General features: G+C 38.7%; 1 protein-coding gene across 1 annotated transcript; it reads left to right on the plus strand.

Moving 5' to 3' along the window:
• The first annotated feature begins 18,914 nt into the window (after positions 1–18,914).
• On the plus strand, positions 18,915–57,043 carry LOC149463768 (melanin-concentrating hormone receptor 1-like). Its single transcript, XM_089674788.1, has 2 exons — positions 18,915–19,201; positions 54,174–57,043. The coding sequence occupies exons 1-2, from the start codon at positions 19,120–19,122 to the stop codon at positions 55,172–55,174; spliced, it is 1,083 nt and encodes a 360-aa protein (XP_089530914.1). The 5' UTR covers positions 18,915–19,119; the 3' UTR covers positions 55,175–57,043.
• Positions 57,044–72,089: the final 15,046 nt, after the last annotated feature.

The raw sequence follows: 72,089 nt of genomic DNA on the forward strand, positions 1-72,089 counted from the left end.
CTGAAAACTGAAAATTGGCCTGGACAGGAAGGGGGCTGAAAGTGTCCGGACTTGAAGTGGTTAATTTGGGATGGATGAGGATGCCAGCTGGGGAGACTCAGGGAGGCATATGATAGGTTCCCATTGGATTCCTGGAGATATCAGCAATTACAACATTTCTGTATCACCCATCTGAGGGATATTGGCGCTGCAAACTCTCTCACTAGCTTTGAATCTCTATTACTAAAGCTGCCCATTGACAAAGGTTTGTTATCCATCTCTTATAAATTATTAAACAAACATGATGCCGTTATAGGTCTCAGATGCCTTAGTGAATTGGAAACAGAGTTAGACTGCCCCTCTACAGATTTACAGAAATGTAATATGTTAAGACTGACATATACAGTCAGGTCCATAAATATTGGGACATCAACACAATTCTAACATTTTTGGCTCTATACACCACCACAATGGATTTGAAATGAAACGAAAAAGATGTGCTTTAACTGCAGAATCTCAGCTTTAATTTGAGGGTATTTACATCCAAATCAGGTGAACGGTGTAGGAATTACAACAGTTTGCATATGTGCCTCCCACTTGTTAAGGGGCCAAAAGTAATGGGACAGAATAATAATCATAAATCAAACTTTCACTTTTTAATACTTGGTTGCAAATCCTTTGCAGTCAATTACAGCCTGAAGTCTGGAACGCATAGACATCACCAGACGCTGGGTTTCATCCCTGGTGATGCTCTGCCAGGCCTCTACTGCAACTGTCTTCAGTTCCTGCTTGTTCTTGGGGCATTTTCCCTTCAGTTTTGTCTTCAGCAAGTGAAATGCATGTTCAGTCGGGTTCAGGTCAGGTGATGGACTTGGCCATTGCATAACATTCCACTTCTTTCCCTTAAAAAACTCTTTGGTTGCTTTTGCAGTCTGCTTTGGGTCATTGTCCATCTGCACTGTGAAGCGGCGTCCAATGAGTTGTGAAGCATTTGGCTGAATATGAGCAGATAATATTCCCGAAACACTTCAGAATTCATCCGGCTGCTTTTGTCAGCAGTCACATCATCAATAAATACAAGAGAAGCAGTTCCATTGGCAGCCATACATGCCCACGCCATGACACTACCACCACCATGCTTCACTGATGAGGTGGTATGCTTAGGATTATGAGCAGTTCCTTTCCTTCTCCATACTCTTTTCTTCCCATCACTCTGGTACAAGTTGATGTCGGTCTCATCTGTCCATAGGATGTTGTTCCAGAACTGTGAAGGCTTTTTTAGATGTAGTTTGGCAAACTCTAATCTGGCCTTCCTGTTTTTGAGGCTCTCCAGTGGTTTACATCTTGTGGTGAACCCTCTGTATTCACTCTGGTGAAGTCTTCTCTTGATTGTTGACTTTGACACACATACACCTACCTCCTGGAGAGTGTTCTTGATCTGGCCAACTGTTGTGAAGGGTGTTTTCTTCACCAGGGAAAGAATTCTTTGGTCATCCACTACAGTGGTTTTCCGTGGTCTTCCGGGTCTTTTGGTGTTGCTGAGCTCACCGGTGCGTTCCTTCTTTTTAAGAATGTTCCAAACAGTTGTTTTGGCCACGCCTACTGTTTTTGCTATCTCTCTGATGGGTTTGTTTTGTTTTTTCAGCCTAATGATGGCTTGCTTCACTGATAATGACAGCTCTTTGGATCTCATCTTGAGAGTTGACAGCAACAGATTCCAAATGCAAATAGCACACTTGAAAATGAACTCTGGACCTTTTATCTGCTCATTGTAATTGGGATAATGAGGGAATAACACACACCTGGCCATGGAACAGCTGAAAAGCCAATTGTCCCATTACTTTTGGTCCCTTAACAAGTGGGAGGCACATATGCAAACTGTTGTAATTCCTACACCATTCACCTGATTTGGATGTAAATACCCTCAAATTAAAGCTGACAGTCTGCAGTTAAAGCACATCTTGATCGTTTCATTTCAAATCCATTGTGGTGGTGTATAGAGCCAAAAATGTTAGAATTGTGTCGATGTCCCAATATTTATGGACCTGACTGTACCTCCCCTATCTGTACCACAATACAATAGACTAATTATATACTTATGTCAAGGAGGTATAGGGTCCCATAGATGTTTGCTCTTGGTATCCCTCATTCTAGGACAAGTATTGACAAGGTTGTGGTTTACAGGGATCTCATCTCCACATATGATGGGATTGTCTCAAGATTAGGCCGTTTTGGGCCAAGATCAAGAATTTAATATTCAAAATTACTACTGTTTTCATCAGGATGGCCCTATACAGAGCCTTTCCATGGCAATTCCAGCTCTATTAAGCCTTATAAGAGTATAGTCCCACATTTGTTAGATACTGCTAAGGGTTAATCCAGGCTTTGTGAAAAAAGCCATATATGCCTTCTATAGTGCAGTGTACAAAAAAAGTGGAAGCTGAGAAATGGATGCATATTTATAGAAACCGAATTGAAAGTTCCAGGCTAAGTGGGAACCCTGGTTACATTATATAAACTGCACAAAGAATGGGAGCTAAACAATTAAACATTTCATTTTTGCTAATTGACACATTTACTTTGTTTGGAAATTTTAATTCCATTGTGTTGGTAATTTAAGGACTATCACACCTATCCCTCCTCCCCTCTTTCTTTTTTTTTGTGTACTTTATTCATGTACAGGATAATAGCTATATGTCATTTACTTTCGGCTAAAGTTTGTATCTCTGGCTGGGTTTTGTGGGATGTACTGAAGTATAGCTTTTCTTGTCCTTCTGGAACGTGGGTTTTTTTCCACTTCTTTTTGTTCTTGATTATTCCTGTGTTTGTATACTTAAGGAAAAAAAAAATTACGTTTAAAAAAAAAAAAGTACCAAGAAAGGTTATTTGAATATTTTTGTAGTTTTTTTGGATATCAGCATGAATAGCACTTAAACTATAAATTTAAGTGATATTAAAGGTAAATTTTTTAAAAATAATAAACATGTTATACATTACTTACCTGCTCTGTGCAATGGCTTTTAACAGAGCAAGTTGATCCTCGAGCTGCTTGCTCTGGGGTCACTCATGAGTGCTCTCTTCTGAGCCACCTCTATGTGCCTATAAAACACACAGAGCACTGCTTGGCCCTCCCACCTCACTGGCGGTGATTAACAGCAGTGGGAGCCAATTGTTCAGCCAATGAGGAGGGAGAGACCTGGGAGCAGGGGCGGACTGACCATTTGGAGGGCCCGGGGTCAGTAGGGGGCCCCATGAGATGTCCCTGGTACCTTTTTCATAGGCTTTTTTTAGTTTGGGCAAGGACACAGGGGCCCCATGATCCCCTATTGCCTGGGGGCCCCATGAGTTGTCAGTCCGCCCCTGCCTGGGAGCTGCTGCTCTCGTGCATATCGCTGGTTCAAGATGGGGCTCTGGTAAGTATTAGGGGGGCTGGGAGGGATGCTGCACACAGAAGGTAATTTTTACCTTCATGGATAGTATTCATGAAGGTAATAAACCTTCAACCTTTACAGCTACTTTAAACTTCATCTGATTACAAATAAAGACACTCGTATTAAACAAACCGCACACAACAATATTCTATACTGCTTTATTGAACGAATAGCACTTTAATCAATAGGGGCCATTGATGGAACAGGTTTATACGCTCATGTTTGGTAACTATAGCTACTAATCAGACCTGCACAACAAGGTGGTACCTTTTCCATTCCTGCTACACCATTATACTCCAGCAGATTAGTTTTTGCTGTTGATGTGTAGTTTTATTCCAAATATCATGATGTGTATATATTGAAAGAAAGATATTGTAAAAAAAGCATCAACGATTGTCTCATGGGCACATATTTGTTGAAATTCTGACTGCAGGATTCCATTTTTACAATTGCAAATATCTACCTATCCAATATACTGTATCTCAGATGAAACATTGCATACACTACCTTACTGCACAAAAACATTTTGCAGAAGGTTATATAATGTTAGCTGCAGATTTCAACCTCCCTTTATACTTGATACAAGATACATTCAATAGGAGATGTAGCCTTAGGGTGGCTATACATGGATCCAAATTCGACTGGTTCAGCAGGGACTGGCCAAATTTGTATCCATGTACAGGCAGGCTGGTTGTACAGAAGTCGAACTACAGATCGATTCTGTACAGCCAGCTTCTTAGGTTTTTCCCAAATGATCAGTGCTGTCAGCTATAGCCAGCAAAAATGATCACTGTGTTCTGACAGCGACCAAGGCTCTCCTCCGTCAGAATACAATAGCACAGCAGGAGCGATTCCCCCATCCACATCGAGTGTGTGGATTAGTGAATAGGATAATTTTTTTGCTGCTGATTGAAAGAAAAAAAAAGATTAATGTATGTCCAGCTTTAGACTTAAAAACCTTCTAAAGTTTAAATGTAAACTAGCTCAGGTATAGTTGCTTGACTTATGGCACATTCTACACCATACAGATAGGGACTGCTCCTACTATTTGACAGTCCATTGCAGAATCGACTACATATTTGTGATTCAACAACTCCTCAATGCACATCCAACTGCCATTATTGGCCCTAAAGTGTGGTTGGACCACTCCCTTTTTTTTGTAGTTTTGCCCTTCATGACTCCAATCTGAAGTCCATCTTGAGGAGATTGGATGATAATTTATTTTAAGATGAGGTTTATATGGTTGAGATCAAAAAGACTATTGGGGACTTTTATCTTACTAATTCTGCCAATGACGCTTCTCCCCCAATTCAGTGGGAAGCTATAACATGTGCTCTTCGTGGACTATTAATCTCTCATTGTTCACGTCTTATAAATATACTTGCAACAGAAATAGATGATCTGTTACACAAACTCACTATTCTAGAAACAAAATACAGTACCATGGGCTCTGTATTTATTCATGCGGAAATTACTGAAAAAATTAAGACTAGCCTTGGGCTTAAAAGTAAAGAAACCTAGGATAGCAGCTAGAAATAAACAATTTACCAATTGTATAAATTAATTAGTGAGATTCTTGTAAAAAGGACCACCTACCAAGGGCTAATAGTCTTTTTGCCCTCAGTGCCCTTGCCTTTTCATTGCTCTTTCGATCTGGGCTTTTCAAAACGCTTAGTTCAACTGCAGCTTGCCTCTTGGTTGTCTGCATTAGTGGGGATGGTATTGTGATGTTGACTACTATGCTGAGCTTTGGGTTTGAACTGAATGTACATTCAACTTGAAGCCAGCCTGTTCTGGGTTCAGGGTATCTCCCAAAAAAACTAGCCATATTTAGCTAGTTTGCCTGCCTGAATTGCTGGCTTCTAGAATGTAAGCAAAGCAGCAGGGAATCCTGGGCGACATCACTGACTGCAGTGCTGGGGATTCTGTTATTTGAGTCAGGAGTGCAGTGAGGAAACATAATTGTACATTTGGTCATCGTGGAAGAAAATATTTTCAGGTGACAAGGAAACATTGTTATGTGGCAGGTTGTCATGATTGATGATGGATTACATTGCTGAATTACATGATTAACAATGGCTTTGCATCACAGGACATTTTTTCTAAATGTTTTCTCTGTAATTTTACTGAAATCATTTTCTAACAATGTCGGCATGTCATTTACACTTCCACTTTTTGGGAATGTGCAATGAGGGGTACAAATGTACCCTTGTACTCATTCCCCTTGGGGAGATACCTGGGTGGCCCACATATTCCTTTATATCCATATTCCTAAGAGATTCCCCCCACACACCTCCACATCCTTTTGAGGACAGATAATGGGGAAGAGTCCCTCAAAATTAGAGCAAGGTGCACTGCAAGGGGTGAAGGCTTTGCTGCTCTCCTTGGAAGACATTCCTCAGTGTTGGCAGGCATGTGGGTAGTATGGTACAGTAAGGGGAGCCACATGCTTACTTCTCTCCCTCTCATGGCCACCCAGGCTACTATCCCTAAATAAGGGTCTGCTTATAATTTTAGGTGGAAACTCTTGCCATTTTTGTCTTTATTTACTTTTTTAATGTGGCAGCACACCTAAAAATTAATAAATAAAGTGTGATCACCTTCTTACACCATACCAACCACATGCCTGTCATCACTGCGGGGAGGGCCATTTTCCTACTAATTGCCAAAAGAATATTGAGGTTTGTGAAAGGGGGGGGGGCTCTCTCAGGACAAGAGCAAACAAAAAAAAAGGAAAAAGGCAGTGTGGGGTTCTCTTAAAATCAGACCCCTATTTAGGCATGAAGCAAACATGCCCCCCCTTTATGTACCATAACAGGCCACTTTCTTTCAATATTAGGGGGGGACCTTGCAAGGTGGAGGACAGCAAAAAACCTCTCCACAGTAAACATTTTTTTAAAATACCGACCTACCCATGTCTTTTTTACAATAGCTTGCAAATTAGCCTTGAAAAAGGCCAGAGGAAATTACAAGGTTTGCATTCTATATACTTCAAAAGGGTTCAGCAATATGTTTGGGGTTTGTAGATGTCTAGGTTCATACAATGAGACTGTGAAATAGCTATTTCTATGCATCTCCATGTACCTGAGAGATATCAAGGGTGTACTGCATGCAAAATCATCACCCCATGTGCAATGTATAGCAGAAGATGCAGGGTATTTGCAATGTAGCTGCCACCATAACTACACTTCCTCAGATCAAAATTTTTAAAAAGGACATCAGGGTTGCACATTACCATGGAAACCAAAAATATTACTGGTTAATTTAACAAACATAGTAGATAATTTTAAATACAGGAGTTTGTGTTGCCAAGTAATGGTTTTAATGTATGACCAGATTTTAGATTCAAAGAGCAAATCCAGATGACCCACTACACTAATCAGTGAGTTTATAATGCTTTCCAGCAAACAATGGTGTCACGGAAACCATCTTGGGCTTCTGGAGGGGCCAGCCTCCTTCCCACCGACTATGGACCCAAGACTTAGTAGACCCCCCCTCTTGGGGTTACAAGGAACATTTTCCCCAAGAGGGTTACATAACTTCCCTGGATACCTGGCTGGTCATGAATTATACTAGCTACCATTTGCATGCAATTAGGGCTGGAGGGACTGTTTCTGGCACCCTTTGACATTATCTTATATTATTATGGAACTGTTATCCTGGAACTATGTATTATGTGCAGGGGGTGAATTCAAGCATGTGTGGGGTTAGGAAACTCTATTTTTCTGTTACAGGTTTCCTGGCATCAACTATTGTTTGCTGTAATTAGGATTAGGTGATAAGCTCTCACTTTGTTTAATCACCTCTAGAGTCCAGACTACTAGGTGCCGGGAAGGAATCCATTGTTTTCTTCTGTTTGATTTTTTATTTGTTTGTGTAATGTAATTTTCTCCCAACACTTGTACTGTGTGCCATACCTGTCTAGGGGGGATATAACTGGGGGTATAACTGCTGTGCTGTTTGTTAAAGAAAGACAGTCCTGTTTTACTCCAACATTGGTTCTGCCTGATGCATGGGGTAACTTTGCTATATTCTGGTTTCAGAGTGGAGGAAGCTGTAGTTCAGTGGAGATACCCAGTTTGGGTGTCAGGCAGTCTGTCACAAACAGTTTTAAATTTAGGAAGGTCACTTGATGTTCCATAATCTACATTATCTGCAATCCACATAGTATTGGGCTCTCATCCATTCCCTCCAGAAGTTCATTGGGAGCGTAGCTCCTAAAGCATAAGATGTAAAGCTTTGAAACTCTGTACCACCAGTCACACTTTGGATTTCCAATGTAGGTTAGCATTTGATTGGTGCACTACAACTATGCATAGATTTAAAAAACATTATGCACTAAGCAGGTAAGCCTTTGTATGAAACTCGATGCTTCATTTTTAAGATTGTCTGGATTGTACCTATTAAAACTCCTGGGAAATTTACCATTACCTACAGCGGTTTGATTTTTTAATATAGGAGTTGAAATGATTGATCTAAAAATGTACGCGGATGGCTACCTGAAGAAAGTACACAAGCAAGATTGTATGTATCATCTTATTTGCTGTATTGATGTATCTCTAAAAAAAAATATACAATATACTGTAAACACAGTTTAATAGCACAATGATGTCATATCATTTGTTTCACTTTTATTAAAGTTTCCGCTCAAAACATTTTTTTTCCATCTCTTCTAACATTCTGCTAAAACTTTTTGATTTGTATAGTACTGCTTGGACCTTGAAGAAGGGGGCATACCCCGAAAGCTTGTCCTCAAAATTGTATGTTAGTGCAAATAAAAAAAGTATCACGGAAAGTACTCAATTGTTTCTGTCACAAATGCACTAATACGGCTACAATCACCTTAAGCAAAATAGAAAATACTGCATATAGCCGCATAAAGAAGCAGTAACCAACCTAATCACAAAGGAAACACAGATCAACAGTGATATTTTCTTTCTCTCAAGATGCAAAAAGAGGAATCTCATACCACAAGGCCTCCGGATTAAAAACCCTTGCGTAAATACAATCAACTCTCCTTATGCAGAAGGACTTTGCAGACGCACCAGCGAGAGATTAAGGAATAACCTCATTCACAAACTGTATAGAAAAAAGGTAACTATTAGGATACAAAAGCAGTCTTTGTTTGAAACCCTAACATCATTGGACCCTACCAACATTAACCAAATCAAGAATGAATTGGAAACTTTACAAAGACAAACACAAAAACTTGCCATGAATGGGAAACAAAAAAAACTTCAGATGCTACACCAAGAGCAGAACTTTTGGATACAACCTAAACATAAAAGCAACCCAACATCTATACCTCCTACTATCAGTGCCCTGGAATCTAATCCGGAATTCCAAAGGTATCCCTTGTGTAAATGCTGACCTGACTGAAAACGTGGATATAAGAGAGGTATTTGGAATCATCAACTTGTCAAATCATAAACTTTCTGAACCAGAATTAACCATCCTCTCCAAAGGCCTTACATTCTGCCCAACCACCAAATTGGATAATTTACAATTATTGTCAGATATGGAGGATTTCTTCAGGAGACTAAGGCTCAAAGAATATTTCCACAATAATGAAAGGAATCCTAGGACAATGGAGTGCTACACAAAGAAAAAGAACAGCTGCTTCACATCTCCACAAGGACACAACCCCAAACTGGACACTTATATTGATAGCTTCAGATTGCGAGCTATATCCCTGATATCCACCCAGCAAAAGAAAATTCTGTACAATCTTTCACCACTAGAGCGAAGGGCTATACACGATTTGCGCAATAATCATGCCATCACCATTAAATCAGTGGATAAAGGGGGAGCAGTTGTTGTGATGGATACAAACAAATACATACAAAAACGCCAGAGGCAGCTGGAAAATGCTATCTACTATAAAAAACTGGATTATGATCCGACCCAGGACTTTACAAAGCAATTAAAAGGTCTCATTAAAACACTTCCATCCCACCTACATTCAGAACTTATAAATGCGATTCCGGATCACCCAGAAATTGGGAACTTCTACATGCTGCCCAAAATCCACAAGCCAGGAAATCCAGGCAGACCCATCATAACAGGTATGAATACACTCACCGAACAAATCTCAGGCTTTGTATAAAAAATTTTAAAACCGTTAGTCAAGAATACTGCTAGTTTCCTGCAAGACACAACTGACTTTCTGAACAAGATCAACAACATACAGCAATTACCATCCAATACACTTCTAGTGACTATGGATGTAGTATCCCTGTATAGTAATATCCCTCACAAGGATGAATTAGCTGCATGTCACAGATCCTTATCATCCTCACCAAACCACAAATACACTGCTGAGGATGTTACACAGCTCATTGAATTCATACTTACACACAACTACTTTGCCTTCAATAAAGACATCTATCTTCGATGTATGGGTACTGCGATGGGAAGTAAAATGGCACCCCAATATGCCAATTTATTTATGGCTAACCTGGAGGAAAAATTCCTGAACAGCATGGAACAAAAACCATACAGATATTATCGCTATATTGATGATATTTTCATCATATGGACAGAAGGTGAAGAAAACCAAAAACAATTTTACTCATTACTATAATAAATAATAATTAAATTGTTACCATTAAATTAATTCAAATAATGATACAAATAACTAATAAAAGTGTGTAAATACCAAAAAATATTTAAATAGAAAATTTCAACTAATCAATCTCCTCCAAATAAATATCAAAATAATTCCACATAAAATACTCCTCTAAAAAAATATTTTACCAAGTGCTCATAAATCATCTATTAGTGACATGATGTACTTACTAATACCCTCAATTTCATTTATATTCATAATACCCTCATTTAATATAACAAAAATAATAAACCAACTAATAACACTCAACTAAAACGCATTTAAATGATCCCCATAAACAAAAATAACCAAATGCTCATAAATAACCAGTAGTGACCAGTATGAATCCAAACATCATCAAAACAATAGTCCCATTGAATAAATAATTGTTTGTATATAGTGACTTTGTGCTTGTTCTTCAATTTGTGACTTTTGTGAATCCTTCAAATAGTGAAGATGTGCGCTCACCTCCTTTGATGCCTGCAATTAGGCTATACACGCTTTCGGTTCACTTTCCCTGGAACCTGCTGGACATATACTTTTGCTGGTAAAATTGGGAGATCCTTCTTTTAGGAGTAATGGATGTATCCTCTGGTGGCTGATTATCCCCTCAGGGATTACACACTCCTTTTGTTATCTCAGACCTCTTAATTATCCTCTCCTTGTATTACTCCGCATGCAGGAAGAAATAGAGGACATAGTGCTTTACCTTTTAAAACTTTTTATTCCCACCATCCAAGTATTAAACTCACATTAGACAGGTTTAAATAACGCAATATCCCATTGGAAATCCTCTGCTGGCCTCTGAGTCATACACCTGCCATCTATCGTGTTGTGCAGCTCCTCTCCGAGTGATGACGTAGCCCCTCCCCTACGCGTTACGCCTCCAATCACGTGGCTTCATCAGGGGGTTGTACTATCATCATTTAAATGCGTTTTAGTTGAGTGTTATTAGTTGGTTTATTATTTTTGTTATATTAAATGAGGGTATTATGAATATAAATGAAATTGAGGGTATTAGTAAGTACATCATGTCACTAATAGATGATTTATGAGCACTTGGTAAAATATTTTTTTAGAGGAGTATTTTATGTGGAATTATTTTGATATTTATTTGGAGGAGATTGATTAGTTGAAATTTTCTATTTAAATATTTTTTGGTATTTACACACTTTTATTAGTTATTTGTATCATTATTTGAATTAATTTAATGGTAACAATTTAATTATTATTTATTGAGAAGTATTTAGGAACATATATTTGTAGATATTTCCAACACAGTTGTAGTTATGTGTTTCATGTTTGCGATCCTCTAGTAATTATCACACCCGTGGCTCGCAAGTCACTCTGATTCATCTATACCTGTTCACAATTTTACTCATCGATCAACACTTTTCATCCATCAATCAAACTAAAAATGGAATACTCAAACACACACGTCAACTTCCTAGACACCACAGTATACATCAGGAATGATACGCTTCACACCTCAATATACAGGAAACGCACTGACAGATGCAACTACCAGTTCTAGCTTCCACCCCCAACACACGAAACGTACCATCATACACAGTCAGGCCATTAGATACCACCGAATATGTTCTGACCCAAGAGACAGAGATAAACATCTCGGGACACTAGTAGACGCCTTCCATAAGAAAGGTTACAAGGACAAAACTATCAACACCAGCATAAACACAGCCTTGAGAACCTGAAGAGAAAATCTACTTCAGTACAAAGAGAAAAAAACAAACAACCGTGTACCTCTAGTAACCACATACAACCCAGCACTAGAAGGGATAAGAAAAATAATCAAAGATTTACAACCCATCATAACAAAGGATGGAACTCTGAAATAAATATTCCAGCAACCCCCAATACTGACCTTCAGACAACCCCCCAACCTCAGAAATAAACTACTCAGTAGGAAACTTCCTTCTGATCAAGATGTCACAAATAATGGAAGCAAACCCTGCAATAAAAAACACTGCAAACTGTGCAACCAAATCAATCCATCAAAAAGTGTCAGACACTCAAAAGGGATCTTCAATATTTCCGGATCATACAGCTGCACCTCTAGTAACGTTGTGTACCTTATCTAGTGCAGAAAATGCAGCAAAGGCGAAACAGGACAGAAGCTGCAAACAAGGATGAATTTGCACAGATATACCATCAAGGAACATAAAGAAGATGACTTCTGCACACCTGTGGGACACCATTTCGCACAACCAGACCACACAACGGGGGACCTCAATATTTTAGTTCTTAAAGGAAATTTCAAATCCATTCAGGAAAGAAAAACTTTTGAACTAAGAATGATAATTCTATTTGACACAAGAGATAATAGCCTTAATTTGGACATGGGATTCCTCAATCATTATCCAACAGTTTTATGACTATCAGCTCAAGCTTGACTCCCTCTGTGTGAGTGTTGTCTTCCCCCCCCTCCCCTTTGCTTTTGCTGTGTTATCTCTAGCCTCGTTTTTTTTCATCTCTTCTAACATTCTGCTAAAACGTTCTGCTAAAACGTTGTGATTTGTATAGTACTGTTTGGACCTTGAAGAAGGGGACATACCCCGAAAGCTTGTCCTCAAAACTGTATGTTAGTGCAAATAAAAAAAGTATCACGGACAGTACTCAATTGTTTCTGTCGCAAATGCACTAATACGGCTACAATCACCTCACACAAAACATGAAATTGTGTCTTTGTGCAATCAATCCTTGATTCAATCTGCATCTTTCATGGCATTTGGTTGCTTTTCTCCAGTGATGAAAACTCTCTAAGGCATATATTTTTTCTTTACTTAGTCCCAACTCTACCTCCTGACATTTAAATTGTAAAACATGGTCTCTGTGCTCTCTAGACATGAGCCCCATTCTATAAGCTTGTTTGTCATATGCTTCCACATTCATTTAATTAATTTTGACTACATTCCAAAATGTTCTAGAACGTCAGCTTCCTAACAAGACATATGGGCACTCCAGGGGGTACTTCCAACGGACTCAAAAGTGGCTTCTGCATGTTAAATTCAGTTCAGCATAACAGTCTGGAGTTTAAACAATTAATACAATCACATATAAAAAAAAATTTGCATTAAGTTGCTCATAGACATGAGTGACACTTGATCTAGCTGTTTACTACTGGATTGGGTGACTGTGATGTATGTGGTACTGTATGTCCTTGACTCCACTAGCAAACTTAGGTTGGAAGGACAAAGCAATTGGACAGGTCAAAGTTTGTTTTGAGTGGTACCATAAGCCATCACCAGCCTGCATCCACTCACATAAACCATTAATATTGGCAGAAAAGTTAAATTGTAACTATGGGCAACATAAACAAACAGTCATATACTGTATATAGCGATGTACCCTTAGGAGCCGCTAATAGGTTGTCCAAGTATCTTTTCCCAGTAGTTGCCCCACAGCCTGGCACACAGTCACAGTCACTCTTTGCCTTAATAAACAGTCCTTTAGTATTTTTTTTTGGTGTTTTTATTTTTGTGTAACGGATGTTTGTGTAATGGATGGGGATAGGGAATGAGTGGGATACTCCAAAACTACAAAATGTACAAACAAGAGGTACACTTTCTCTTCTGTAGAACTATGAAGAAAGTCTTTGCACAAGTAAAGTGATAGGCTAAGCATTGTAGTAGCAATTGCCAAAAGAAGAGGGAAAAAATACAAAGAAGGAAACAGAGGAAGAGAATAAACTTCTCACATAGAAAAAGGGAAGTGAACAGGACTTTAAAGGTGCCAAAAAGAGTAGAAGAACACTCTAAGCTAAAATTTACAATGTTTGTCAAATCAATAAAAGTCAAATTAAAAAAATACATTCAAGTATGCCAACATTAATTGTAATACTTGTTCACGGAAATATATCCGGTACAATATTTCTCAACATGTTTCACCTATTTTAGGCTTCTTCAGAAGATAATAGATATAGCACCTAAAACAACAAATTCATGTTGATTATACAATATGCCAGCAGATTATATATCTTGGATACACAGGTCAAAAATAGAACAGATATCAAATCAAACACATCAGATGTGGTATACATAATATAAAACATTTTTTTTTTTAAATTGATGAAGGGCAACTTACCAACAATTTTATAATGCCTCAGATGGATAGGTAGTGCGTAGAGCAATTATAGTGCCGTTAGATAGGACATAAAATCCTCAAAATAGCCTGGACAACATGGCACCTCAGTTGGCTGGTAGAAGAGCAAACAAGCTGAATATAAGAGTAACAAACATCACCACTAATAAAAGTCTCCAAAAACAATTGCTCACGAAATTGAACAAAGAAAATGATGTACCTTTGAAATTTAGAATAGGCACCACTTGTTAAGTACTCGGCAGGCACAGTTATTACCATGAAATTTGATTATGTTATACGTATAGTGTGGATGCTAAGCTTACCTCAGTCAGAGCAATATTAGTTCACCAGGGAGAGGTGGAGAAGCAAAAACACATATATCGGAGAACCAATCCTCAAACAATGGAACGTATGCTAATGGATAAATAAAACACAGAGATTGAAGGAAAAATATTGGGTGACCAACAGTATACAGTACCAACCACAAGCTCCAAAAGATATCAGCAAGGTCTCAAGCACCGACACCGCAACACCACCTTCCCATCAATCACAAAGTTTTAGAGGCAGGCCGGCCTCTTTATCTGTTAGTCTCTTCCCACCATGTCCAATGTCAATGACGCCATGACACCGCGCAGACGTAGGACATCACTTCTGCCAACCATGTGCAACAAACACCAACCAACATGGCTACACCAGAACAACACAGTGCTGTGGGAAACACACCACAGACACAAAGAAACACAGCTAAGGCGCATCAACAACATCACACTAGTTACCAAACTCTGGCTTAATTTAACCTTGAACTCCTGACACAATTTAAAGCGCTATCTATAGAACAACTATCAAATTACAATACTAGTAGATACCGTCACATTTAGGTTGTACAGAGTAAGCCCCCCATTCACCGTCCATCCAACCCTCCAAGCACCACACGTCCAGGCTTAAAACAATTTAGGGAGATACTCATCAATCACTATTTAATTTCCCAAATAAATGGTTAGATTGAAACTCGGTGCCCTTCAACAATTTATGACAATGATGCAATAATACACCTAGTTATTTAGAACGAAGAATACATAGAGACATTAAAAGAAGGCTATTGTTAGGATCATTACCAGCAGGGATTCTGAACTATAGAAAAGATTTGAAACTTATGGAGTAATTTAAACCTGGTAATTAGGTAGCTTGCATGGTGAAAATCCACTTCGTTTCACGCTGCAGTAAAAGACAATCCACATCCCCACCACAATGATAATAGGTCATAATGTTTGAAATGTATTTTACATTTATTTTTCAGTATCCAATTTGGATCTTTGTTTTTAATTTTTTCCGATGTAACATAATCAAATTTAAGTTATTGGTAATAATTGTGCATGCCGAGTACTTAACCAGTGGTGCCTATTCTAAATTTCAAAGAAAATTTTTTGTTCAATTGCATGAGCAATTGTTTTTGGAGACTTTTATTAGTGGTGATGTTTGTTTATATTCAGCTTGTGCGCTCTTCTACCAGCCACCTGAGGCGCCATGTTGTCCAGGCTATTTTGAGGATTTTATATCCTAACTAACGGCACTATAATTGCACTACACACTACCTATCCATCTGAGGCATTATAAAATTTTTGGTAAGTTGGCCTTCATCAATTTAAAAAAACAATAATGTTTTATATTATGTATACCACATCTGATGTGTTTGATTTGATATCTGTTCTATTTTTGACCTGTGTATCCAAGATATGTAATCTGTTGGCATATTGTGTAATCAACATGAATTTGTTGTTGTAGGTGCCATATTTATTATCTCCTGAAGAAGCCTAAAATAGGCGAAACATGCTGAGAAATATTGCACTGGATATATGTCCATGAACAAGTATTACCATTAACGTTGGCCTACTTGAATGTATTTTTTTAATTTGACTTTTATTGATTTGACAATAAACAATAAATTTTAGCTTAGAGTGTTGTTTTACTTTTTGTGGCACCTTTAAAATCCCATTCACTTCCCTTTTTCTACTTGAGGAGTTTATTCTCCTCCTCTGTTTCTTTCTTTGTATTTTTTTTCCCTCTTCTCTTGGCAATTTTTAATAATTGGGGATGTGGTGCCATTGAGTTCCTGTCTGAATACAACTATTTTTGCTTCATTGTGGTAGCAACTTCAGATTAACCTTCTTCTCTGGACAGTTCAAGCAAAGTCCTAAATAGACCGATGTCTTCAGTACACTGTACACTATGTCCCTTTTACACCCACCTTAAGGCCAGAGGGGTCGCAACAGCACACACTCTCTAGGATCACTCACACCTGTCTGTACTCAAAAATGTCTTCAGATGATTGACTGCCTCCTTCCAATGCCTTCCAGACACTTTCTCCCTGTGACACCTGACCAGATACACAGATGACAGGCCCCTCAGTCAGTTTCAGCAACTTCTAGAAAAACCTGCCTGTGACAGACCCAACCAGGACAGGGGCTTTTGGAGGAGACTAGGGGTTAGCCTTCTACCCACTGATTATGACCCATGGAGTGAGCAGATCATTCTCCAATGATGGACAACAATGTGATGAATGCTGAAAATGAGGTTTGGATTAATTCAGTGCATAAAGATAATAAATCTTCCCTTCTGGAGTACTCATGATGGACAGGTTGCACAGGTGGGTGCCAGACACCTCAAAGACCATATATGTAATGTACTTTGTGTATTCCTATGTAGGCTCCAGACTGTCTGGGTGGGCTCCCTGATTAATCAGTTCAAAACAACCTGATGCTGAGGACTCTTGCTGTATTCTGTTTATTAAGGTGGGCTGTGTTTACTGTGTCTCTGTCCCATTGTTAATTGATTTAATTGAGTCACCTATTGTCTCTCTCCTCTTGGAGGCTTCTACATGATAGGATTAGTCTGGTGGCAACTTCACTCAGTTATCTAATCAGTGTGGGATGTTTATTTTAATGTATAATAATTGTTGCATTGTTCATGTGGGGACTGCCCTTTCTTCTGAAGTGTATAAAAACCTGTGTTTTCTGTTCAATAAAGTAGTTCCAGTTTTGCAACTAAGCTAGTGTCGCCTAGTCTTGGGTGTGATGCCCAGTTATAATACCTTGGTCCTGTGTCCCAGCAGTGAGGAAGCAGTTCACTGAAGAAACCACCCAATCAAGTTGACATGCGGTCTGTCACACCGCCCCCCCCCCCCAGGTTGCCCAGCTGGGACAGCAATGAACAGCTAGCACATGGCAGATGGGCCTAGGGGGCAATCAGCCCCCCCAAGCTCAGGTTTTAATCTCCACAGGGAAAAGACAATTTTGTTCTAGGTCTCAAACAATGTATAAACTTTCCCAGCAACCATCTGTGCACTTATCCACAGACACGGTATAAATATTCATGCTGCCTATTTGCCTTACTCCATACCTATATTCCAGAACCACCCAGAGAGTTTGGGATTGCAGGAGGAGTAAACAAACCTACAGCCCGTGAAACACAGAGCAGAACTAAACAATCACAAACATCCACACTGATTACAGTGAGCCAAATATAAATGTGCCTAACAACAAGAATGCAGCTTCACTGAATATAGTGAGTCTGAGCTAAATTTACCTAATCCTAGCACCTATCTAGGAGGTTGCACAGTGTATTATTCAGTCTTGCCAATAGCATGAAAACAGCAGTTCTTGTGTTGATCCTGCCAACAAATCCATCATTTTTCCACTTCTTTAATAAAGTGGTAACACTGTTCTTTCTGCAGTGAAATAGTGCAGTTATGTTGTCACCCTGTGGACAGGGTAGTGTTAGGGGGATATGCGGATGTAAATAAACTTTAACCACTTGAGTCCTCAGTCCCTTTTCAGAGGACTGGCAAAGGTTCTATCTCTGCTCTATCCAAAACTAAATGAAAAGTTTAATATTTAATTCTGCTGTAACAAAATTGAGAAATATTGGTCTAAGTTGCTAGTTTTATCAGTTCAGTAACAAATGGTTCCTACTCACCTCCTGCATACTATTAGTATGCTGGCAGAGGACAGAATCTCAAAGAGGTTAATGCAACACCTCTCCTACAGCGACCAAATAAGTTATATTTCTGCGTAGGTTCCAAGGCATTAATTGATTATGGTAAATTAAATGCATTGCTAATTAGAACATGGCATGCCCCCCCTGGTTTAGCTTCAGTAAGGGTCAACTTAGAGCCATTCCATCACAAAAAGTGAAATTTTCTCCCTAGGTTATTTTCCTATAATGCTAATACTAGCACGGTTAGTATACCCTGCAGAAAACACACTTCCCATTTTCCAATACGCTTCTAATTACCTGAAAGCGACAGTGCATCAGTCTTTGAACTCAGGCACTCTGCCTGTAGAAACTGCCACATTTAATTAGAAAGGCTCCTTCAAAAGCCAACAACAGAAATGCAAAAATCAGTTTTGAGTTTTAAGGGGAAAAATTAGAAGGCAAAGGTAATGTTGCTTGTCCGATATTAAATCTCAGCCAAAACCCTTCAGCTCCCTTTAATTCATGCTGACAGCTAAAGGCATATATGCATAAACTTAAAAGCGTTCTTCCACCCAGGCTCAAGAGGATTTCTAATCAGTAAATAGAGTGTGTTCCAGTGGGTTCCCTTTAGAAAAGATTTTCTATTCTCTCTATTCATACTGCATTTTTTTTTCCAATTAAAAAAAATGAATATTCGGTTGGTGCAACAAACGGTTGTCTGCATTGATCACAATCCTTTCTGATACATTGAGGACAAGCTTCTAGTATTCAGCTGACAGCTTCCTTTATTAAATGAATGTGTTGTCACTTTAGTCAGAGGGTGGTGCAAGGAGCTGGCGGATTCTCTGTTCATTCTGTGCTGCATTCTACACAGCAGCTTCTGCTGGCAAAAGCAGATTGTATTCAGAGATGCTGGAATCCACATGTTCGCTGCCTGCTCCTACAAGAGGCTGCAGCTAGCAGGGACAATGCTAAATGTCAGTTGACCAGGCTGATAAACTATATTGGAGAACTGCCAAGCCATAAAAGATGGATTTCCTTGCAGATCTGGAAGAAGACATAAATCTTCAAGACAACAACTCCCATCTATATCACAACTTTTCTTCTTTTGGTGGGTAGTTGCGTCCATGTACCCTATCATCACATCCTCATCTCATGGATGGTTTAGTTGTATACATTTTCCTCATACCATGTTGGCATTAAAAGTGAAAAAGGAGATAGTTTGTTTAGAAGGACTGCTTTCTAATATACCATGTAAAGATTTTTTCACGTTATTTCACTTCTGAAAAAGATGGTAGTAGACTTAATATTTATTAAGGAAAAGAGACCTGTGCAAAGTTATGTAACCTATAACAACCATCTTTTATTGTTCTGACTTGTCTGAACTGATTAAAGGGAAATTTGACTGCTTGCTATTGGGTACTGCCATTTGCAAATTATCAGTGGTCTCCAAGCTGCCTAAATATTCTGAAAATGTATGTTTTAGCTTATGTTACAGAAAATAATTATTGTATTTTGTAAGGCTTATATGTAGAGTTATACACACTGTGCATATATAATTTTAAATATATATATAAATATATATATATATATATATATATATATATATATATATATTAACATACACAAAATGTTACATTTCCAAAATGTTTGACCTTTGCTGTTAGCACCCCAAAATCTGTTATGCACAGGCTCATTGAAGAGATTTAAAGCCTTGACCCATAATTATGTCTGTCAATATTAAATCAGCTTGTCCCACCGTCACTGCTATTATCAGGCTATCACAGGCTTTCCAAATCATTATACAATCTGTTTTGGGAAGGAAGTCCATGACATGTCTCCCTACTGAGCACAACTGGTGTGTTAAACTGCCATACCTACAGCCATTAGTAGCAAGTTTGTGTCTCTGAACATAGTGATATGCCTGCATTATTAGTAGCTAGCACCCCAGAGAATTTTTTCAAGATTGCCTCGTATTCATGAGCAGTTCTGTTCTGATTAAACCCTGCTCCAGTGTTATTAGTGATATGGTTATATATATCAGAAAGGAAAGTACTGTATTTCAAAACTACATAACCATTTTCTTTATAATGAGATAGAAGAAGTCTAATGTTATTAAAAGAAAAATAGGCTGTATGGATATTCCATGGTAGATATTGTTTAAAGAGAGCCCAGGCTCTTTAAAGTCTCTTTGAAATCACAAAAAATAGATGAATGCAGTAGGATAGACATTGTACTATCAACCTCCATTTTCATAGTGTTACCTCCACATTCCTGTTCCAGCAATTGTGTAGGATGTCTAAATATGACTGTGCTGTCCAGTAGGCACCAGAGTTAGACTTAATGCACTCAATACTTAGTACTCCGAAAAAGAACTGGCCAGGTGCACCCCCTACCTTGTTCTGCAACACAAGTCACTTGCTCTAGAAGTCATGGCTGTTAGGCTACATTCGCATGGGTGACTAGCCCAAATTCGAATAACAGCGACAGGAATCTGCTGATTCCTGCAGCAGTTTTGCCACCTGTAAGTGGCTAGCTGCAGCCATCAAACTCTGTACGTTTCAATGACAAGTCGCCGGTCCGACTATCTTTCACACCAGGGCTAGTCTCCCATGCAACTCTAGCCTTAAAGGTTAACTACTCTTTTTTGGGTAAAAATAGCAACTAAAAAAAATAAGTGTATACAATTTCTACAAGTCATATTGTAATTGATTAATGAAAATGAGATTTCCTTTTCAATCAGCAGCACTGTAATTTTCTGTAAAATTCAATGCAATATAGCAACCTGAAGGCTTTCTGTACACAGATGGTCTGCACTAAGATACAAGTCACATTTTGAGCATCCCCTGCAACAAAAAATTTTATTTTTGTGAAAGGAGGTGTGAATCTCCCAAAGGGAAATCACGTCTAAAAAGATGCAGCAGCTAATTGATAATTATATAATTACTCCCATGCAGATTCACTTTGCACATGGATACAGATAAACAGACAGCTATTTCTTCAGAATAACAAAAGGTAGGAATCTGCAACAAAATTTGTTAAAATCCTTTCAATGTAAAGTCCCCCCTAAAGTCACCCTCCACTAAACTCATACAACTCCTGTGCAACTGGTTTTTAACAATTAAAGTGGTTCTAAAGCAGGGGTGTCAAACTGGCGGCCCTCCAGCTGTTGCGAAAGTCCCATCATGTCATGCTTGTAACTTTCAATCTTGCAATGCCTCATGGGACTTGTAGTTTGGCAACAGCTGGAGGGCGGCCAGTTTGACAGCTGTGTTCTAAAGGCTCAAGGTTTTTTACCTTCATGCATTCTACGCATGACGGTAAAAAACCTTCTGTGTGTAGTAGCCCCTCAGCCCCCCTAACACTTACATGAGCCCCCTCTGGATCCAGCGATGTCCATTAGAGCCTCAGTTCTCCAAGGACTTTCACTCCTGATTGGCTGAAGCAGGAGCCATGGGTTCCCGCTGCTGTCAATCACAGCCAGTGAGCCGGTCAGGAGAGGTAGGGGGCGGGGCCAAACTGTGGCTCAATGTGTGAATGGACACGACTGCTTGGGTGCCCCCATAGCAAGCTAAGGGAGGAGTCAGGAGCATGGGACCAGAGAAGAGGAGAATCCAGGATGCTCTGTGCAAAACCATTGCACAGAGCAGGTAAATATGACATTTGTTGTTGTGGGTTTTTTTTAATCAAGACTTTAATATCACTTTAAGAATGGCTAAACTGAAGGTCACTGTCAATGCGAAATGCTTTTATCTTTTCATACATGAAACAATTTTGCATGTCTCATAGGATATAAGATTTATAACTCGAATATACATTTTTTCTAAAATATATTGAGCATATTTGTTTTTTGTAGCACAGGACACTTGACACTGTACTTGTCTGTGCAAGATATATAAGTAAACCTGCATATCATAGTCATACATACACATCAGGGTGTCTAAGAAACTATTATCCACACACAATGCACTCATAAAGTATTCAGACCAGCTTCACTTTTTTCAATTTTGTTATGTTGCAGCCTGATACTACAGTTGTTTCAATTCATTTTTTTTACTCATGTATCTACACTCAATGACAAAGCGAAAACATAATTTTAGAAATGTTTGGAAATTTATGAAAAGGGAAAAACTGAAATATTACAATGGCATAAGTATTCAGACCCTTTGCAACAACACTTGAAATTTAACTCAGGTGCCTCCCATTTCTCTTGATCATTGCTGAGATGTTTCTATACCTTGATTGGAGTCCACCTGTGGTAAATTAAATTGACTGGACATGATTTGGAAAGGCACACAGCTGATACATACTGTATCAGAGCAAAGGCCATGTGGTCAAAGGATCTGCCTGCAGAGCTCAAAGACACAAATATTGCAAGGCAAAGATCTGGGGAATGCTACAAAAAAATTCTGTTGCACTAAAGATTCCCAAGAGCACAGAGGACTCCATAATTCTCAAATGGAAGAGGTTTGGCAGCCAAACTGAGCAATGGGGGAGGAGGGCCTTAGTAAGAGAGGTGCCTCAGTCACTCTGAATGAGCTCTAGGGATCCTGTGTGGAGATGGGACAATGATCCATAAGGACAACCATCACTGCAGCCCTCCATTGATCTGGGCTTTATGACAGAGTGGCTAGACAGAGGCCTCTACTCAGTGCACAACACATGAAAGCCTGCTTGGAGTTTACAAAGGCTACTTAAACCCCCACAACATTATATATTTTCTGAAAACAGAGACCTTGTAGAATAAAAAGATGATAGTTGCAATATTTTATGTTGCGGGATATTTGTCATTTGCCATCAAACACACATTTTCAGGGAAAAATATTTAAAACATTAATTTAAGTGCACACAAACACAATATAATACCCACTTTTTGGTAAAATATAAAAGATGAGGTTGCTTTGAGTAAATAGATACCAAACAAGTCAAGTCTTAAAATTGCGTGTGCTCGTGCTATCACCAAAAACTACAATACCCAAAAATCTCCATAGGTAAAAGCCTTTACGGCTCATCAGCAGGGGCGGACTGACCATTCAAGCACTCAGGCACTGCCCGAGGGCCCAGGGTCAGTGGGGGGCCCCATGAAATGCCCCTGGTACCTTTTTTTTTAGGCTTTTTGAGTGTGCTTTTAGTGTGGCCAAGGACACAGGGGCCCCATGATCCCCTATTGCCCGGGGGCCCCATGAGTTGTCAGTCCGCCCCTGCTCATCAGTTTAGGGTTAACCAGGAACTCCTATGCTATATTTGTTGCTCTCACTCTGACAGTCACAACAATCACTTTCATTTTCAAGCTGGGAGCAGAACAGGCTTATAGCTGCTACTGTAGCCATCAGCATGTGAATAACCCTTCACTCTTTGGACATATGTAGTAAGTCCAAAGAGCTCAAGTGGTTAAAGAAGAACTTTGTTAAAATAGTTGGGAGCTACTTTGCAAACAGCAGCTGTTGAAACAATTAACATCTTGGTAAGAAGCGTGTAATGTCTAACACAGTGTATATAGTGCAATGGTAAGGACTAGGTGATGCAAAATGTAGCATATATAGTACAGCAGTCAGGGCTATATGATACACAATGCAATATATAAGGTGCAGTGGTTAGGATTTTGTAATGTACAACATAGCATATAAAGTGCAGTGGTCAGGACTACATACTGTACAACAGTATATACAGTGCAGAGACAAGGACTGTGTAAAGTACAACATAGCATATGGAGTCAATGATCAAGACTACAGTATGTAATGTGCAATATAGCATGTACAGTGAAGTTGTGAGGACTGTGTAGTGTACAAAATTTCTTTGGTCAGAGTGGTCAGAACTATATAATTTACTACATACGGTACAGAATTTAGCAGTCCAGACTGGTCGGTGTACCCCTTCTTTGTGTAACATACAACATGATGTATAGAATACAGAGATCACAACTATGTAGCATGAATAGCACAGAAATCAGGCTTAAGTAACATGCAACATAGCGTATAGAATGAAGTGGCCAGGGCTATGTAGAGTATACAGTGCACCAGTCAGGAATATGTCATTTACAACATAGAACACACAGCACAGTGGTCAAAGTAAAGGGGTCAGGACTATGTATTTGCACAGCACAGTGGAGTGCTGTGGTCAGGAGCAAGTGTCCTTTTATGTTGGTGATCAGTATGTTACCTTCATTGGTGCTTAGCCTGCCCCCTTACACTGGTGGTTGGTGTGGCCCCTTACACTAGTGACCAATGTTTAGTGTACTCCCTTACATTGATGGTCAGTGCTACGTGCACCGCTTACATTGGCGGTCAGTGCTATGTGCGCTTCTTCCATTGGTGGTCAGTGCTTAGTGCCCCCCTACATTGATTTTCATCATGGATGCGCACTTCCTTAATGATGGTGGTGGCAGAAGGCGGTTGGGTAAGTGGACAAATAGGCAGACAAGCTGATGATAATGGCATGGCCACATGGTTTAAGTCTCTACTGTGGAAACTGGCAGAAATGCTAGTTTATTGTGTGTCTGTCACTGACAGCAAAACTTATAGGGGTAGACTTGGGGGCAGGAGCTGCACCATCAGCAATGAGTTAGGTTTGGGAGCAGTTAGGCAGAAAAATGCAGTGCAAAGTGTTAAATGGCCCTGAGACCCAGACATGAACCATGACTTGCAGGGCACTTAGGTGTTTAAATGAAAAATTCAATACACCTCCTTGTACTCAAAATAGAAAAACAAACCCCTCCCTGATTGTTCCATCTATGTGTTTCACAATCTTTACTCACAAGGACTCCACATTTGAGCCATATCTGTGGACAAAGTAGTTTGCAATATTACTATTTTTTGGAGACTTGATTTTGCATAAATGATTTCTAAGATGCTTATAGAGCCTCCCAGTGCTCTTCCCCATATACAGTATATAACATTTTGTACAGGTTAATACCTACATTATATCTGATGGTACAGTTAACATATTGTTTAATTCTCTAAGTTTCATTGATAACACTCAACCTAATAGTATGAGAATCTCCTGCAAACCAGTAGCTGCAACACCCAGATGCTCCACAATTGTACCTGCTCATTGTTCTTCACAGAGTAGAGGTGATTTTTGTTCACTAATGAACAGACTCAATGACAAATGACTCCCCAACATGGGTACTTTTCTATATGTAACTGTACTTCTAACTTTAGCATCTCTCAAATGTCAGGGTCATCATTCAGGACAGGTGAATATCTCCCAATTGTTCTCTTTGCGCTCTGATATTCCAGGCTTCTTAGTAGAGAAAATCATTCACCTATCCTGTTTTTCATATTCTGAGTCATACAGTTTCTTCAGTGTCATTTGTGATTCTTTTAATAAATCTTCCCTCTTTTTATGGTTAGAAAATCCATTGTAAATGGCTTATTCGCTGAATTATAACCATAACCTCTCTCCAGAATTCTCTTTCTCAAAGCTGCTACTTCTCTTTCATATGTTTTCATATCTGCACAGGTCCTTCTAATATGGAGGAAAGAGTTCCTAGAGATAGGATTCCTGTATGTCTCCCTCTACCCTTTGTTTTTCAACTCTACCTTTCAATGGTAAATCCAGAAAATGTATGGCATCTTTATCCTCTTTGCAAGAAAATTTTAAATTATAGTCATTCTGGTTCAGATATTTAATCCATTTAACAGCTTCCAAACCTTGATCTACAAATGATATCAAATCATCAGTCTAACGATAGTATCAATAAATGAAAGACCTGTGAGATTATCATCTCCAAAAGACATGGTGTTCCTCCATCCAACCCAAAAAGTTTGTATAGGTGCAGACAAACTGTTGCCCATCAAAGTGTCATATCTTTGAAGATAGTATTTCCCATTAAACAAAAAGTAATTATGGGTCAAAAGATAAGGATCCCATTTAATGGACAAATACTAAGATCCTCCAAATACCTGCTGTATCGCTGAAAAAAAAACTTTAATGCATCAATTCCTCTATAATGGAGTATAGAGTAATACAATGATTTGACATCACATGTCATCCACTTGCGATAGAAGCTCAAAGAAAAGCGTTCAGCCCTCTACATCATCTGTATCATATTATCACACAAGTTCATAGGAAGCTGGGTAACTAGGGCTCAGGAAACTGGTTTAACATGTCTTTGAGCCCTTCATTCAATGAGCCTATTCTGGCTATGCAAACATCATAGCAATTGATGCTGATCTAGGTGGACTTCTGGCTGACCACAGCCAGGCACAAGTGCAGACCAACAGGATCCACCTGTTCCATCAGGAAACTGTTAAACAATGAACACAAACTGCAAATCTGCTGGATCCTCTTCTTTTTCTTGAATTTATTGGGCTGAATATTACATTCCATGTCATGCTTCATTAAGCCTCTCCTTTTCTGACATCTTTCACCCCATCAGAGGTTTAATCATAGACGTCATAAAATGGTGATGGGGTGGAAGTTTATATATCCACCTTAATTACTCATTAATTATGTTCTTAGTTCGCCTTACATCCTTTCATATCCTATGGCAACAACATTGCTTACTAAACAGAATAAACCATGGTCACTATTACATAAAACAACCATCCTACCCGAAAACCATCTTTAACCACTTATGTACTAATGTACAACTATCAACAGCAGATCAGTGGCCCCTTATTTACCCATGGCCATTTATGAACAGTACTGAATAAACAGTCCTCAGGCAGACGATCCACTGGGTGATATCTCTGTACCCAACTGTCATTAGACAGCTAAGTACACAAAGACTCCATACCTAACTGATCTGAGCAGATGGGTACCATGTGATTACCATGATTGGTCATTACTGCTGATATACTATGCCTTGCTGGGCATTTTTACCCAAATAAATTAGCCTCTTTTCAGCAACAAGGTGTGCTGGAGATTGTGATGCCACTTAGTAGGTCAGCATCACCTGAAACAGTATTTTAATATTGAACCTGCACTGTGATCATAGCATACAAAGTTTGATATACCAAGAGCTATAATCAAAATAAAGTAAAACAATGCATGGCCAAAATAATCAAATAATCCCAAAGTGCATTCATATAGAATAATGCATTCATATACTGTATGTACCCGAGTATATATATATATATATATATATATATTGCAAAGTGCTCATACAGTGTCAGGCAAATAGGTCTATGTTAGTGTCAAGTAAATGAAGTCTGTTGAATATTAGAGTCCCAAGGATATGCATGTACAGAGATTTTCCACCAACCGAACAAAACAGATACCACCAACAAAGCAAAGTGCACACAGACCATGAGCTGTAACAAAACACAGCAGACACAGCATGTATCACAGGCAGGGATCCTCTCAAGATGTATATGCACCAACCCCAGGATTTCTCCTTCTGACAGCACCAAGATCTGGTTCCAGCTACAGTAAATTAGGCTCACTAGAGGAGCCAATAACAGCCGGTAATAGTGCAGTATTTTATTAAAATTCCAATAAAATCACAATACAGATGCAAATCAGCTGAATATAGTGGTAAAAACGCAGGGAAACTCACACAGAAACCACCTGTCAACTGCAGGCAGAGCCTCTGGGTCGGCAGCAGCTTTCTGTGTTAATTTCCGTGCATTTTTACCACTATGCTCATTTGTATTGTGGTTTTATTAAAATTTTAATAAAATACTACACTATTACTGGTGCTTATTGGCTCCTCGGTGTCCTTCATTTACCGTAGCTGTAACCAAATCCTGGTGCTGTCAGAAGGATAGATTCTGGGATTGGTGCATATTCATCTTGGGAGGATCCCCACCTGTGACACATGCTATGCCTGCTATATTTTGTTGCAGCTCATGGTCTGGTGAGTGTTTACTTTGATTAGGTGATGGTATTCCGTTACCTTTACACACGGAGAGTATTCCTTTGGTTAGTGGAAGATTTCTGTACACAATTGTCCTTGTCGGTAGAAAACCACACTGGCACAGGGAGAACATATAAACTTCAGGCAGGTGGTGTGTGGCTTGGATTCATACCACTAATCCTAGTACTGCCAGGATCCAGCTTTAAGAGTACCACCAGGGAACTAGCAAATTTATAGTTAGGTCAGCAATGGCAGCCTCTCTTTTAGCGAAATAAAAACGAGAAGCGCACAAACCTTGCGCATTACCTTGGTAAACAAAACTTTTATTAATAAAAAAGGTACTCACAAACAGCGAAGAGCGCAGAAGAAATCGTGTTTGGTTTATTGTTTTAGCCTCTCTTTTAGTACAGGTTCTTTTTAAGGCTAGGTTCACAACGCTGTGATGCAATTTCGAGCTGACTTTCAATGCAATTTATGTAGTACTACCTGGCTGCAACTGTGGTGAGATTTTGGCCCCATAGACTATGCAAACCTTACCAAAGTAGTACAGGAAAATCGCTCCATTCTGAGTTGCATTAATGTGAATGGGCGTCATTGAAAACAATGTGATTTCCCTTGTCATGCAACTCAAGTTGCATCTAAAATTGCACTAGTGTGAACCAGGCCTAAAGGTAGCTGTAGGTTTACATTTCAGAAAGCACCACCCCTCCTCAGTCCCAACAGATCCCAACTATAGTTCATAGACCCAGATCCTATAAAAAGGAGGTCTGGTCTGTTTCCAACATGTAGAGCCAGGAGAAGGAAATTTGGTACTTCAGCTGTGGTGAAAATACAAATCCCATAAGGCACTGCCAGCCACAGGCTTGTATGCCAAAGAAGCTGAGCAACCCGCACTAATGGTTTACATTTTAATAAGTGTAGTGCTTTGCTGAATTTTAAGTTTAGAAGAAAGGCCACTACAATTGGCTCTACTATATTAAGAGATGATTACTGTAAGATGGAAAAATGCTTTTTTTTTATCCCTGAAATGTAAAAACTCAAAATTAGTAGATTGTAAAGATGAGGGTGAAGCTTAAAAGCTTTATTCCAGGAAGTGGGCCTGGGGCATAGCTTAAAGATTTATCACACAGAGGCAAGCTTATGTAAAAAATGGTTTATTTGTTCCATTTTTGTGTAAAACACATACAACAGACTTCATTTACTTGACGCTAGCATATTGTAGACCTTATTTGCTTGAGCACTTTGCTATATATACAGCATATATATAAATAAACTTTATACTGTATATGAATGCAGTTTGGTACATATGTGAATGCATTATTCTATATGAATGCACTTTGTTTGGGATTATTTGATTATTTTGGCTCTGCATTGTTTTACTTTATCATCTGGAACAGAAGAACCTCACAGCACTTCAGAATTATAACCATTATGCCTTCTCTAAAAGCTGTTCCTGAAAGCTGCTGACTCTTGTTTGTTCCTAAATCTATAAAGTTGCTTTTATTTCTAATAAACTGTCCTTTTGTAACAATTCTAATAACATGTCTTTGGTGACAACTCATAGTATGGAGAACAGAGTTCCTGGAGATAGGCTTTGTTTTACCTCCCCCAATCTAAGCATAACTAGTGTGATTTCTATAACTGATCCAGTTGTGGAGAGATCAGTATAATTCACATACTCAGAAGAGTTGGCAGACAGTGACTCCAATCCAAATGATGTCCTGCTGTTCATAGAAAGCTTTAATTGAAACCTTGTGCAGATGCATATCAAATATGTAAAAAAAATCATAAAGTGTCTGGCTCCAGCAATATAAATGTGCTACAAATATAAACTAAGGACACAATATAGGAGGGTAGAGGTTTGGAGCATCTCCCAGCTAGGGAGTGAAGTAGGGACAAAATTATTAAAGACAAACACACAATGCATGTGTAACATGATAATACAAGAAATGATTCCAAACATTACAAGTAGAGACTTTATTCCTGGAACAAAGGAAAAAGAGAGAAGAAGAAGGCAAACATTAACATAAAACTTGTAGTCATTACCCATGGCTGTAAGATAGCACAGAAGAAAGTTAGTAAGTCTATATTCAGAGGGTAAGGTAGCACCAGTCCTTCTTACCTTCCTTTGAATCAAGTTGTTGGTATAGAAGATGAATCTTCCTCAATGGTGGAAGGTCCTTTGAAGATATGCCATCTACGACACTCTTCAGGGTCCTCAGTATTGGTTGCAAAATGATGAGCAACATGGATAGGTTGTGTGATAACTCACACAACAGAAGACCACTTCGAAAAGCCTTCAAAAACGTCATGTCCTTGACTTCACAGAGGTGTTGAGTGTAACAGCTCTAATTTCTTTGTCAGACTCAGGATCAACCAGTTCAAATGGAAAAATAGTGTGAACTGTGATGTCATCATTTAGGAAGTCACATGGAGGCGACCATGAAATGTCCAGAAATGCAGCCATTGACACTGCACTAGCGCCACGTTCAGTGATGCTAAGATACATAAGCACATAGTGCCATTGACTGTGATTGGAGAACTTTCTGATGTGTTCTATTCTGTTATTAACATACACATAGAACTGTTTTGTTTGGTTCTGTAAAAGTGAAAAGAGTCTATTTCACATTTTATAAGATCAGCAATTTTAATGGCTAACATGGCTGCACAGAGTTCATGTCTTGGAATGGCATGTGCTGGTTTTGGCGTCAGCTTGGCTTTACTGAAGACAAAACCCACACATACAGTACTTTGTCTCATGGATCCTTTAACCTTGAGGATGACTACCAGAGCTAAATTTTCAAAGGAAGCATCAGAGAAAATATGGACTCTTTTCTGGTGGCATTCATTAGGAATGCAGAACAGAATGGTATCTGAAGTTGTTCTAGTGCTTTCAGGGGCTCTTTCCATGATTTCCATCTTTGCCGATTATTTCTGGTTAATGAGGTGCCCCAATCTGTGTTTTCAGAAGTAAGCTGTCTCAGAGGTTTCTGACCCTGAATGGTAAAGGGTGCTATGAAACCCAGAGGATCATAGCTGCTGTTCACAGCAAACAAAACTCAATTTCTGAAGGGCTTCTCACACGTTGATACTTGAAATGTGAACATGTATTGTTTGATATCCCAAAGCAAACCAGGAATACGTTGCATAAGCAGAAGATCTGTTCCTAGTGTGAATCCCTGTATGGTAATTAGAAGGAAAGGCTTTCATTACCTTGTCACTGTTAGAGAAAATTTTGTGAAGGCAAAGGTTGGCAATAACAAGCATATGCTAAGTTCTGATAAGATCGAAATATCTTCTTCTGTAGGCAGATATTTGAGCCCATCGTCTATGTAGAAATTCTTTTCCATAAATCCCTGTGCATCAGATCTGAATTCTTTTTCACCTTCTTTATCTGTACTTCTGAACCCCATAGATTGCTACAGCAGGAGAAGGACTGTTACCAAAAACATGTTCTTTCATTCGGTAGTCTATGACTTTGTTGCTGATATCGTTGTTGCAGTAGCATTAAAACCTGAGAAAATTTATGTTGTCTTCTCAAATGATGAAATAGTAGAACATTTGCTTAATGTTTGCCATAATAGCAACTGTTTCTTGTCTGAAGTGGAGCAAAACTCATATGAGGTTGTTGTTCAGATTAAGCCCAGTGAGAAGGACATCATTGAGGGAAACACCTTCTTATCAAGCATTTGAGTCTAAGAACACCCTGATTTGATCTAGCTTGTGAAGATGGTATGTGCCAAAGCATAAGAGGTACCAACATTCCTCGCCTTCTCTAAGTGGTGGTGCAAACTCTACATGATCTCTTACAAACACCTTCTGCATAAAGTCAACAAAGTGCCTTTTTATCTCAGGTTTACTGATCAGGCTGATTTGTAAATGAATACATTGTATTTAGTATTTTTTTTCTTTTGCTATATACACTATCCATATACACAATGATTCAGTTAATTATTGATGTAATTTTTAAAGAAATGAACAGATGCGCACATTACTGTATCACTGTCAAAAATAGTATCATCAAAAATCTCTCTCATTAATACTTGTTTTGCCATCACCAGGTGAGGTCAAGTCACCTGCTAAAAAAACGTTTGCCGAAGCCATATAAATACATACTGTATAAAGTGCAAGTATAAAAAGACATGTTAAAGGCAAACAGGGAAATATCATTATAAATAAAAATGAAAAAGGGGAGGAAAAATAAAATTAAAACAAAAAAAAAAGAGAAATAAGTAAGAATGAAAATAGAAGATTTAAATATCTATAGAAAAGATACAAAGGGAAAGAGTGGGTATGTTGGGAGGGTGGATGAGGGAACTAGAAAGGGAAGGAAAGGAAAAAATTGGGGGGGGGGGGGGGGAGAAACTAAGAAAAATGGAAAAAAATATAAAGAGAAGGATGATCCATAGAGACAATGGACCTATTCGTGATTTGTGCCTTAAGGAATTCTAATTTGAAGCAAGAAGAACCAGTGTACCTCTCATCTATTAAGTATGGAGAATGTATCTCCTTCTCTATCCAGATTGTATTATTAGTTGATATTAGAGAGATGATCACCTGGTAGTTCAACCCACATATGTTACAAATGTCAGATAAAATTACATGTTGCAAATTACATATCTTGTGTGACAATTCACTAATTGTTTAATAGTTTGGGAAAAGCCTGTACTATATGAATGAATAGAAGGTAAGTTGCTCAAGGTAGGTAAGAACAAGTTGAGTATCTTGTACAGCTACACCTAAATACGCCCATGGCCCGTGGTAGGTAAACATAAATATTTATTCTTTTTTCGTATTAAATAAACGGAGTAATAATATTCTTCCTAATATTGGTGTTTTTTGACAAATAATTTTACCCCAGATGGCAACATTTTTGTAAATCATATCACCATATAAGAAAGTTAGATATAATCTGTTTTATCTCTTCAAATTCCACACTGTATTGTGCGATAAACATGATGCCTCATGATACTAAAGAATAATTTCTATCATGGGCTTTAGGCTTGCCTTTCCATAAATGTTCTTTATTTTTATTTTTTGCAAAAGGAGTATGCCTGTTCTAGTACCCTTCTTTTGTAGTTTCTTTTGTCAGGCTCTAATGAACTGCCCCTTAGGAATCACTCTAATGAGATGACATGAACGACAGCTGCCCATGTGGAGTAAAGAATTTTTCCAATTGGTTTGCGATAAAATTGAACAAAAATATTAGTGATCAGCTCAGTAGCAAATTAAAGTTAAATCTAAATACCTAATGTGAGAGAAATGCTTAGTGATCCAGTTTGGCAGACTGATGATAAGAATGGGTTATCTCTTAGTGTGTGACCTACTGAGGGTTGATATGTGCATTATTATGGTTTCCTGTTACTTTTGACCCAAATGATTGCGTGTGTGCGTGTATGTGTGTATATGTATATCTCTTAGTTAGCACACCTGAACATGTGGTTGGTACATGTGGTACAAAAGCAAAAAAAAAAACACCTTTAAAAAATTAATGTGAGTGGATTGTTTTTCAAAGGTGAAGCTCAAGTTAATAGTCATTGGTGTTTAAATAATTTATAAAATCTACTGGGAGCATGTCCCAATCAATAAAGATAAGGGATTAAAAATAAGATAAAGATAAGGATTGGCATCTCTAAAGATGTGGTGTCCCTACCATGAACCTATTTATAGGTTTGCATAACTTTTGCTCCCTTCAAAGTGCCCTTCTGTGGAGATATCAACCCTTGTCAAACAAAAATAGATTGTGAGTTACCAAAACGTTTTAGTATGAAACAGGGGCGGACTGACCATTTGGAAACTCCAGCACTGCCCGAGGGCCCAGGGTCAGTAGGGGGCTCCATGAGATGCCCCTGGTACCTTTCATAAGCTTTTTTGGGTGTGGTTTGAGTGTGGGCGAGGACACAGGGGCCCCATGATCCCCTAATGCCCGGGGGACCCATGAGTTGTCAGCCCGCTCCTGGTATGAAATGTTTCAAATCTGCCAAATATAATGTACAATATTATATGTGATGTTGCAAAGCTTTCAAACTTAACCTGTGACATTACTTGTCAACCACTTTGAATCTGCACCACATGTTTGTTTCCCCACTTTTTGTATAATGTGAACTGTGCCTTTTATAGGAGGGCAATCTTAATACTAAAGGTAAGAGCAACCTATAAAATAAGTCCCCCAAAGGTTCTCAAATGAACCTAATGCTAGCGACAATGGGTTTACCAACCTAGGGAAAGATCTCCTTGTGTACCCATGGGAGACAGTTAAATATGAGAGTCAATAGAAAAGCAAATAAACATTTTTCAGAAAACTTCTCTTAAATACTACAAAAGCAATAATGAAATTTAATTTTTCTTCAAAGGAGATAGTAGGGTCACTATTCAAATGAATATAGTTTTTTAATCAGAAAGTTGTCTCAGGGCCTCTTTATGGTAATCTACAAAGTTCAGAACTGCAAACTCTTTAACTTCATTGTCTGGTACAAGTGAATTTTAGGATATCCCCCTATATTTTCTCAGCTGTAGTAAAATGTGGTATTCTTTGCTGTGGGTGGCAGTAGTGGGCTACAATGACTTGTGTGAACCCTCATGTTCACAGATTTATTCATATAATCCTTTAATAGGACTACTGTTACTGTTACTAATAGGTGGCATTGATTGCTTGCTGATGCCCCCAGAAAATTTTGGGGGGGATTTTTATCAGCGTCTATTTTTATTTCATTTTTCTTTGGGCTTTATTGTAAGGAAGATCAGTCCTTTCTTTCTGCTGTCTCATCACAGCTCCTTTTTTCCAAGTATATAATAATTTTTTGTTGATAAGTCTTTTTTAAGTTTGGTGTGTTTAAAGCTTAGCATTCTATTGGTGTTGAAATGTTCTTTAGGCTGCAATAAGCTGTTTTTATGCAGTATGCTGCTGCATTGCTGTGCCAAAACATCACATCACAATGCTGCACTTTAACCCCCCAGGTAGGTCTAAAGCAAGAGGCAAAGGTGCTACTTGAGAGTACTGCCCTATATGCACGCCGAAGGCTACTGAACTGCTCTGTAATGAATATTGTGTACCAAAGTGACCACCCTCTTTTCCCCATAGTTAAAATAAAAGCTAGGCAATCACCCGCAAAAAAAGACAATGATACATAGGCCTAAAATGAGAGACAGAAATGCTACATAGTAGTAGAGGCCAAACAGGTCCTGCAGGACAACGCAGTCCACACAGTGGCCAACCAATCCAGCCAAATAAAGTGCAGAACTGCTAATGAAAAAAAAAATACACAGCCAAAAATATGCTGTCAAAGTACATTGTCACTGAGGGTGTCTGTGAAATTATGTTGTTGATTAACACCATGCTCAGCTCAGACATCACCTAAACCTGTTGTAACCTGGACTGTAGATGATAACTGCTGTGGAACTTCTTTTTTTGTTGCTGCTTTATTATCCCTCTGCAGTGTGGACAGAGTTAAACTGAATATCCATTGTTGAAGAAGTGCAGCAGCCATCTTTAACCACTTGCCTACCGGTCACTCCCCCCCCCCCCCCCCCCTTCCTGCCCAGGCCAATGTTCAGCTTTCAGCGCTGTCACACTTTGAATGACAATTGCGCGGTCATGCAACACTGTACCCATATGAAATTTTTAGCATTTGTTTCACATAAATAGAGCTTTCTTTTGGTCGTATTTAATTTTGTGCTATAAACAAAAAAAAAATAAAAAAAAAGTTTTTCTTTGTTTCTATTATACCATTTTGCAAACAGGTAATTTTTCTCCTTCACAGATGTGCGTTGATGAGGCTGCACTGATAGGCAGCCCTGATGGGCACTGATGAGGCAGCACTGATAGGTAGCACTGATGGGCACTGATGAGGTGGCACAGATAGGCAACACTGATGTGCACTGATAAGGTGGCACGGATAGGCAGCACTGATGGGCACTGAAAGGAGGCACTGATAAGCAGCATTGATAGGAGTCGCTGATGAGCTGGCACTGATTATTCTGCACTGATAGGTGGCACTGATGGGCACTGATGGGCAGCACTGACTGACGGCACTGCTGGGCATTGACTGGTGGCACTGATGGGTGGCACTGCTGGGCACAGGTGAGTGGCACTGCTAGACACTTCTGGGCACAGGTAGGTGGCACTGCTGGGCACAGGTGGGTGGCACTGCAGAGCACAGGTGGGTGGCAGTGGTGGACACAGGTGGGCAGCATTGATGGCTACAGGTGGGCAGCAGTGATGGGCACAGGTGGGTGGCACAGGTGGGCGGCACTGCTGGGCACTGATTATCAGGGCACTGATCATCACTGCCCTGATGATCAGTGCCAATCCCTTCTCTGACAATTGCCGGTTCTCGGCAGTACATTCCTCACACTGTGACAGCTTGAGGAAAGTGCAGCAGAAAGCCGGCAACTGTATTTATCTGGTGATCTGCTGTGTCATTGGACACAGCTGATCACGTGGTAAAAGGCCGCTGTAATTGGCCATTTACCATATCACCTGACAAGCTGTGACCATAGGACACAGCAATCACCATTGGCGCCAGGTGCACACCGCTGGGGCCCCGCAGGGGATGTGTTCTTGGAGGACATCCATGGACGTCCTCCCAGAACTAGACAACCACGTTGTAGCCATCCTTTGGCTATAGCGCAGTTGGGAAGTGGTTAAGGAGACCACTTTGCAAAGAAGTGTCTCCAGTGCAGGGGGCAGTCATCTTGGCTGGGTCTGAATCAATCCTGGAGGTGATTGGCTGATGCAACATAGCATGGAGAAGGGTGCCTTTAGGGTGCTGAGAGGAAAGGAGAAGGCTGGAAGCAAGCAGATTTGTGGGGGAAAGGTTGGGCTGCTGCTTGCTGAATAGAACTCTGACATAGATGACCACAATCAGGAGAGACTGCTCATCATGGAGTGTGAGATGTGATTTTGACATGATCAGACTGTATTAGAGAGCACTCCCACCACTATTGAAGTACAATCATTAAGTTATCTCATTAAGACACAATAAAAAGCTTCCATAGCATAATACTGTTTTATTTAATGAGAAAATGTAAACCCAAATCTTCAATATATACACTCACATTCTCCAATTCTTGTTCAGAGCATTTTTATTGTGTCTTAATCAAATAACTGTCCATATCTTATCTGGAGAGTGTTGTATTGCCACTTTACCTTTCGTGAGGGGAAACTACTGTGGAGAGAGGGGACGCCATTCCAAAGGAGTCTCTTGCATGGAGGATCCTAGATAGTGATCCAAAAGCGTTTTGACCCTTAGTAGGTCGAGGCATTGAGGTGAGCATGTTATTCAGCCACTTATGGATACGTGTTATTATCCACTTTATAATGGATGTCTTTTTGGAAGATTAGGTGTTTTTAAACACCATTTTTTGGACTTTCTTATTTGGCATTGGAGGAACATGCATTGTTCCTGAAGTTCTAATATATTCACGTTGGGACATTATTTAAGCACTATCACGCATGTGTTTGTGTGTGTGTCAATTTTGCACATTGATTTGCATTTTTTGTGTGTTTATATTTACACATGCATTTATTGGAATATTCTTTGGTTTATGGAATGGTCCTCATTGGACTCTTTTTTTTTTTCAGCATCCCTTGGACCAACCCAGGGTCCTTTTTTGAGCACTTATATAGTAATTTTAGGACTATTTTTGCACCTTACATTTTCAGGATCTCATTGAGATCATTTTCATTTTAAAAGTGTGGTCACTGGAGGTTTTATTTATAATTGTATATATTATTTGATCACTATTTTTCACTTATCCCTGATCCCTGTGTGATCACAGTTCATGTGTAGGGATTACAGCCCACAGGCTGCACTTGTATGATCAATGACCATTGCATATAGTCACTTTATGTGTTTGTGTTGAGTCACTTATATACAGGATTTTATGTTTTATGTATTATTTACGTATTTGTTTGTGTTAGCGCTACATAATTTTTTCTTATAATTGTTCTATAGATCTATGGGCATATGATTAGGTGTTGGCAGCTGCACTCACTTTAGAGGTATAGGGTTTAGGCAGAAGCGCAGGCGGTTTCATCTTTATTCATTGCATCTCTCAGCTCACCCCCCCATAATACACCTCATCTGGATGGATTTTGCAGCTGAGCGGTATTGTTTTTATTTTGCAATCTCAAAAAGCTTCTACCAAACGTGAGTGCTACCAACCCATTTTTATGATCAATGTGGGTGTCAAGATTTTTGCAAAGGTCTTGGGTAACCAAATAAATTGGGAAATTTCCCATCTGGCATGCAGTGATTAAGAGAGCTTTATTCCTGGCAGGTCTTCCAAAATAAATGTCCATTACCTTTTCCATAACTCACAATATCCTCATACTCACATCCATACACAAGTAATAGTGTCTTTAGACACTTTTAAAGCTTTGTACACTGCAACTTTATGGTTTTGGAATACAAATAATTGCCTGGATTAGGCTCCTCTATACTCACCCAGTAACAGAGGGTGCAAGTGAATAATCACAATCTACTCCTATTCCTGCTCATTGAGGAACAAGGCAGGGATGGTCAGATGGTCATTATCTCTCCTATTGTTTGACTTGGCTATGGAGACCCTAGCCATTCATATTTGTACTATGCCTGGTATAGTGGGCCTGGTATAGTTGGAACCCTAGAGGAATGTATTTTCTTCTACGCAGATGACACTTATGTATACACTACTGTGCAAAAGTTTTAGGCAGGTGCAGGGGCGGACTGACCATTTGAGCACTCGGGCACTGCCCGAGGGCCCAGGGTCAGTAGGGGGCCCCAGTAAATGCCCCTGGTACCTTTTTTATAGGCGTTTTTGGGTGTGCTTTGAGTGTGGACAAGGACAGGGGCTCCACGATCCCCTATTGCCCGGGGGCCCCATGAGTTGTCAGTCCACCCCTGGGCAGGTGTGAAAAAATGCTGTAAATTAAGAATGCTTTCAGAAATTGAAGTGTTAATAGTTTTTTTTTATCAATTAACAAAATGGAAAATAAATTAACAGAAGAGAAATCCAAATCAAATCAATATTTGGTGTTACCACCGTTTTGCCTTCAAAACAGTATCAATTCTTCTAGGTACACTTACACATGGTTTTTGAAGGAGCTTGGCAGGAAGGGTGTTCTAAATATCTTGGAGAACTAAGCACAGATCCTCTGTGGATGTAGGCTGCCTCAAATCCTTCTATCTTGAGATCAGGGCTCTGTAGAAGCCAAACCATCACTTCCAGGATGCCCCAAACTTGCAAGGAACCCCCGACATGCTTCACTGTTGCCTGCAGACATTCATTATTGTACCCCTCTACAGCCCTTCGGCAAACAAACTGCCTTCTGCTACAGCCAAATATTTAAAGAGTGCCATTGTACAAAGTGTTCAAGAATTAATGTTGGTTTGAAGCCAAGGGGTAGTCCCACTAACTACTGATTTGATTTAGATATTTCTTCTGTTCGCTCAATTTAAATTTTGTAAATTGATAAAAATAAATAATTAAAATATATGTTTCTGAAAGCATTCATTTCTTCGCACCTGCCAAAATCTTCTGCACAGTACTGTACTTGGCTGATCATAATGAATTCTTACATTGTCTCCTGGATATACAGTAATAGAGGAGTTTGGAGATTATTCCGGTTTCTGAGTCCACTGGGAGAAGTCCAATCTTTTCCCTTTACATCCAGTGACTGTTTAAATCATTGTTTTGCTTTGTATCTATTAAGGTACTTAAACCCAAGGAAGCAATTTAAAACTCTGCAGTGTATTATTATGTCTTTGCTAAACAAAAATTCTGTATATACAAACTATTACAATTATAGGAAAACAATACAAGACTGGTAGATATAAAGAAAACAAGCAAAATGCTAACTACTTCCTAGCAAATAAACATTAACTGTATACAATAAAACTAAACGTTACTTAGCTCTAGTTATAGCAGCTTCATGACCTCTGCGTAAGCAACCAGGACCCCAGGCTTACTCTACAAGCAGTTGCAGGAGATTGGGCAAACAGCATCAACAGGTAAAGTTATACGTCCTGTCAGATTAACCTGCCGGTCTTTTATTCGGAAAGTTGTGGGTAGACAATCTCATATGGGCATATCTTTTTTCTAAATATTTTTACTAATGTCATATAAAGTAAGGGAAACATTCTCCAAGTCAACCTCTAGAAATCACTGTTGTATCATACATGCCATTGGTCATATCAAAGGATCAAGCTATGCTGACCTCGTGACCTCTTTAGCATTTGTTTGAGAAAGTGTCCACTCAAATAACCTGATTTCTGTTTCTAAGACAAACAAACAAACAGATTAATCTATGTAAGTCTGAGAAAAAAAATCCGTAAATATATATATATATATATATAAATTTTTATTTATACATATACACACAATATATACATATGCAACACAACCATACACCCATCTTCGCACTTTCATGTTGTACACTCCTTTAAATATCTTGAAGTTGTGGTACCATTCCTTTAGCAACCTTACAATTCCAGGTGATCTCCCATTTGTAACAAGAAAGTAACAAAATGAATGGATCACCCACTGAACTTGATGGAGCGAGTTAACATAATAAAAGTAATCTTTTTGCCCAAACTACTCTACATTTTGGCTAAATCCCCTTCTAAAATACCATGTGGATCTTAAAACAAAATTGATGCTATCTGCTCCACTTTTCTCTGGCAAAAATGGATCCCTAGAATTGCTTTAGAAATTCTCAAACTATCCACTCTAAGGCAGGCCTAGTTTTCCTGCTTTTTATGTCTGTTATCTGGCTTCTTAACCACTTCAATACAGGGCACTTTTACTCCCTTCCTGCCCAGGACAATTTTCAGCTTTCAGCGCTGTTGCACTTTGAATGACAATTGTGCGGTCAATGCAACACTGTACCCATATGAAATTTTTATAATTTTTTCACACAAATAAAGCTTTCTTTTGGTGGTATTTAATTACCACTGAGTATTTTATTTTTTGCTGAATAAAACAAAAAAAACCCTGAAACGTTTGAAAAAAAATACTTTTTTGTTTTTCTGTTATAAAATTTTGCAAAGAAATAACATCTCTTCATAAATTTAGGACAAAATGTATTCTGCTACATTTCTTTGGTGAAAATACCCCAAATTAGTGTATTTAAAATTTTTGGATCTATACACCACCACAATGGATTTGAAATGAAACAAACAAGATGTGCTTTAACTGCAGACTGTCAGCTTTAATTTGAGGGTATTACATCCAAATCAGGTGAACGGTGTAGGAATTACAACAGTTTGCATATGTGCCTCCCACTTGTTAAGGGGCCAAAAGTAATGGGACAGAATAATAATCATAAATCAAACTTTCACTTTTTAATACTTGGTTGCAAATCCTTTGCAGTCAATTACAGCCTGAAGTCTGGAACGCATAGACATCACCAGACGCTGGGTTTCATCCCTGGTGATGCTCTGCCAGGCCTCTACTGCAACTGTCTTCAGTTCCTGCTTGTTCTTGGGGCATTTTCCCTTCAGTTTTGTCTTCAGCAAGTGAAATGCATGCTCAATCAGATTCAGGTCAGGTGATTGACTTGGCCATTGCATAACATTCCACTTCTTTCCCTTAAAAAACTCTTTGGTTGCTTTTGCAGTATGCTTTGGGTCATTGTCCATCTGCACTGTGAAGCGGCGTCCAATGAGTTCTGAAGCATTTGGCTGAATATGAGCAGATAATATTGCCCGAAACACTTCAGAATTCATCCTGCTGCTTTTGTCAGCAGTCACATCATCAATAAATACAGGAGAACCAGTTCCATTGGCAGCCATACATGCCCACGCCATGACACTACCACCACCATGCTTCACTGGTGAGGTGGTATGCTTAGGACCACGAGCAGTTCTTTTCCTTCTCCATGTTCTTCTCTTCCCATTACTCTGGTACAAGTTGATCTTGGTCTCATCTGTCCAAAGGATGTTGTTCCAGAACTGTGAATGCTTATTAGATGTTGTTTGGCAAACTCTAATCTGGCCTTCCTGTTTTTGAGGCTCACCAATGGTTGACATCTTGTGGTGAACCCTCTGTATTCACTCTGGTGAAGTCTTCTCTTGATTGTTGACTTTAACACACATACACCTACCTCCTGGAGAGTGTTCTTGATCTGGCCAACTGTTGTGAAGGGTGTTTTCTTCACCAGGGAAAGAATTCTTCGGTCATCCACCACAGTTGTTTTCCGTGGTCTTCCGGGTCTTTTGGTGTTGCTGAGCTCACCGGTGCGTTCCTTCTTTTTAAGAATGTTCCAAACAGTTGTTTTGGCCACGCCTAATGTTTTTGCTATCTGTCTGATGGGTTTGTTTTGTTTTTTCAGCCTAATGATGGCTTGCTTCACTGATAGTATCAGCTCTTTGGATCTCATCTTGAAAGTTGACAGCAACAGATTCCAAATCCAAATAGCACACTTGAATCAAACTCTGGACCTTTTATCTGCTCATTGTAATTGGCATAATGAGGGAATAACACACACCAGGCCATGGAACAGCTGAGAAGCCAATTGTCCCATTACTTTTGGTCCCTTAACAAGTGGGAGGCACATATGCAAACTGTTGTAATTCCTACACCGTTCACCTGATTTGGATGTAAATACCCTCAAATTAAAGCTGACAGTCTGCAGTTAAAGAACATCTTGTTCGTTTCATTTCAAATCCATTGTGGTGGTGTATAAAGCAAAAAATGTTAGAATTGTGTCGATGTCCCAATATTTATGGGCCTGACTGTATACAGTTGTGTTCAAAATAATAGCAGTGTGTTGAAAAAAGTGAATAAAGCTCAAAATCCTTCTAATAGCTTTTATTTCCATACACACAAATGCATTGGGAACACGACACATTCTATTCCAAATCAAAATATGAAGAAATATAGATCAAATTTGTGTTGTTCCTCTAAAAAAATTGAAGAAAATAGAATATTAGACTGTTTAAAAAAAAAGCAATGTTTGTATTCTTCTTTACAAACGCAAACATTCACTATATAAACTGAAAAATGTTTGAAGATTTTGCTTTCCTTTGAATCACTTAATTAATATTTAGTTGTATAAGCACTGTTTCTGAGAACTGCGTACATCTGTGTTGCATGGAGTCAACCAACTTCTGGCACCTGTGAACAGGTATTCCAGCCCAGGATGATTGGACTACATTCCACAGTTCTTCTCTATTTCTTGGTTTTGCCTCAGAAACTGCATTTTTGATGTCATCACAAGTTTTCTGTTGGATTAAGATGCGGGGATTGGGCTGGCCACTCCATAACGTCAATCTTGTTGGTCTGGAACCAAGATGTTGCACGTTTACTGGTGTGTTTGGGGTCTTGTCTTGTTGGAACACCCATTTCAAGGGCATTTCCTCCTCAGCATAAGGCAGCATGACCTCTTAAAGTATTCTGATGTATTCAAACTGATCCATGATCCCTGGTATGCGATAATTAGGCCCAACACCGTAGTATGAGAAACATCCCCATATCATGATGCTTGCGTTACCATGCTTCACTGTCTTCACAGTGTACTGTGGCTTGAATTCAGTGTTTGGGGGTCGTCTGACAAACTGTCTCCGGCCACTAGACCCAAAAAGAACAATCTTACTTTCATCAGTCCACAAAATGTTGCGCCATTTCTCTTTAGGCCAGTCAATGTGCTCTTTGGCAAATTGTAACCTCTTCAGCACGTCTTTTTTTCAACAGTGGGACTTTGCGGGGGCTTCTTGTAGATAGCTTGGCTTCACATAGGCGTCTTCTAATTGTAACAGTACTCACAGGTAACTTTACACCTTCTTTGATCTTCCTGGAGCTGATTGTTGGCTGAGTCCTTGCCATTTTGGTTATTCTTCTATCCATTCGAATGGTAGTTTTTCGCTTTCTTCCACATCTTTCAGGTTTTGGTTGCCACTTTAAAGCATTTACGATAATTTTAGCTGAGCAGCCTATCATTTTCTGCACTTCTTTATATGTTTTCCCCTCTCCAATCAACTTTTTAATCAAGGTACGCTGTTCTTCTGAACAATGTCTGGAACAACCCATTTTCCTCAGAATTTCAGAGAGAAATGCATTGTAACCAGCATGTACAACATTTGCTGCCTTCCTTCCTTAAATAAGGGCAATAATTGCCACCTGTTTTTCAAAGAATGAATGACCTCACTAATAGAACTCCACACTGCTATTATTTTGAACATACCCCTTTCAATTAGTGATTCAATTACACAGAATCAGCAGCATGCATGTCATGACTGTTGGGTCTTTTGGATTTCTATTACTCTGCTACATCTGCTAGTAAATTATTTGCCATGTAGAAATATAATTTCTACCAAAAACAGTGATTGATCAGGTTAGTGATGTCTGACTGCTAATATTTTAAACACAACTGTATCTGACAATTGATCAATCCTGATGTACTGACAGCCCATCTAATTTCTTGGGGCCCAAAAACACCAGGATAGTACAAATACCCCCCAAATCACCCATTTTTGGAAAATAGACAGTTCAAGGTATTTAGTAAGAGGCATGGTGAGTTTTTTGGAGGTTGTAATTTGCTGTTACAATTTTTTGGAAAATGTAGAAATTAAAAAAATCTGCTATAGGCTGGGCAGGAGGGTGGTAAAGTAATACTAAAGGCTTAAATTGAAAAAAAAAAAAAAAAGAAGCATGTTATACTTACCTGCTCTGTGCAGTGGTTTTGCAAAGAACAGCACGGATCCTCCTCTTCTCGAGTCTCCCGCCGTCACTCCTGGCCTCTCCCTCCTATCGGTTGCCTCCACAGCAAGCAGCTTGCCAATGGCTCCTGCTGCTGTCTCAGCCAATAAGGAGAGGGAGTCCTGGGATAACCATGACTCCAGTGCACATAGCTGGATTGTGAGGTGGCTTAGGTGAATAGGGGCTGGGGGGTGGGGGGTGTTTCACAGAAAAGGTTTTTTACCTTCATGCATAGAATGCATGAAGGTAAAATACCTTGAGCCTTTACAACCACTTTAACTTTTCCATAATGTTTGGGTTAACCCATCACCAGATAATGCATGCACCACTACCGAAGCAGCTATAAATCCTTGCATAATAATGTCCATAGACGACAGGCCCCTCCTTTATATGAAACCACCCTGTTATGTTCCTGCCTTTCCATATTTCTCAATATGCAATAACGTATTTTATTATAAACACTGCACTGCGCTTGTGTGACAATGTAAAACTAAATCAACATAAAAATACATATAAACAATGTGCACTATAATGTATAGCAAAACAACTAAAAGTCTATACATCAGTGAAACAAGTCCTATGTCTCACAATATCCATTGCACTAGTGGAAACTGAGCATCTAAAATCAATAAAACACTACATGTTCAAAGAATCTTCATATGTGATCCACCCAGTTCTGAAACCAACTCGCCAAACATATGAGCTTACCAGAGGAAATGTGACTCCCAATATATGAGAAGTCAATCAGTGCTATATTCATCCGCCAATCTGCAGTCAGTGTATGGGAGTAAATAGCCACCACTTCACAGATATAAAAAAATATCTCTGAACTGATGCTCAGAAAAATAAGAAAAGAAGAGCACCTTCTCACATAGTGTAAAATTCAGATACAACACCTCCTTTGCGATTAGGTACCCAGATCAGTAGAGGGCCGTTGGATCAATAGTATACGGGTGTATGGAAGTTCGTCCCAGACCGATCAAAGGCTGTGCAGCTCCAATACAAAGCTGGGGAAGCTTGATACAAACTGTAGTGGAGAACAAAAACAGAGTGAACCAGTGTTTCACATTACCTCAGTAAACAATTAGAAGATTTGATGAAGATGCAGATGAAGAAGGGACCCCCCCCCCCCTTCAAAATGCGTCAGTGTCACTCTGAGAACTTCCCCTTCAGATGGGATTCACATGTGTCTCCTTATCGTAGGATGAGCTTTTGGATTTTATATGCCTGTTTTATTATTACTTTTGGAGTATATCTCCTAAATCAATAAATCTACTAACCGTTTACCGAGGTAATGTGCAAGGTTGGTGCACTCTGTTATTGTTCTCCACTATAGTGTAAAATTCTCCATACACATGAAGTACTACCTCCACAGGAGCTGCTATATAGTGAGTATAACAAGCATGCTTTACTGCATTAACAGACTGCTTTTACTGTTGTGGGATTAGTAACACTTTAAGTAGCAGCCTTGAGCAAAGTCCCAAAGTCAGAAAGGGGAAACATTGTTCTTCAGAACACAAGCCAGCATCCCCTTGTTTCAGACTCACGCTGAATATAAAGCATCGGAGGGGTAGCAAAGCACACATAGTCCTCAAGATCACTCGGTGTATGTACTCACATGGCCCAAGAAGAGAATGGTAGCCTCCTTCCAATCTTCTAAGAGATGCCCTCCTGTGATACCAGACAGAGCTTCCCTCATTCAGCTTACTGAAGAACCAGAGTCACTCTCTCTTACTTTAGGCCCTCAGGTCACCCACCTGAGGCCACATGGCCACATGCCTTCCTTCAGGCAGGTACAATCCTCTCTAGGAAGGACCCAGGGCTCAGTATGACCAAAGAATACATACCCTCTTCCAGTATCCATCAGGGCTGCACTCCCTGGGATTGGCTGGAGTAGCTTCAATATTCATACTGTGTTCTGCATGAGTTCCACCTATACATCCAGAACCTTCCTAGGTTACTTGGATACAGAGGAAGCTAGAGGCAGAACTAGCACCACTTGAACACACTGAGCAAGCACTACTATAAATTTCAGCTCTCTGTTAAGCAGAAAACCTAGTTAAATTTTCCTAACAGTTCACCTGTTAAGCAGAGGAACCAACTATAATCTGCTTATCCTAGCACCTACCTAGTAGGGTGCTACACACAGTTTATTAAAATGGTTAAAATCACTTACAAACACATAGAAGATTGACATTAGAGATGAGCGAATCGAACCAGGCGAAGTGGAATTCATTTCGAATTTCAGGAAAAATTTGATTCGCGGCGAATCCGAATATTAGCATACTTCGGGTGCGCGAATCGGATTTTTCCCGATCAGCCGGCAAAAGTGTCCCTGCAGAGAGCTCCGCTATTTCTGACAGTTCTCTGACAGTTCCTTCACATGTACAGCGGTTGAAACATTGTATCTATTTGTTTCCATTTAGGATACAGATGTTTTTATTCGGAAATAGATACAATGTTTCAACCGCTGTAAATGTGAAGGAACTGTCAGAGAACTGTCAGAAATAGCGGAGCTCTCTGCAGATACACTTTTTGCTGTACTGGAATACTTCTTCTTTTCATTCTTCTTTTCATTCTTCTCATTCTTCTTTTCATTCTTCTTCTCATTCTTCTTCTTCTTTTCATTCTTCTTTTCATTCTTCTCATTCTTCTTTTCTTCTTCATGAAAAGAAGAATGAGAAGAAGAATGAAAAGAAGAATGAAAAGAAGAATGAGAAGAATGAAAAGAAGAAGAAGAATGAAAAGAAGAATGAGAAGAAGAATGAAAAGAAGAATGAGAAGAAGAATGAAAAGAAGAATGAGAAGAAGAATGAGAAGAATGAAAAGAAGAATGAAAAGAAGAAGAAGAATGAAAAGAAGAAGAAGAAGAATGAAAAGAAGAATGAAAAGAAGAAGAAGAATGAAAAGAAGAATGAAAAGAAGAATGAGAAGAATGAAAAGAAGAAGAAGAATGAAAAGAAGAATGAGAAGAAGAATGAAAAGAAGAATGAAAAGAAGAATGAGAAGAATGAAAAGAAGAATGAAAAGAAGAAGAAGAATGAAAAGAAGAATGAGAAGAAGAATGAAAAGAAGAATGAGAAGAAGAATGAGAAGAATGAAAAGAAGAATGAGAAGAATGAAAAGAAGAATGAAAAGAAGAAGAAGAAGAATGAAAAGAAGAAGAATGAAAAGAAGAATGAAAAGAAGAAGAAGAAGAATCTTTTCATTCTTCTCATTCTTCTTTTCATTCTTCTTTTCATTCTTCTTCTTCTTTTCATTCTTCTTTTCATTCTTCTTCTTCTTCTTTTCATTCTTCTTCTTCTTTTCATTCTTCTCATTCTTCTTTTCATTCTTCTCATTCTTCTTTTCATTCTTCTTCTTCTTCTTTTCATTCTTCTTCTTCTTTTCATTCTTCTTTTCATTCTTCTTCTTCTTCTTTTCATTCTTCTTTTCATTCTTCTTCTTCTTTTCATTCTTCTTCTACTTCTTTTCATTCTTCTTTTCATTCTTCTCATTCTTCTTTTCATTCTTCTCATTCTTCTTTTCATTCTTCTTTTCATTCTTCTTCTCATTCTTTTTTTCATTCTTCTTCTTTTCATTCTTCTTTTCATTCTTCTCATTCTTCTTTTCTTCTTCATGAAAAGAAGAATGAGAAGAATGAAAAGAAGAATGAAAAGAAGAATGAGAAGAAGAATGAAAAGAAGAATGAAAAGAAGAATGAGAAGAATGAAAAGAAAAAGAAGAATGAAAAGAAGAATGAGAAGAAGAATGAAAAGAAGAATGAGAAGAAGAATGAGAAGAATGAAAAGAAGAATGAGAAGAATGAAAAGAAGAAGAATGAAAAGAAGAAGAAGAATGAAAAGAAGAATGAAAAGAAGAAGAAGAAGAATCTTTTCATTCTTCTCATTCTTCTTTTCATTCTTCTTTTCATTCTTCTTCTTCTTTTCATTCTTCTTTTCATTCTTCTTCTTCTTCTTTTCATTCTTCTCATTCTTCTTTTCATTCTTCTCATTCTTCTTTTCATTCTTCTTCTTCTTCTTTTCATTCTTCTTCTTCTTTTCATTCTTCTTTTCATTCTTCTTCTTCTTCTTTTCATTCTTCTTCTTTTCATTCTTCTTCTTCTTTTCATTCTTCTTCTTCTTCTTTTCATTCTTCTTTTCATTCTTCTTATTCTTCTTTTCATTCTTCTTTTCATTCTTCTTCTCATTCTTCTTTTCATTCTTCTTTTCATTCTTCTCATTCTTCTTTTCTTCTTCATGAAAAGAAGAATGAGAAGAAGAATGAAAAGAAGAATGAAAAGAAGAAGAAGAATGAAAAGAAGAATGAGAAGAAGAATGAAAAGAAGAATGAAAAGAAGAAGGAGAAGAATGAAAAGAAGAATGAAAAGAAGAAGAAGAATGAAAAGAAGAATGAGAAGAACAATGAAAATAAGAATGAGAAGAAGAATGAGAAGAATGAAAAGAAGAATGAGAAGAATGAAAAGAAGAATGAAAAGAAGAAGAATGAAAAGAAGAAGAAGAATGAAAAGAAGAATGAAAAGAAGAAGAAGAAGAAGAATCTTTTCATTCTTCTCATTCTTCTTTTCATTCTTCTTTTCATTCTTCTTCTTCTTCTTTTCATTCTTCTTCTTCTTTTCATTCTTCTTTTCATTCTTCTTCTTCTTCTTCTTTTCATTCTTCTTCTTCTTTTCATTCTTCTTTTCATTCTTCTTCTTCTTTTCATTCTTCTTTTCATTCTTCTTCTTCTTTTCATTCTTCTTCTTCTTCTTTTCATTATTCTTTTCATTCTTCTCATTCTTCTTTTCATTCTTCTCATTCTTCTTTTCATTCTTCTTTTCATTCTTCTTCTCATTCTTCTTTTCATTCTTCTTCTTTTCATTCTTCTCATTCTTCTTTTCTTCTTCATGAAAAGAAGAATGAGAAGAAGAATGAAAAGAAGAATGAAAAGAAGAAGAAGAATGAAAAGAAGAATGAAAAGAAGAATGAGAAGAATGAAAAGAAGAATGAAAAGAAGAAGAAGAATGAAAAGAAGAATGAGAAGAAGAATGAAAAGAAGAATGAGAAGAAGAATGAGAAGAATGAAAAGAAGAATGAGAAGAATGAAAAGAAGAATGAAAAGAAGAAGAAGAATGAAAAGAAGAAGAAGAGTCTTTTCATTCTTCTCAGTCTTCTTTTCATTCTTCTTTTCATTCTTCTTCTTCTTTTCATTCTTCTTCTTCTTTTCATTCTTCTTTTCATTCTTCTTCTTCTTCTTCTTTTCATTCTTCTTCTTCTTCTGAGGATGAGGATGAGGATGAAGAAGAAGAAGAAGCAGAAGTAGGATGAAAATAAGAAGAATTCCAAGCCGGCAAAAAGTGTATCTGCAGAGCTCCTCTATTTCTGACAGTTCTCTGACATTCACATTTACAGCGGTTGAAACATTGTATCTATTTGTTTCCATTTATGGAAACAAATAGATACAATGTTTCAACCGCTGTATGGAGTGAATGTCAGAGAACTGTCAGAAATAGCGGAGCTCTGCAGATACACTTAGCGGAGCTCTGCAGATACACTTTTTGCCGACTTGGAATTCTTCTTATTTTCATCCTACTTCTTCTTCTTCTTCTTCTTCATCCTCATCCTCATCCTCAGAAGAAGAAGAAGAGGATGAGGATGAGGATGAAGAAGAAGAAGAAGAGGAAGAAGAAGTAGGATGAAAATAAGAAGAATTCCAAGCCGGCAAAAAGTGTATCTGCAGAGCTCCGCTAAGTGTATCTGCAGAGCTCCGCTATTTCTGACAGTTCTCTGACATTCACTCCATACAGCGGTTGAAACATTGTATCTATTTGTTTCCATAAATGGAAACAAATAGATACAATGTTTCAACCGCTGTATCTATCTGCAGAGCTCCGCTAAGTGTATCTGCAGAGCTCCGCTATTTCTGACAGTTCTCTGACATTCACTCCATACAGCGGTTGAAACATTGTATCTATTTGTTTCCATTTATGGAAACAAATAGATACAATGTTTCAACCGCTGTATGGAGTGAATGTCAGAGAACTGTCAGAAATAGCCTATTTCTGACAGTTCTCTGACATTCACTCCATACAGCGGTTGAAACATTGTATCTATTTGTTTCCATTTATGGAAACAAATAGATACAATGTTTCAACCGCTGTATGGAGTGAATGTCAGAGAACTGTCAGAAATAGCGGAGCTCTGCAGATACACTTAGCGGAGCTCTGCAGATACACTTTTTGCCGGCTTGGAATTCTTCTTATTTTCATCCTACTTCTTCTTCTTCTTCTTCTTCATCCTCATCCTCAGAAGAAGAAGAAGAGGATGAGGATGAGGATGAAGAAGAAGAAGAAGAAGAAGAAGAAGTAGGATGAAAATAAGAAGAATTCCAAGCCGGCAAAAAGTGTATCTGCAGAGCTCCGCTAAGTGTATCTGCAGAGCTCCGCTAAGAAATAGCGGAGCTCTGCAGATGCACTTTTTGCCGGCTTGGAATTCTCCTTCTTCTCATTCTTCTTCTTCTTCTCATCCTTCTCTTTCTTCTCATCCTTCTTCTTCTTCTCATCCTTCTTCTTCTTCTCATCCTTCTCCTTCTTCTCATCCTTCTTCTTCTTCTCATCCTTCTCCTTCTTCTCATCCTTCTTCTTCTTCTCATCCTTCTCCTTCTTCTCATCCTTCTTCTTCTCATCCTTCTCCTTCTTCTCATCCTTCTTCTTCTTCTCATCCTTCTTCTTCTTCTCATCCTTCTTCTTCTTCTCATCCTTCTCCTTCTTCTCATCCTTCTTCTTCTTCTCATCCTTCTTCTTCTTCTCATCCTTCTTCTTCTTCTCATCCTTCTCCTTCTTCTCATCCTTCTTCTTCTTCTCATCCTTCTTCTTCTCATCCTTCTCCTTCTTCTCATCCTTCTTCTCATCCTTCTTCTCATCCTTCTTCTCATCCTTCTCCTTCTTCTCATCCTTCTCCTTCTTCTCATCCTTCTCCTTCTTCTCATCCTTCTCCTTCTTCTCATCCTTCTCCTTCTCCTTCTTCTCATCCTTCTCCTTCTCCTTCTTCTCATCCTTCTCCTTCTCCTTCTTCTCATCCTTCTCCTTCTTCTCTTCCTTCTCCTTCTCCTTCTTCTCATCCTTCTCCTTCTTCTCATCCTTCTCCTTCTCCTTCTTCTCATCCTTCTCCTTATTCTCATCCTTCTCCTTCTTCTCATCCTTCTCCTTCTTCTCATCCTTCTCCTTCTCCTTCCTCATCTCCAAGGGCATTTAAATTAAAGGTACAGTGTTCTGCACTAATATAAAGGCTCTCTGAAGCCTAGAAACCCTTTTTATAAGTTCGAATTTCTTCCTCAAATTCGGCGAATCAGCCGAATCGAATTTTTGAATAATTCGCTCATCTCTAATTGACATCAAACAAACCACAAATCCCATGAATCCAATAGCAGCTGCACATGCATGGTGACCTAATATCCAGCTCCACTGTCCGCATTTCATCACATATGACATCATGAGGTACAGAAGGGACGCCAATCACCTCATCCTTATATATTAAAGCAGAAAAAATACAAGAAACTGCTCTCACTAATAAAAGTGAATTGTTGCACCGAACCTCATCTTGTATAATAATGTATCAGCAGTATGATCTCCTTGAATTATTAGAACCATAGGAATGCGACAATGTACCACTCATTATTCATAAATTACACAGACCCCAAATTACCTAAATGGTTGACTAATTGTTCTTAGGATTCTGGCGGTTGCCAACTCCTTAACAACCAATGACTCATCCCTACTGCTGACAGCACGGATGAGTCACAGTAGTAAACCCGCATCTCAGAATCACATGTAAACCACATCAACTTGCAGGACAGCTGCCCCTTTAAATCACACTGAAAACAGTATTTAAATCGCACTGCATCAGTGTGAACCTAGACTAACTGACATCTCTAAGATCATTCCTTTGATCTGCAGATGAATGAACAGAAAGATGCAAATGTAGAAATATGTTACATTGTATCTTTATATAATCATGGTCTGAAACACTGTTGTTTATAACCACTATCAGACTGATCCTTTGACAGCTATAGCTGCTGACTTCTGTGATATATTGTAACGCCAGCAGAGAGGGAGTGCCAGAAGCAGGGCAGACCAAATGGACATGCTACACATGCCCTGTGTATGATTAAATTTTTTTGGACATGTATAGCAGGCCTAAAGTCTGCAACTACTTAAACATCAGCAAAAAAGGTAGTAGTCATGTACTGGACTATTATATGTAAATATAGTTTCTGTAAGTGACAAGAGCAGAAACAATAGAACCATAATTCAAGAGCTCACAGTCCCCAAAGAAAAGCACTCAAATTAGCATTCAGACTTTCACTATAATGGCATTGGTAGCCAGACACGTCAGACCTCAAGAATCTTTATTGATCCTGGCAAAAAACAACCCTTGCTGCATTTCAGTCAGTTATTAGCACAAAAGGTAGTTTGATTGTATATTTATTTTCTTAGGTAGCCATTTTTAAGGGGTTGCCACTTTAGCTATTTATAATAGACTCACAGACCACTGTAGCTGACATCAACAAAGACAGAAGCAGAGGGCAACACTGTGTTGCTAAGAAAACATGCATTGATTACAAAGTTAGAAACCTCCTTAGGGATGGCATAGCAGGCTCTTCAAGGTATCTCCAGTTCAACAAAATACCCCACCCTATTAGGTAAAGCTGAAGTCAATATTTGAATAATATAGTGTCTTATTGTTTCAGAGATCCTAGGTTCTCTAGAAGATAGTTGATGATATATGCAGGTACCTTGAACACTGCTGCTATTACAACTCAAAGTCATTTTCTGTAATAACTTTTGCCAAATAGGTGTTATTGCCAAATAGGGTCTGTCCTTTCCCTGAATTACAATCTGAGGACACAAAAACCAACACTGCCAAATATTTTCTTCTATTTTATTTAATTTTAATAACCAGTGTATAGTAGATCAAGCATAACTTCTCCTAGGAGAGGAGCAGGGTCTGACAGTTGGCGCTATACACAACTAAAAAAAAAAAAGTTGATTAAAGACAAAAGATATTGTCTTGTATTCTATGCTATTAATAAATGGGCATGAGTTCCACAGATTTCAGAATGGAAAGGTCTATACTAGAAACAGTGTGACATTAAACACCAACTTTACTATAGGAGGTGTGAGAAGTTTGTGTACATCACTTTGATTCTTTTGCTAAAAGGGATTTGCCTTGTAAATGTTTTTATTAAAAGATGTTAAATTAAAATTGTCACATGAAATATGTAGGTGCCTTCACATGTATTAAATTTACATCTAATTTTTAATGGTGCAAAAAAAAAACCCAATTTGAAATGAAGAACAGGATATTTTTAGATTTTCTAAAGACTTAAGAAAATAAAAATATTATTACATTACGGACAGCTAAAATTGCAAGTGATTACCATTAAACAGCATCAGTCAAGTTCCTGAGAAATGGAAATAGGTAGACTTACCTTATGTTGCCAAACTGGACATAATTCATGATATTGAACTCAATGATTAAACATGAATTGTCAGTTTAAACTGAGTTAGTTGTATTGTGTTACAGTTGTTTTTTATACTTACATGTTATTTTTGTCTTTCCAGACCCCAGCAGCAATGTTACTTATGCCAATGTGATAATGCCAACTGTGTTTGGAATCATTTGTTTGTTGGGGATAATTGGCAACAGCGTCGTCATCTACACAGTCTTCAAAAAGTCCAAGTTCCGGTGTACCAGCAGTGTTCCTGATATTTTTATTATTAATCTGTCAGTGGTAGACCTACTTTTTCTTCTTGGAATGCCCTTCCTAATCCACCAGCTACTTGGTAATGGAGTGTGGCACTTTGGTGAAACCATGTGCACTCTTATTACAGCGCTGGATACCAACAGCCAATTTACTAGCACTTACATACTCACTGCCATGTCTATTGATCGCTACCTTGCAACAGTTTATCCTTTCACATCAGCAAAGTATCGTAAGCCTCCTATAGCCATTATGGTCATCTGTATCCTTTGGGTATTGTCTCTCTTAAGCATCACACCAGTATGGATGTATGCCAGACTTATTTCACTTCCTGGGGGAGTGTTGGGATGTGGAATCACACTCCCCAATCCAGAAAGTGATATTTATTGGTATACCTTGTATCAATTCTTTCTTGCCTTTGCCATACCTTTTGCAGTCATCTCTTTAGCATATCGGAGAATTCTGCTAAAGATGGCATCGTCTGAAGCCCTCACAGCCCAAAGGAGCTCCAGGATACGTACAAAGAAAGTGACTAGGACTGCTATAGCAATTTGTTTGGTGTTTTTCATTTGTTGGGCTCCATTTTATGTACTTCAGATAATCCAGTTGGTTATGGACCAACCTACATTAGCCTTCCACTATGCTTACTGCGTGGCAATCAGTATGGGCTATGCAAACAGTTGCATCAACCCTTTCATCTACATTATTTTATGTGAAACATTTAGGCGTAGGTTCATTGTCTCTGTTCGGCCAGTAGAGGATCACCCACAAGGCAGGATCAGGATGAAATTTGGCACCGATCCCCCTTCAGGAAGTGGACAGCCATTACTTCACCTTGTCCCTGTATCCTCAGGCAGCTAATCATACCAGGTGTATTTACAAAATTGACTTCAATTCTCTTTTGTATTGAAACAAGTTGTCATTTTAAGGAGAATACTGATAAGAATGTACCAAGCTCTGCTACAAAAACCCCATGCCATGTATTAATTAGGGTAAACTCTTGTAGCTCACCATTTGCACAGTTTAATTGTTTGTGTACTTATGTTAATTGAAAACAAACTGCTTGCTGTAGACTTCTCTTTCCTATGTTCTTGAAGTTCTCATTTTCTGCACACAAAAAGAATGTAAAAATGCTTTCACTCATCACAAGCCTGCTTGTATGGCAGTTTTTTCGCAATTCATACCCATGACTCTCCACTTGTGCACATTTTCTATTTCCAACAAAACAAAATGTCAAAATGTATTTTTGAAGTTATTTTTTTTTATCCTTTGTCACAATGGTAGAGTCAGTTTGTCATCTTGAAAAAGACAGAAAAGACGCGTATGTCATATATAAGAACTAATTAATTGCTGAAAAACAGCATTGTCCTGTATTGTGTCTAAGTTATAGTCCAAGCCTTTAGCCATTGGTGATGTTTTATGGCAATTGAAGTTAATCACATATATTATTAATTACTTGATAATGTGGAGTTTGCCAACCAGATTGACTAAGGAATGTTAAATGTAAAATATCAACTGGCCACAAACTGATATTATTATCACAAGAATTGTGTAGAAATTATAGTACTGAAAGTCCCATTTGATATGATAGACAGGTGCCTTAAGTCTCAAGTATAATTTTTGGGGGGTGTTAAAGGGATTTACCATTTTTACTAGTGAAAATAGAAAATATAATAACAAAGGATTAGAGGGCGTATCCTTGGTTAGACCCTTACTGGTCAGTCAGTTGGTCTCTGTCATTTATAATTTAACAAGAGGTATGTGGCATTCATGAAGCTGCATGGCATAATTGGTTTCCTCTTTATTACTCATTGAATGTAACATCTGAACAGCAAAGACAGGCAACCAGCAAATCTTCAGCTGCTATGGAACTACAGGTCCTAGCATACAGTAATTTGACAACACCCATACGTCCTTTTAGTTGAAAAGTCATGCTCAAACTTGTATGTTCACTAAAGCTGAAGGTCTGCTGTTGCCTATCACTGGTCTAACAGAAGACCTGCCTGCGTGAACTTTAGGGTCCAATCACACCAGAATGTTAATGTGCATTACGTTAAATCAGTCTATTCATTTGAATGGCTTGGCAATACTCCAAAATGGAACAAAAAGTGTATATGTACCATTTTTTGTGATCAGGGCACCACAACTATGCATTGTGGTGTGTTGCATCACATGTGTGTCATTACTGCCCTGCCTCCCAACCTCATCCAATCAGAGAACACTTTGCTTTCATTCAGAAAATGCAAATCAGTCTCTGAATGGTGCTGGTGCAGAGTGACCAACCTCCCGTGTTCAGAATGCAGCAGGGCAGCCACTCGGCACGGAACCTGGAAGCAAGTGTAGACCACTGGAGCAACTTGTCTATTCCAGGAGGATCATCCAGGTATGGCATATATATTTGTACAAGTTGGATCAATGTAACTGTATATGGAATATACATGCCTGGAAATCTTATCTATTGACCAGCCAGATTCAAACTTTAAGGAACCAAAAGGAAAAGTATGACTGGTTGGCAGGATCAGTACAGAAAGATCTTTTCTTAAGTTGTTAAATAAGTGTAATTTTATCAAAACCTGAGAGGACCAGGGAGACATTTTTTATACAAATGTTAATTATGCCTCATGGAAATGTTTGATATAAACCAAAAGACAGAACACCGGCTAGAAATGTAAAATTGTAATTATTTTGATATTTTTCATTCTCATTAAAAGAGGAAGACTTCACAAAACATGTATGTGTTCTAAAGCTCTTCTATAATAGGATCATCGGCACATTAACATAAATAGCCAAACAGTGAAAGTGGGTGCAAGTAATTACATACAGCATAGAAAAAAAGGTAAAATTGAATTTGCTGTTTGATCACACAATAAATGGGAAATATATGTAATCTAAGAGACCTTTGACTGTGGAAAGATTGTTGCTACATCATTTCAGAACCTGCTTACTTTCTGGAAATTTTACAGAGTACAGTCCCTTCTCTATAGAGAATGATTAAAACAAATCCACTGAGTGGCAGTTGTGTATGGTAAAATGACTGGATTTGTTTTTAACTACAGAAAGTCCACAATCCCTTATGTACGCTTACCTTACCTTTTGCTAAGCTTACCCACCTCTGAAAGGTGAACTGCAATGGATCACTTTTGAGAGGTATCACAGATACTTGTAGACATTCAGTAGGCACTACTGCTGCCTCCTGGTGTTTGGTTTTTTTTTTCTTTTTTTTAGTTTTTTCTTCTAATTGCCGAATGGCACATTTACATTACGGAACTACACCACACCTGCAAGTCAAAAATGTGGTTGCGGTGTGGCCCTAATGATCTCAATGGGTGAGTTTGACAGGTAATGCAATCTACATCCTAAGGCTGGCCATACACTATACAATTCTCTGTCCAATTTCTGCCCAATTTCCTTTAGGTTTATCTTCAACTATGTAGTGAAAGAGCCTGCCTAATTGGATACAATTGAAAGTGTTGTTAGGTTTGATCTCCTATTATATGGTTTTTGGTAAATCTAAACAAAAAATCTCAAGAAAATTGGGCTCTTGTTCTTACTGCCTCTTGGCTGCCAGAGTGAAAGAGCTCTAAGACAGTTTATCCAAAAGTGATCTTTAAGCTATATGTTTGTATTAAATCATCTGTCGTGGAATTTCAGTGGTGAAATCTACTTGCCAAAGTTCTGGGTGCATTTTATGTCCACGTTCAGGTGTTCCCATCTGCATCCAAGTGCCCACATTCATTTTGTTTCCTTCTTCACAATTAAAAAAAAAAAAAATCAACAGTGAGACTGGAACTCCTTTGCAATGGCCATGAGAGATGTGCAGACCTGGTAACTCAGTTGTTAAATCTCGCCAAAAGAAATATTACAGGATACACCAAGAACTGAAATATCTTTAATAAAAGATACAATTGTATCTGTTTCATGAATTAAAAAAGTACCTCTGACAGAAATGTGTAATGTTGTATATACTAGACATCATAAATAAATAATACAAAACACAGTTTCTAACTGATCTGTACTACATCAAATATACATAAAGACAAGAGATTGGGGATAGAATTATAAAAATAGTCACCTTTCACAAATCTAGACCTGGCACATTCCAGTAGCTGGGATGTCCTATGCCCTACATTTCACTCAACCTTTGTCTAGGGATGTTTTAATGTAATAAAATGCTATTTCAAATCAATGTATAGTATACAAAGCAAAGTTTTAAGAATGGAATGTATGGAGCTGTAGAAATGCTATAAAATGACAGTGGTTACAGGAGGCAAAAGGTGTTTTCTCCTATGAAGCTAGTGAGCTCTGAATTGTCATTGATATATGTATAATTATTCCTTCTAAACTAGATGAAAACACTATCTGGGTCACATACTGTATATGTTGGTATTCTTCCTTGCTCTGGGCATGAACAATTTATATGCTTCCTTCCAATATGTGAGATGGATGAAGCTGCCTGCACTGTAAACAATATAGGAAAAGACAGGAGCAGAGCTTCACGGTAACAGAAATCCAACACATTACTGACATGTTGTCCAACATTTTATTTGTGCTGGGCAGTTTCAAACTACTCTGTCAATAAGGGGCTTCATAGTGGAGATGTACAATGGTGCTTGCATTATTTATAGTGTATTGGGACACTACATTCATCTGTTTATGTCTGCTGCAGGCCAGTGTATCGAGTCATAGTTGGAGCTGGATTGAGACAAAACAGATTATTAGCTTTGAGCATCCCATCTTAAGCCACTTTCTATAGGAGTACCCTGTTCACATATTACAAAAATATAAGAAACATACCACACAAAATATTTAACCTCAAAGTCATCTTCCATATTACTACTTTATTCCTTGATTAACTGTAATCCTTTTCACAAAGTTTATCCTTCCTTACAGCGCATTAAAATGTAAATGATCCCACCTTTCATTGAAAAATAAACAATAGTGCTGCACTGGTTAATAAACTACAATATACCTAATCACCCATATGGAAAATTAGCTAATTAGTGAATATATTCAAAATAACATGAATAAAAACACATATATATATATATATATCTATATATATCTATCTATATCTATATATATATCTATATATATATATATATATACAGTTGTGACCAAAATTATTCAACCCCCACTGAAATTGAGTGTTTTGGCCAGTTTGACATTGCTTTTGATCATTCAGTCATCTTGCTTACATTTACATTAAAGAGGCACTTGTAGGTCAGACAAATATAACATAACAGTTATAATGAAATAACCACAAATGTCTTTTCTGTGCTCACAGCATTATCAGTTTTATTCAACCCCCAAGTGACATTCAATCTTAGTACTTAGTACAGCATCCTTTTACAGTTATAACAGCTTTTAAACGTGAAGCATAGCTTGACACAAGTGTCTTGCAGCGATCTACGGGTATCTTCGCCCATTCTTCATGGGCAAAGGCCTCCAGTTCAGTCACATTCTTAGGCTTGCGCACTGCAACTGCTTTCTTTAAGTCCCACCAGAGGTTCTCAATCGGATTTAAGTCTGGTGACTGCGATGGCCACTCCAAAATGTTCCAGCCTTTCCTCTGCAACCATGCTCTAGTGGACTTGGAGGTATGCTTGGGATCATTGTCCTGTTGAAAGGTCCAACGTCTCCCAAGCCTCAGGTGTGTGACGGACTGCATCACGTTTCCATCCAATATCTCCTGGTACTGAAGAGAATTCATGGTACCTTGCACACGCTGAAGCTTCCCTGTACCTGCAGAAGCAAAACAGCCCCAAAGCATGATTGACCCTCCACCATGCTTCACAGTAGGCAAGGTGTTCTTTTCATCATAGGCCTTGTTCTTCCTCCTCCAAACATAGCGTTGATCCATGGGCCCAAACAGTTCTAATTTTGTTTCATCAGTCCACAGAACACTATCCCACAACTTTTGTGGTTTGTCCACATGGCTTTTGGCATACTGCAGTCGACTCTTCTTATTCTTTGGAGACAGCAAGGGGGTACGCCTGGGAGTTCTGGCACGGAGGCCTTCATTACGCAGTGTGCGTCTTATTGTCTGGGCTGAAACTTCTGTACCCACATCTGACAAATCTTTTCTCAGTTCCTCAGCAGTCACACGGGGACTTCTCTCCACTCTACGCTTCAGGTAGCGCACAGCAGTCGAAGTCAGCATCTTCTTTCTGCCACGACCAGGTAGCGTTTCAACAGTGCCCTTTGCCTTGAATTTGCGAATGATGCTTCCTAAGGTGTCTCTTGGTATGTTTAACATCTTTGCAATCTTCTTATAGCCATTGCCCTTCCTGTGAAGAGAAATCACCTCTTCTCTTGTCTTCCTGGACCATTCTCTTGCCTTCACCATGTTTGTAACCACACCAGTAAATGTCTAGAAGGAGCTGAGTATCACAGTCATTTTAAAGCTGCCTAATTGGTGCTTATTATGCTTGATTGCTGCTCGGTGACATCCACAGGTGTTTTCAATACCTGATGGAAAGCACCTGTATGAACCTCTGTTCTTCAGAGTGGTAGTCTTTAAGGGGTTGAATAATTGTGGCAATGAAGAAACCACATAAGAACCATTTACTACTGTATTACATAAACAATTGATGTCATTTTAGTTGCATTTGGGTAGTTACAACGTCCTTGTAGGATTTGATTCTGAATACAATTCCAAATGTACACTATAGTCCCTAAACCCCTTTACAGCATTGGGGGTTGAATAATTTTGGTCACAACTGTATATATATATACACAGAAACAAAAAAGTGAGGGTGCCACCTCCAGATCAAAATTAAAATCTTTCCCATATACGAAGAGAAGCTGCTTTAAAAAGTGAAAAAATACTATAATCACAAATAGCCAAAAAAAGGTGCTACTCATAATAATAATAAAGTGATATTTATCTGCATATGATAGAATAAGTAATAACACCGTGTTTCAAATGAGAATGAATAATATGGATTTTAATAAACTTGCTACACTTTGGAAAACCTCTTTCTCCTGAGTGTTTGTACTGTCCTGTCCTGATTCTAAAAGCCTGCTGTGTGGAAGACTGTGAAGAATTTGGGGTGAATCTTAGCTGGCTGACTACATTTTGCCTTAATAATCGTATATCTGGTAAATTGTTACTCTCACTGTATGTGGTGGAGAAGTGCACAAGTGGATTAGTTAAAATAACCTTTGGGACACTGTGTGTGGAAGGCCTAACTTCTGTGGAGTTAACATATGGACTTTCCTTTTCTGGACACTTATTTGCTACGTTTATTCCATGAGGATATTATTTATTCTCATTTGACACACGGTGTTATTACTTATTGTATCATATGCAGATAATTATCACTTTATTATTATTATGAATTATGCCTTTTTTTGGTTATTTTTAAATATATATATATATATATATATATATATATATATATATATATATATCAATATTATGTGCAAAAAGAAATAAATAAATAAACTGCATGCAGAAATGTCCATCAAGTTGCAAGTAGTAATCAATTCTTGTGACTATACAGTGGTATTAGGCATCAGATTTCACCCTTGTCCCTCTAACAAACACAGCTCTCCATGAACCACCACCAGATGAGCTCTCCCCTTATCACTATGACCTCCCACATATGTGTTTGATCACAAGCACTTTTGTTCAGCCAAGTGGACTGTGGTCTACTCTCTGGCAGTAACCACGCCATCTGTGATGGAAATCTCCTTCTCTTGCTGTTTCCACTCACCACCATGTAAAAAAAATACTATATATAGCGCTTTATCCTTAAAAAATTTGATTTGTATCAAAAAGACAGATAAAATCCTACTCACACAGTGTAGGTGCTAGATTGCACCAGATATAAACAGCTCCAAATAGATGTAAAATACTCTTCTCAATAGCGCTATGTTAAGAACCAGCAATTAAACAAACGAACACTTGCCAGTCAAAAACAACTTGCCAACTTGTGTATGAGCACCGTGATGTCATCCAAGTCCCACCCCAACGGGGTTCATCACAGTGCACGTGACTTCTTCAGGGGTAATTCCCACCTTTCATATAATTCCTATACCCTAATAGATTATAAGACATTCCACCTTATATATCCTCCCTTATACCCTAATAGATTGTAAGCTATTCAGCTTTCTCCATCCCCATTATACCCTAATAGATTATAAGCCCTTACATCTTGTGCATTGTCCTTACACTTTATTAGATTGTAACTCGTCCAACTTCTATATCCTTTCTTATACCCAAATAGATTAGAAAGTCTTGCAGTCTGTGTATCTTCCCTTATACCCTAGTAGATTGTGCCCCTACATCTTTTGTAACCTAACCTATGACCTAATAGATTGTAAGCTCTTCCACTGTCTGCATCTTTGCTTTTCCCCTAATAGTTTGCAATGTCTTCCACCTTCTGCTTCTTCTCTTATACACTAATAGGTTGTAGCCATTCCACCTTCTGTATCCTCCCCTATATCCTTATAGATCAAATGCACCCCCAAAAGAGCAGCTGGTTATAACTGGTTCCTTTCCCCAAGATTAGTGCTCACACAGCCAGATACACAACATTTTCTCCATTCCAATGGCTCGAACATAACTGTATAGGTGTTTCTTTTTAAGATTAATTGCAAAAATGAACTTGGATGGGTAGGAGAGAGACATGGGATACCCCAGAATTTGCTGAACTGCCTTCTTTGAGGACTCCTATCTTCCCACTGATCTGCACAAAAAGACCCACACAACTCTCTACTGGATGAAAGGTGTCTATGACTTCCTTTAAGGAACTGAGAACTCCACACAGTCACTAAGGCACAGAGCTTAGGTAAATTGCTCACAATGCCACAGGATCGATCATGGGCTACCTACTTCTGATATCCTCCAGGCACCCTTCAATGAGGAAGTCACAGACTCATACTACCACAGGACAGCTGGAAACTCTTCCCCCAACTTTAACCTGGTAGTCTTCAGTGAGCTCTCCAGACATGAAAAACTCCCAGACCAGACTTTGCAAATAGGTCCACTAGCTTAATCTCCATTTGGGACCTCAATGACTCTTAAACAGAGCATCCAGGAGCTTGTCCTTAGGGTCTTCTACCAACAGGACTGGACCTGGGATCCACCACCCACTGCCCCAGACCTCCTATTTACAGGCTCTCCAGCCACCTACTAGACACATCTCTCCAGGGATTGACAGGGTCCTCATAAACATTCAAGCTGCCCCTCTGGTCTTCCTCCCATTTTGATTCTAGAATCCTCTAAAATGAAGGGGGTAGTAATCAGATCTTCAGACACTAAGAATTCAATCCCTGCTCCGCTGATTACAGAGGAGTTAAACTAATTTGTCTAGCAACCTACAATAACTAGGAAGATGGTACACAACCCAATAGATTGTATACTGTTCCCCCTTCTGCATCCTCCCTTATACCCTAATAGATTGTAGCTCTTCCACCTTTTGTTTCCACCATTATGCTCTAAGAGATTGGAAGCTTTTCCTAATTTCGTATGCTCTCTTGTATCCTAATAAATTATGTAACCCTCTGTTATACCCTAATAAAATGTAAGGTCTTCCGCCTTTGGATCCTCCCTTACACTCCAATAGTTAAAAGCTCTTCCACCTTATCTGTCTTTCTTTATGCCATAATAGATATTAGTCTCTTACACCTCCTGTATCCCTCCCTTTTATCCTAATAGATTGTAATATATTCAACACTCTCTGTCCCTCCCATATACCCTAATAGACTGTAAGCTCTTCTACCTACCAATACCTTACTCTGACATGCCACAGTGCTGACAGTAATCATTCTTACACTCTAGTCGCTTTGTCCTGTCATAGTGAGATGTTACACGAATAAATGACTGTAAAAAAGAGTAGCAAGTTGTTATCAGCAACAGGATTGTACATGAAAATAAGAAAAGAAAAGGGGCGCACAAGCCTTGTGCATTACCTCAATAAAAACTTTAACCATAAAAAATAGTAGATAGTAGAATAGCCATTTCCAAGTGTCTTTTTCACATGTTGGACTCATGCACCTTTTCAGAACATGGACCATTGTTAGTCATGATATGCCAGTTTACATTTGTCATTTGTAAGTATACATCTACTATTTTTTATGATTAAAGTTTTTATTGAAGTAATGCGCAAAGCTTGTGAGCTCATTTTCTTTTCTTATTTTCTGGTGCCATATTGGGCTACCCCAGCCCTTAGGGAGCTGCACAGTATTGTCGTATTGGTTTGAATGCTAAGGTCTATGAAGATTTTTCCACATATGCCATATCCAGTCCTTTGTCCACAGGAGATTTTTCATTCTTTTCTACAGGACTGTACATGAAATAAGGGCCTAACTGCATTTATGCATATGCCTTGGTGTGGTGAGCTGGGGGGGGGGGGTATTTATTTATTATTTATTTACTCTATATTTGTTCTTACTTTTTAATTTAAACATTTTTATTGCTGTCATAAGGAAGCTGAAATGCCCCCTCACGTGACAACATAAAACTAAAGACAGGTGCTCTTAATGGTGACATAGGAGGTTTACTAGACCCCTGAAGATTTCTCTGACTGCACTGAACACTGATTGGCAGCGCTCTCTGATCTGCAGTCAACCCAACTGGTGAGGCAAGAGTTTGACAGCTCTAGCCTGGAAGTGTTCTTTGACCACCTTCAAATTCCTGTTCTTTTTTTGAGCATCACTGTCAGCATTCTGAGGCTCACAGAGGAGCTTGCTGGGTTCAGGCAGAAGTATTTTGGTGGCTGTATAGTCAAACAAAAATTAACTATAAAAAAGATTTTGTATCCATTTTAAGCTGGCTGACTCATCAACTAAGATGTTGCCCACATAACCCAAAAATGAATTCATCAAATAACATGACAGAAGAGAGGTCACAGAACAGAAGTTACTTACTGGGTAAACACGGTCTAGCTAAATGCTGTTATACTGTTATCGAACAGTAAGGAAAGCACAGGAAATAAAAGAAGAATTCCACAACTCTCCACCAAATTAAAAATGACAACATTGTCACCAAAAAACACCCAGTGCTGTCCGAAACATTCACACCATTGGCACATCTCATTGGTCACTTACAGCCACATCCAGTTAATAAAAAATTAGTTTTCAAGTCTAAGAATTAGAATAACATCTATTCATGAATTGGTTCCCTAGATCATCAGTACAGGCTGTAATAATAACACTTGATTGGAGTTATTAGGACCAAGAGGAAATCCCTCAACCGATAATTACACTGCACAGGTAGTAATTATAATAGTAACATATACTGTACAGCCCCCTGAATCACTTCTGCTAAACATAAGAAGCCGAGGTTGTTTTGTGGGTAATCTGGATTTGGTCAGGGTCACAAGACACATCAGACCGTACTTGCTGTAGTGGGCTAAAAAGAGGTCAGTGCATGACCAATAATTACATTATACATTTTGACTAGAGATGAGCTTGGGTATCCTCCAAACTCACCTCTATCTGAATATCAAAGCTGCACTCTTTTTTAATCCAATCAGCTGTGGGTCAGGTCTTTTATTACCCCGCAATACACATAAACAAAGAACTGGGATGCTGGTGATGACAGTGCCCTTATATAAACAAATGGCCATATTTACTCTGGAGCAACGAGAGCCCAGCAGTGGGTAGCTGGTCTGCACTGCATCTCTACTAGGTAGAAGGAAGGGGGCAACGCCGTAGGTTTTTTCTTTTTTTAACCGCTTCCCCGCCGCTGAACACCGCCATTACTAGTATAAAAAAATAAAACAAATTCCTGTATCTATACCGCCATTTGTAGACGTTATAACTTTCACGTAGACCAATTATTTACACATATTCAGATTTTTGTTTAGCAAAGACATGTAGCAGAATACATTTTGGCCTAAATTTAAGATGAAATTTGATTTTTTTTTTTTTACTGGATATGTTTTATATCAAAAAGTCAAAAATGTATATATTTTTTCAAAATTGTTGGGTTTTTTATAGCGCAAAAATTAAAAAACGCAAAGGCAATCAAATACCACAGAGAGAAAGCTCCATATGTGGGAAAAAAAGGAAAGTTTCATTTGGGTGCAGCGTTGTTTGACTGTGCAATTGTCAGTTAAAGTAACTCAGCGACGTATCGCAAAAAAGGGCCTGGTCAGGAAGGGGGGTAAATCCTCTGGAGGGCAAGTGGTTAAAGCTGCAGTTTGTTTTTTGCTTCAGATGCAACTGCATAACTGACCTGTAATTAAGTATTTCTGGCATCCCACCGGCTGATGATTCCAATTAGAGATGAGCGAATTATTCAAAAATTCGATTCGGCTGAATCGCCGAATTTGCGGGAGAAATTCGATGCGAATTTATTCGCCGCAAATTTAACTTATTTAAAGGGTTTCTAGGCTTCAGAGAGCCTTTATATTAGTGCAGAACACTGTACCTTTAATTTAAATGCCCTTGGAGTCTGCTGGGGAAGAGAAATAATACTGTCAGTCAGTATGACATGCAGATGAGTGCCGTCGATCTTAGAATCACCGCACACTTCACTCATTTGGGCAGTCACGGGGCACGACAAAGAAGAATGAAAAGAAGAATGAAAAGAAGAATGAAAAGAAGAAGGAAAAGAAGAATGAAAAGAAGAAGAAGAATGAAAAGAAGAATGAAAAGAAGAAGAAGAAGAATGAAAAGAAGAATGAAAAGAAGAAGAAGAATGAAAAGAAGAATGAAAAGAAGAAGAAGAAGAATGAAAAGAAGAAGAAGAAGAATGAAAAGAAGAAGAATGAAAAGAAGAATGAAAAGAAGAAGAAGAATGAAAAGAAGAATGAAAAGAAGAAGAAGAATGAAAAGAAGAATGAAAAGAAGAATGAAAAGAAGAATGAAAAGAAGAAGAAGAAGAAGAATGAAAAGAAGAAGAAGAAGAATGAAAAGAAGAAGAAGAAGAATGAAAAGAAGAAGAAGAAGAAGAATGAAAAGAAGAAGAAGAAGAATGAAAAGAAGAAGAATGAAAAGAAGAAGAAGAAGAATGAAAAGAAGAAGAAGAAGAATGAAAAGAAGAAGAATGAAAAGAAGAAGAAGAAGAATGAAAAGAAGAAGAATGAAAAGAAGAATGAAAAGAAGAAGAAGAAGAATGAAAAGAAGAAGAAGAATGAAAAGAAGAAGAAGAAGAATGAAAAGAAGAATGAAAAGAAGAAGAAGAATGAAAAGAAGAAGAAGAAGAATGAAAAGAAGAAGAAGAATGAAAAGAAGAAGAAGAAGAAGAATGAAAAGAAGAAGAAGAATGAAAAGAAGAAGTATTCCAGTACAGCAAAAAGTGTATCTGCAGAGAGCTCCGCTATTTCTGACAGTTCCTTCACATTTACAGCGGTTGAAACATTGTATCTATTTATTTCCGAATAAAAACATCTGTATCCTAAATGGAAACAAATAGATACAATGTTTCAACCGCTGTAAATGAACTGTCAGAACTGTCAGAAATAGCGGAGCTCTCTGCAGTGACACTTTTGCCGGCTGATCGGGAAAAATTCGATTCGTGCACCCGAAGTTTGCTAAAATTCGGATTCGATGCGAATCAAATTTTTCCTGAAATTCGAAACGAATTCCACTTCGCCAGGTTCGATTCGCTTATCTCTAATTCCAATAGATGCCTTCAGAGTACACGTTGTATTCTGTGAAATCAAGGCAAGGACTTTTGACAGTGAGGGTGAGAACAGAAAGTTGGCATCTGTTTGGATCTACTTCAATGCTGAAACCGAAGCTGTTCTACAGAAATCTTCAGCCTGCAGGACATGGGACATATTCTATTACAGGTAATTGATGTGACTGCTGCTGTATTTTTTCTACTTAGTAATAAACATGGTGCTGCATATGTGATCAGTTATGACACCAACCATTTGATGGTTTGACAGTTTAGTTGAGAGCACAGACAAATGTGACAGTCATCATTCATGACATGCCTTGAAGATAACTGTTTTGGGAAACCATTAAATCAATGAGCTGAGTTCCACTTTAATAAACAAAAAGGAAGCAAATAACACACGCTTATTGTTACTGTTTATATACACTTTACATTAACCACTTGACCTCCAGAGGATTTACCCCCCTTCCTGACCAGGCCATTGTTTGTGTTACAGCTCTACGTTACTTTAACTGACAATTGCACAGTCATGCAACACCGCACCCAGATGAAATTTATGTCCTTTTTTTCCCACGAATTGAGCTTTCTTTCAGTGGTATTTGATCGCATGTGCATTTTTTATTTTTTGCGCTATAAGCAAAAAAAGACCCACAATTTTGAGAAAAAAATATTTTGGACTTTTTATTAAACAAATCCAGTAAAAAAATTAAAAAATAAACTTTTGTCATAAATGTAGGCTAAAATGTATTCTGCAACATGTGTTTGTTAAAAAAAATCTCAATATGTGTAAATTAATTTGTTAATGTGAAAGTTATAGCGTTTACAAATGGCAGTATAGATACTGTGATTTTTTTTTTCATACTACAAATGGCGGCGATCAGTGACTTTTAGCAGGACAGCGGGACTGTGGGACTGCGGTGGGCATTCTAACACTGGTTGGGGAGGAACTAACTTGGTATAACTGACATCCCCAGTGACACCAATACAGTGATCAGTGCTAAAAAAACCAGCACTGACACAATCAAAGGGTTAACTGTGTGTAGGGAGTGTTTCACTAGGGGGCGGGTGGTGTGTTCTTCACTGTAAGCACACTGATCGGAATGGCTGTGCTGTGCACAGCCATCCAAAGCAGTGTGCCCGAGCTGACAGGGAAGAAGACTTTTTGTAAACAAAACAGTGTTCCTCCCCGTCAGTGATAGTCGGTAATCACCAGGCACCCACGAATGTCGGTGTGGGTAGGGGGCGCACGTGAACTGCAAAATCGCAATATCCATGTCCATATCCATGTGAAAGAGGCCCCACTACACTTTTTTAATAAACAAACAATCCCCTCTGGGTGATCATTGTATGTTGCAAGGATTTTAACTTTGTTGCAGATTTCTACCAGTTTCTGCTCTGAAGATAAAGTTGTTTGTTGTCTGCAGAGTGAATCTGAATAAGAGTGACTTTTTCATTATTAATCAGCTGATGCACTTGCAGTGCAGGGTCTGCATCACTTAAGCAATGACTAACCCGTTGGGCGTATCTCACCAAAAATTAAATTTTTGTTGCACGGGATGCCTAAAATCTGGCTTGTATCCTAGTGCAGACTTCTAGGAAAATCAGTGAGCCAACCACACAAATACAAAATGACATTTCTGGGGATGTTTCATATACTATTGGTGTACAGAACACTTTCAGGTGGCTATATTGTATTGAATTGTACAGGAAAATACAGTATATCAGATTAGAAGGAAAGATAATTTTTATTAACATTCAATTACAATATGGCTTGTGTAGCAATTGTAAATGCTACACTATTTTTTTTTCTCATTTTCTATTGTCCTTCCCACAAAATTGGAGTTTCCCTTTAACCCCTAATGTTGGTGTCTCCTGGCCCTTTAAGGGTTTCTGATGCCAGGAGGGGGGAGGGATTTATGATCATGTGACCGTTGTGATTGGCTGCGGTCACATGATTAGAAAGCTCCCGATCGGGAGCTTTTTGTTAGCTAGTAACCGTGCCGGGAACGTGCAGGTCGCGCGCTCTCGGTACAGGTGTGTTTACATCTGGTACGCATATATGCAGCCTCTTGGCATTAAGGTCCACCCGCCGAGAGTCCACATATGTATGTACGGCCAGCACCAAGGAGTTAAAGAAAGCAAGTCAAGAACTTGGAAAATTCAAGCTAAATAAATGTTTAAGCAAGGTCTCAACTTTCCCTGTAGAAATGAACCGTGTCCTTTGCTTCTCTTGTACTTACCTATTAGTCACTGAGACTACCCAGCACATTAAGACTAGGTTCACACTAATGCGGTGCGGTATAACGCATGTGATTCGCACAGGAACCGCAACATATTTCTGTGCAAATGACATGAGAATTGTGTGCAGTGCAATTGGAGCCATACATTTTGCACTGCATCCGCACCAAAAAGGTGCAGGACCCTTTTTTTGGTCTGCATTAGAACCGATTCTGCACATCTCACCGTGTTTTGCAGACCAATTTCGAGGTGTTGTTAACTTATCACCCACAGCAGTTCAAGCCATACATTTTGTACACATTTTGTATGGCTCAAATCGCACCGTATTTGCACCAAAAAGGTGCAGGACCAGTGTTTTTGGTCCGCACTAGAATCGGATCGCATGGGTATTCACACCCATGCAAAGCGATTCTGCACATCGCACCGCGTTTTCTGGACCGATTTCGGGGTGTTGTTAACTTAACATAAACACCCGCAGTGGGTCGCATGAACGGGGTGCGATTGTGATGCGGTGCGGAATTCGCACAGAAAATGCAGCGAATTCCACACTGCATCAGTGTGAACCAGGGCTAACAGATCATTAGGGGAAATAGAAGAGGGAGATACATCACTGATTGTTTTGACGTGCAAAGTTTGTGTGTAATTTCAGTCTACTTTTCTCCTTCAAGATAATAAATTTTAGAGAATAAATTAATGTATACACAAAGATCTTTCACTTTTACTGCTAAAGCATACATGGTTAAACATTATTGCAATGTGTACAATGCCAATAAAAAAAGGCCAAATCCCAATGATGTCACCAGCTTCAGTAGATTTATTAAGCCATACAATCTGTGATACAAGTCCCCACCTGGATACTACCATTAACTGACGCGTTTCACCTTTATGATTTTAATCAGAATCAAATGACATGTGGTCATATATAACGGATTTGGTATACAGTATGTCATATATGAAAGTGTCTCAAAGAAACAATTTGTAATGCTCAATCCAATGCTTTGATTCTTGAGGCTTAGTCTCTACTAGTCACTACTTTAATAAGACCACATCTTCAGCCTAGAAGTGTCATAATTGTAAAATACTATTTAAAAGTTCATATGTTTATTTTTCTAAAGCTCATGGTGACATACAGATTGTTTAATAAAAAGTTGAATGTATAAATGTAAAATGTGTGTAAAATGCTGCTTTTATTATTATTATTATTATTATTACTACGAGTTTATATAGCGCCAAAGGGTTTGCTCAGCGCTGTACAATAGGGGGGACAATACATGGCACAGTACAACAACAACAAACAACGTACGAGGGGTAAGAGGGCCCTACTCTTACGAGCTTACAATCTAGGAGGGAGGGGGTAAAAGGTACAGTAGGAAGTGGCTGAGGGGGATGAAGTGGTGGGAGGAATGAGGGAGGATGGCCGTTAGGTGAGGGTGGGGTAGGCTTCCCTGAAGAGATGGGTTTTGAGGGAGCGCCTGAATGTGAATAGGGAAGGCGACAGTCTGATGGATTGGGGCAGTGAGTTCCAGAGGATGGGGGAGGACCTGGAGAAGTCCTGCAGTCGTGCATGGGAGGAGGAGACCAGGGAGCAGGATAGAAGGAGGTCCTGTGAGGAGCGAAGGGTACGGGTAGGGTGGTACTTGGTGATAAGGTTGGTGAGGTAGTCAGGGGCAGTGTTGTGAACGGCTTTGTAGGTCAGGGTTAGGAGTTTAAATTTGATGCGTTGGGCAATCGGGAGCCAGTGGAGGGAGAGGCAGAGGGGGGTGGCAGAGGTGGAGCGGGTGGTGAGGTGGATGAGTCTGGCAGCTGAGTTCAGGATGGTCTGGAGCGGGGAGAGCCTGCACTTGGGTAGGCCAGTGAGGAGAGAGTTGCAGTAGTCAAGGCGTGAGATGATGAGGGAGTGTACTAGAAGTTTGGTGGTGTCTGGGGTGAGGAAGGAGCGTATCTTGGCAATGTTGCGAACAT

This window comes from Staurois parvus, unplaced genomic scaffold, assembly GCF_062004578.1.
Source record: "Staurois parvus isolate SC_StPar_1 unplaced genomic scaffold, SC_StPar_1.0 ptg000152l, whole genome shotgun sequence".
Lineage (NCBI taxonomy): Eukaryota > Metazoa > Chordata > Amphibia > Anura > Ranidae > Staurois > Staurois parvus.

Coding starts and splice junctions, on each gene's coding strand:
- LOC149463768 (XM_089674788.1), top strand. CDS start 19,120: ATGGATTTCCTTGCAGATCTGGAAGAAGACATAAATCTTCAAGACAAC. Junction 19,202..54,173: donor TCACAACTTTTCTTCTTTTG/GTGGGTAGTTGC, acceptor TTGTCTTTCCAG/ACCCCAGCAGCAATGTTACT.